The sequence below is a fragment of the Cydia pomonella genome, chromosome 10 (genome assembly GCF_033807575.1).
Source record: "Cydia pomonella isolate Wapato2018A chromosome 10, ilCydPomo1, whole genome shotgun sequence".
NCBI classification, from domain to species: Eukaryota; Metazoa; Arthropoda; class Insecta; order Lepidoptera; family Tortricidae; genus Cydia; species Cydia pomonella.
In genome coordinates, this window is record NC_084712.1 from 2,411,438 (window position 1) to 2,483,526 (window position 72,089).

General features: G+C 36.2%; 2 protein-coding genes across 2 annotated transcripts in view; one reads left to right on the forward strand and one right to left on the reverse strand.

Annotated features, from left to right (window-relative positions):
* Positions 1-11,782: 11,782 nt before the first annotated feature.
* On the forward strand, positions 11,783-45,298 carry LOC133521732 (uncharacterized). The gene is made up of 22 exons (XM_061856799.1): positions 11,783-11,886; positions 15,298-15,500; positions 16,136-16,299; positions 17,549-17,686; positions 19,240-19,442; positions 19,877-20,012; positions 21,354-21,449; positions 21,660-21,875; positions 22,484-22,584; positions 22,969-23,137; positions 24,483-24,645; positions 26,570-26,720; positions 29,759-29,958; positions 31,634-31,797; positions 32,388-32,525; positions 33,135-33,334; positions 34,866-35,001; positions 35,541-35,636; positions 35,956-36,177; positions 37,331-37,431; positions 44,294-44,462; positions 45,046-45,298. The coding sequence occupies exons 1-22, from the start codon at positions 11,878-11,880 to the stop codon at positions 45,210-45,212; spliced, it is 3,342 nt and encodes a 1,113-aa protein (XP_061712783.1). The 5' UTR covers positions 11,783-11,877; the 3' UTR covers positions 45,213-45,298.
* Positions 45,299-48,430: 3,132 nt separating this feature from the next.
* LOC133521733 (uncharacterized) overlaps positions 48,431-72,089 on the reverse strand; it is a 33,775-nt gene continuing 10,116 nt past the window's right edge. The window contains exons 3-21 of the mRNA XM_061856800.1: positions 69,814-69,977; positions 68,189-68,326; positions 67,600-67,802; positions 67,163-67,298; positions 66,102-66,197; positions 65,370-65,591; positions 65,167-65,267; positions 64,743-64,911; positions 63,607-63,767; positions 54,348-54,550; positions 53,776-53,915; positions 51,823-51,966; positions 50,973-51,175; positions 50,558-50,693; positions 50,171-50,266; positions 49,834-50,055; positions 49,619-49,719; positions 48,968-49,136; positions 48,431-48,667 (exon numbers count right to left, since the gene is read on the reverse strand). Coding sequence (XP_061712784.1) covers positions 48,501-48,667; positions 48,968-49,136; positions 49,619-49,719; positions 49,834-50,055; positions 50,171-50,266; positions 50,558-50,693; positions 50,973-51,175; positions 51,823-51,966; positions 53,776-53,915; positions 54,348-54,550; positions 63,607-63,767; positions 64,743-64,911; positions 65,167-65,267; positions 65,370-65,591; positions 66,102-66,197; positions 67,163-67,298; positions 67,600-67,802; positions 68,189-68,326; positions 69,814-69,977 — 2,971 coding nt within the window. The 3' untranslated portion in view covers positions 48,431-48,500. The remainder of the gene's footprint in view (positions 48,668-48,967; positions 49,137-49,618; positions 49,720-49,833; positions 50,056-50,170; positions 50,267-50,557; positions 50,694-50,972; positions 51,176-51,822; positions 51,967-53,775; positions 53,916-54,347; positions 54,551-63,606; positions 63,768-64,742; positions 64,912-65,166; positions 65,268-65,369; positions 65,592-66,101; positions 66,198-67,162; positions 67,299-67,599; positions 67,803-68,188; positions 68,327-69,813; positions 69,978-72,089) is intronic.

The following is a 72,089-nucleotide window of genomic DNA, read 5'->3' on the forward strand; positions in this document are numbered from 1 at the left end:
CATCAGACCTTAGTAAACCTTGATTATGATATTAAAATTATTCATTATAAATGTGACAAAAGCAAAAGGTTACCGATCTTTGACAATGACAAAACTTGTTCTACAAGTAAACTATGAGCTCCTTAAGGGCTACCTAAGGGTTTTCTAAGGGTTTCCAAAGGATTTCCTAAGGATTTCCTAAAGTTTTCAAAGGGCCAACACATACCTGCTGCCACAGACGATGTTTATTCCTCCGAATTAACTCCTCTGCATTCCGCCTGACGAACAAGACAGACGACAGAAAAAGTCTGCTGCAGTCAAAATTAGCATTTGGGTTGGAACTCGTAACAATGGCCGTGAAGGCGTCCCGAACTGGACGAAGAGAAGACCCGTCTCTTACATCAGCCTGCCACGCTCAAGGGCACGCTCCTCTTTCCTCAGCAACTTGGCAAAGGAAAGCAACATTTGCCTCGACCTATTAAAATCTGGAAAGAATAAATTACTTAGTCTTCCGAATTTGGATTAAGCTGTTTTGCAATGAAAACACTTTGTGGGAATTGCTTACCCAGAAACCAAAATCTGAATCTCCGGAACTATATACTCGTATGGCGACAATAAATTTCCACGCTGAGTTTTATAAATATCTATTTTAATTTTGTAACAAATCAGTATTCTGACACTAACCCACGCCGTCTTTTCTTCTCCTTCTTTTTTTCCCTACATTTCAAATTTAGTGCTCTTTTCAGCCAGAACTGTGTGTTGTCAGTCCAATTGTGCTACCTTTTAAAACATGTAGGTTTCATTACCTAACGACACAATATCCATAAAGAAATGCTGAAATACAACTATTTATATTTGTAACCAAACTAATTAAATTAAATCATGTTTCATATTTCTAAAAAAAAAATAACACTAAGAGAAATAAAAAAAACAACGAAGTTACGCTAACACCACTAGATGGCGCTATGTGACAATACCCCCCTTCCAACAAGAAGGTTCACTAGTTTCAAACACCATATAATAGTGAACTTGCCTGTCCTCAGGCACGATTAACCTTAAAACTAACAATAAATCTACCAAACTAACCATGTATATTCACAAATGACTACCTTGAAATAAATTCAAAACTTGCAACGACAAAATCAAGCAAAACCATCAACCAACAAAGTCAACAAAATCAACCCTACTTGATCACAAAACAACCTGCCGCGCGAAACTCTTCATCAAAGTAAATATGAAATAAACGACTTACCAAACTGTACAACTTGACAGTTGTTAATGCATACCTAACCATTAACAAAACTACTACCAACTACCAAATGAAATTTTATATAAACCTAAACTTAAATGCAACCAACGGTTGACGATAACTAAATCTCTGTCTCTTACCCAAAGTAAGATAAACAATTGACATAAAAGTACATTGTTGTAAAACTTGGCAGTTTTATCAATTCTCCAATCAGAACAAAATATCTAACCAACAACCTGATAAAAAAAATGTTAGATTAACCCCAAACCAGACTGTCTCAACACAACTTCTATATAAATTCCGCCAATACATAAATCCTTTCATACAATACCCACTTCATACAATCATCATACTTACTACCAGTAATATTTCCTTTTAAATATTACTGTTGCAACTTTCACTTTTGTGTTTGCATATTAAAACTATGAAAACGCAACGAGAGAATTTAATTGTTTGTGACAGTTCAAGCTTTAAAATCTTTGACATGCCAAGAGCCAAGTGGATGACCATCCATGGCCTCCAGCTCGTAAACCAATGGTGATAAAACTTTGGTGATCTTACACTGCACAAACTTTGGAGCTAACTTCGCCATTTTAAACTTTTGTGCGTCACTTTGTGTATAATTCGTTTTCCAAACAATATCACCCACCTTAAAACTAGCATGTCTACGTCTTAAGTTATAATGTGAAGCATTCTTTGCATGAGCATTTAATAAATGCTTTCTAACCTCCTCAAATATATCTTTTAAACACCCAAATTCACCAGCATACTCCTCTCTTGGTATATCAAGAGAATAATTGGCTTGAGTATCCTTGTAAAAATTACCGTTAATGACAGGTTCTCTAGCGTGGACCAGAAAAAATGGTGAAAATCCAGTTGACTCATTCACTGCACTGTTTATGGCAAATTGTATTTCAAACAAGTGCTTATCCCAAGACCGATGATTATCTTGAACATAAGAAGCCACTGCTGTCATTATCGTTTTATTGTATCTCTCAACTAGGTTAACTTGTGGTGTATACCTAGGAGTATAATGATGTTTTGGAATATTGTAACGTTCTAGCAGCTTCCGGAACTCAGTTCCCGTAAATTGTGTACCATTATCAACAATTACGGTCTCTGGGACTCCATGTGCCAAAATAACGAAATTTTCAAAGTTTTTAGCGACAATTGCACTCGTAGCACGTCTCAAAGGAAACAAGAGTGTGAACTTTGAAAAACAACAAGTTACTACCAGTAAAAACGTAAATCCAGATTGAGAACGTGGCAAAGGTCCAACTAAATCAACCGAAACCGCCTGAAAAGGTCTACCACAAACTTTAGGTTTTCCCATTAACCCCAAAGTTCGCTTGGTGGAGTGTTTATAAGCAGAACAAGTATTACAGTCCTTGATGTAATTTTTAATCTCATCGAACATTCCTGGCCAATAAAACCGTAAACATATTCTCCTATGCGTTTTAAATACGCCTAAGTGTCCTGCAGTTGGCATCGAATGATATTCCTCGACTATTTTCCGTCTGTGTTCTTTCCTTACCACTTCCTTCCAATCAAACTCTGATGTTAAACTATATTTACCTTTACTGTAGCGATACAGTTTTTGGTCTATGATTTGAAAATTTGGTACATTCGCAGGATATTCTTGACATGTTTTGAAAATTTTATCATACCATACATCTTCTACTGTATCTTGTTGAGTCGTGTTAATAACATTAACCGTCAAGAGTCTTGACAATGCATCAGGAACCACATTGTCAGTGCCCTTCCTATGTTCTATCTCGAAGTTAAACTGAGACAATCTACACCCCCAACGTGCTAACCTGCCTGACGGATTTTCTAATTTTAAAAAACCACTTTAATGATGCATGATCCGTGATAACCTTAAATTTGCTTGTGCCTAAATAAGCCTGAAATTTTTCCACTGCAAATATCACTGCTAACGCCTCTCTTTCTGTAGCGCTATAGTTCATCTCAGCTTTGTTTAGCGACCTGCTGACATAAGCTATAGGGTGATCTTTACCCTCTATTTCTTGTGATAGCATACCACCAAGGCCATAAGCAGATGCGTCACAGTGAACAGCAAAAGGCTTCTCAAAGTCCGGCACAGCTAATATTGGTGCTGACACAAGTGCTTCCTTCAACTTAATGAACGATTGCTCCGCTTCATCCGACCAACTAAATTTAAGCTCATGTTTTCCCCTTTTAACTGTTAATCTGTTCAATGGGGCAGCAATTGTCGAAAAATTACGAATAAACCGTCTGTACCACGAGCAAGTGCCGAGAAATACTTTAACATCACGAGCTGATGACGGAGTACGAAAGTTCAAGATAGAAGACACCTTATCAGGATCGGTCCGCAACCCATTTTCGTCGACCACATAACCTAAATACTTCAATGAGCTTCGGAAAAAATTACATTTTTTACGATTTATAGTTAAATTTGCTAACTTTAATTTTTCAAGAACTCGATTCAAAAGTAACAAATGTGTATCGAAATCTGATGAACAAATAACAATATCATCAATATAACAAAATACCTTACCATTCTCTACATCTGAACAAAAATTTTGATGAAAAAGCATATCCATTAACCGTTGCTGCCTCGCAGGTGCCCCGCAAATGCCAAAAGGCATAACCTTAAATTTAAAGGCCCCCCTGCCAACAACATTGAAGGTGGTTTTATCTTGAGAATCTTTATTCAATGGTATTTGCCAAAAACTTGATGATAAATCCAAAGATGATAAAAATCTTGCCTCCTTAAGGCTATCTAAAATTTGTGGTATATATGGAATAGCATATGAATCAGCCTTAGTAACAGAGTTTAATCTCCGACAATCCAAACAAAACCGCCAGTCACCGTTTGATTTCTTAACTAAAATGACCGGATTATTCCAAGGACTTTCAGTAGCAGTTACCACATCAAGCTCAAGCATTCTATCCAATTCTTTATTTAAAGCAACTCTTTTTTCTGGCGAAAGAGGATACTGCTTAGCCTTGATTGGTAAGGCATCGCCTGTGTCTATCACGTGTTCAATTAAAGTCGTCCTACCCAAACCTTTGTTTTCCGCTGAAATGTCTTCAAATCTCTTAATTACTGACAATGCTAATTCCCTTTGAAACGGCATTAAATTATCAAATGATGTTAGCGTGTGAATTTGTTTTTCATCAATTTGATAACTATAAAATGTTTTTGGAGCTTTCCTGTAATCAATATTACTAAAAATTTCAGGCGCTAGCCTAAACGCTTTCCAAAAATCACAACCGAAAATTACATCTGAAACTATTGATGGTACGACATGAAACTTAATTATATGAGTTACATTATTAAAAGTGACCGGTAAATAAATTACCCCTAACGACTCTACTTTAAATCCGTCAGCAACTGTGCAAGAAACTTGATTTTTTTTAACCAAATTAAATCCGAGCTTTTCAAAATAAGTGTGAGATGAATTTCCTAACAAAGAAACGCAAGCTCCAGAATCTAACAATCCTATAACCTGTTGTTTCCCTACACTTACTTGAAGATAAGGCCTAATATCGTCCTCATTAGTAGCAAATAAGACTGTGGCAATTGATCCGTAGCTGTAATATTTTTCAATCGCCGCCAAAACCTGCATGTTTTGCGTGCTATTGTCACAGTCGTCCACTAGTTTTTTTGGTCCTTGTTCTTCATTTGAGGACAATCCGCTTTAAAATGATCGTCTTTACCGCACTTAAAACAACCACGTTGAATGCATTTTTTAAAATTATGATTTGATTTCCCGCACTTAAAACAAACCTTCCTAGTATTCGAACGTACCTCGCCTCCATTTGACTTTGACATATCTGCCGTAGACGTCTGTGAACTCTGTGGTACATCATTGGATGCGTTATTTGATATTTGTTTTTCTTCAAATTTGTACTTATTATTACTGAAAGAATGACTAATGCAATTAGATGGATCTGATTGATTAAAAGAAGAAACAGCCGAAACTCCTGGCTGTGTTTTCTTTTGTGGTTTATACAAGAATTCAGGTGAGATAACTGCATAATTATTCTTCTGTGGTTCTTTAAAGTTTAAACAACGCTGCCTAGTAACTTCAATAATCCTACATTTTTCCTGCAATTCCTTTATTGAACTGATATCCACCAAGGCTAACTGTTGAGTGTAAAACGGACGTATATTCCTTTGTAAAATATCCAATTTTTCTTTTTCAGATAAAGGCGTACTCAGCCTATTAAACATTCCTGACATTAATGCAAAATAAAGATGAAGTGGCTCATCTTCTCCTTGCGTACGAACACGAATCTCATTTGCTAACTTATAATCATACTCTGGATCCTGGAAATCACTTAACAACAATACTGCAAGTTCTTGCCAAGATGATACCTTATTCCTGTTTGCACGGAACCATATAAGAGCCTGATCCGAGAACAACCTGGCTGCAGAGTACAAAAGTTTGGAATCTGTAACTCCATCAGCCTGCTGAAGATCTTGAACATTTTCCAAAAAAAGTCTTCGGATCTGTGTGTCCATTGAACTTGAGATTCCATTTCAAAATACTTTTATGACCACGATCCGACTCTGACACAACTTGTTCTTCCACAAAATTACCAGAAGAACCTTCACCTGTTGTTAACAAAGAAGTCACCTTACCGACGTTATCAAACTTATTCAAAAAACTGTCAAGTGTTTGTTTACTTGCCTTTATTTGTGTTTGTGTACCTGTATCCTCTGGTCGAACCCTAGAAATTCTGTGAAATAAGTGATAAGCCAATGCTTTTGCCTTAATAAAAGTGTAATTTTCTCTTGATTGTTCATACTTTTTCCATAAATTATCCAAATCTAATAATTTAGCCGCTATTATTTTAGATTCAGTGGCCGGGTCAAGTTCTGTTTCCACTATGGAATCAGGTGGACAGTCTTTTAATAAACTTTTAAGTTGTTTTTTAAGCAAGTCTACTGTAGAAGCCGGAGATTCTGACCTAATTTCAACTTCATAAATAAGATCCTCCTTGCACAAAGGATTAACTGAAATCTCTCTCTTCTCCATTATGAAAAGTTAACCAACAAGCTGTACACTGCTAAATGTGTATATTATCAAATGCTAAAAAAAACAATAATTCCAAATGTCAATATTTACCTACTGAATTATTTTGCTTCAAAGAACCCTACTATTTTCAATGGAGAAAATTATCAATTTGAATTATTTGTAAAATTGGTGGTTTAAACTTCACAAAATATGTTAATTGAATGTATCACTTAATTTCAATTAAATTTTACAGTATTTTTTTACACACAGATTAAATTCATATTTTGCACATACACACACAAATTATGTTTAGTATTTTATATTGCCTACCATACAAAGTGAACCGTTTTACTGATCAGAATATTATAGAATCACTTCAACAATTACACATAAAGAAATAAAAACATTGATTGGCAACAATTGGTTCTATTTATAAATATACTCAAATACTACTGTGTTGGCCCTGTCTACAACTATAGAATATAGTAGATACTTTGAAAAATGTCTTGTTTGCCACTTTAATACTTAAAATTGATGGTTTATCCTTAGAAATTGAATTTTAAAATACAGATTCCTTGTGGGCGCCAATTATGTAACCTGTAAATCTATGAAATGTAGGTACCCGGCTGGTTACATAATACCTAGGGATGTAGTAAAGGAAAGAAAACACAAGAGTTCACTTGATAGTTGTTTTATTTCTTCTTTCAAAACTCCTACATACCCTAAAATTCAACTTCTAGCTCAGACTGCTAACGGTAGAGCTGTTGGTTCATTAATATCTGTATTCTTACACTAAAGGATAAATCACCAACAAACGAGTTGTTTAATTAAATTTTATTCTGGTAATTATTATATGAAAAGTTACACCTAAGCATTAAATTTGGCGAGCAACACTGTCCATCAGACCTTAGTAAACCTTGATTATGATATTAAAATTATTCATTATAAATGTGACAAAAGCAAAAGGTTACCGATCTTTGACAATGACAAAACTTGTTCTACAAGTAAACTATGAGCTCCTTAAGGGCTACCTAAGGGTTTTCTAAGGGTTTCCAAAGGATTTCCTAAGGATTTCCTAAAGTTTTCAAAGGGCCAACACATACCTGCTGCCACAGACGATGTTTATTCCTCCGAATTAACTCCTCTGCATTCCGCCTGACGAACAAGACAGACGACAGAAAAAGTCTGCTGCAGTCAAAATTAGCATTTGGGTTGGAACTCGTAACAATGGCCGTGAAGGCGTCCCGAACTGGACGAAGAGAAGACCCGTCTCTTACATCAGCCTGCCACGCTCAAGGGCACGCTCCTCTTTCCTCAGCAACTTGGCAAAGGAAAGCAACATTTGCCTCGACCTATTAAAATCTGGAAAGAATAAATTACTTAGTCTTCCGAATTTGGATTAAGCTGTTTTGCAATGAAAACACTTTGTGGGAATTGCTTACCCAGAAACCAAAATCTGAATCTCCGGAACTATATACTCGTATGGCGACAATAAATTTCCACGCTGAGTTTTATAAATATCTATTTTAATTTTGTAACAAATCAGTATTCTGACACTAACCCACGCCGTCTTTTCTTCTCCTTCTTTTTTTCCCTACATTTCAAATTTAGTGCTCTTTTCAGCCAGAACTGTGTGTTGTCAGTCCAATTGTGCTACCTTTTAAAACATGTAGGTTTCATTACCTAACGACACAATATCCATAAAGAAATGCTGAAATACAACTATTTATATTTGTAACCAAACTAATTAAATTAAATCATGTTTCATATTTCTAAAAAAAAAATAACACTAAGAGAAATAAAAAAAACAACGAAGTTACGCTAACACCACTAGATGGCGCTATGTGACAGTAGGATTGTCAGGTAAAACCTATTAGTACGGCTACACAATGCTCTAGGTACTTGTGAGATTAATCGAGAAGCTCCTTATGATAATGATGATCTAATCCTTTCAGGCAGGCTTTACTTTATGATGTCGCCCAACATGTCAAGAGAGGGCTGGCAACGTCGCGGCGCCTTCACGTGTCGTGGGAAAAATGTCCTAGTCTATCCCGGGCTCAAATCAAAGAATTTTGTAAATAGTCAATAATATAACTAACACTTATAACGGAATCTATTTAGCAGGTAAAATGTTAAATGTAGTGTTTGTGTAGTATTGATAATAACAAGTTTTTCTCAAACTTGCAATAAAATGTTTTTTTTATTATTATTATTAACATAAAAAGATAAATCTTAAACAGATACGGAGTCCCACAAAACAGTTTACACGGTTTGACTGTGGGATCGTGCAGGCTCTACTCTCTTATATTTATATTAGAATAAAATTCGTATCTACATAAATAGGCTTAATAATTACGTTGACACGACTTACTTCAAATTAGGTCCGGAAACACTACGTATAGTACATACGGTGCGCTGAGTGAAGATGATATTTAAAGGAATCTCATACAGGTTTACACACCTAGGCCTGTAAAGCAACCTTCTTTTGTTTTGAAACGACAAATTGTGACACAGTGTTAGATTCGTAATTTGTTTTAGCTGTGTAAACCTACGAATAAAACAAATTGACTATTTTTTTTTTGTTATTTATTATTTCATTGCAACTTTGAGAAAAGCACTATACAAATCTCGACGAGAAACGGGGTTGCTGGCTGCGTATCCCTATCCATTTATCTACTTAGCAACCCTTCGTTTCCCGGCCACAGTAATGTTGAAGGGTAGTTAAATAAATTAAGTGCTAAAAATATTGTTGTTTTATTAAATCCATAACCTCTTTCATGAATAACTGTAAAAAAAAGTACTTAAATGTAATATAAACCTCTGTTTTTTATGGTTTCGCCGATAGGGCTTTGCTTCGTGATCATTAGTGCAAGTAAAGGTTATGGTAAGTTTTTTTGTTGTTAGGCTGGGATTTAGGAGGTAAAATTCATTTACCTCTTCGAGTGTTGACCATTCACTACACGATGACAAACTGCCTTAAGTATATAGTTAAGTTCCTGCGCATAGAGTTACGTGGAGGTCATCCTAATAATAGGATGTCCACACATCTATCTTCATGTTTGATCTGAGTACGATTAAATACCAGTTCTCTTCTGGCCTTCAACTCCGACGGACGTTACGCTAGCAATCAATTCAAATACATTTAAGTGCATCAGATTAGCTTTATCTTATCTGTGAACGAGCGAGAGCGATAGTAACGATATAATTATTGTCGGTATTAAATTGAATGTAATTGATCAATAAAATTGTTTTTATATAAAAAAAAATAATAAGACAAAAAAAATTGAGTGCGAGTGCCATATATCTAAACTGTTTGATTTTGTCAGCACCAGGTGAGTTTGTTTTGTACAAATCGTCAGGGTGGCAACCAAAACTCACTAATTACAATTTTTTTTACTAAAAATCAACTTTGTTTTGGTATTACTACTGTTCACTATGGCTCTGAACTTGTACTTTTGCTCACTGAGTGAGACAAAATAACATTCAAGTGACCTTTATATCGAATGTAATTTCAACGTACGGAGCCTAATACAAGTTCGAAATATTTAGATTCTATTGTCTTTGTCCCTTTCACGTCATTAGAAAAAAGAAAGAGACAAAAATGTTCATACGTAATTCAACGGTCTATTGACTATTTATAATAGACCTCCGAAATAAGTCAGACAGCATCGTTCCAAAACATCCTACGAGTCTTCATTGGTAATAATTAATGAATGAAATAAGTTTAAAATTTAATAGAAACACCATATTATACAATCAAAACAATGAACTTATAAAAATTTACGCAATTGTTACGCAAAGTAAATAATTATACTTTTAACGATCAATACTAAGGTTGACCAATAGTAGTATCCGCAATTCGGACCGTATCTTACAAAGTTTTTTTTTTTACAAAAAAAAAATTGTCTATTGAACTGTCAATTGATGTTCGTTATTTCATTATTTTCGTATAATTTTATTAAAATTTCTATCGTTTTGTTTTCCTTCAGAAAACATGAGTGAAATAGTGATGAAGACGGATTACATTTTTTCAGGTTGTATTTTTACCTTCCAAATATGTTCTAACTGCCGACACTTGAAAATTTTTGTGTACCTACTAGACGAGATCAAAGTTATTTACATCTCGTGCGCTTTTGAGTCCCTTACTACGCTCAAGATTCTAAATTAGATTTTGAAATCTATTATAGAATCTTTCGCTTGCACGAGACTCAAAATAAGCACTCGAACAAATATCAAACTTTGCTCTCTTGTTGTACAAATAACTATTATTGCCAATGGCCACAAAAAAAAAACTTTATGAACTAAGTATAATAATAACCTTAAATACTAAATACAAATAAATTAGAAAGTAGGTTAATTTTTAATCCATTTATCACATCGATAGAATTAAAGTCGGACCAAGCTAATTCTGCACAGCATTTGCTATGACAAAGTGTGGCAATTTCATCATTACACTGCCTCACTTTGTCACGAAATGTATTAAATTATCCAGATCTAGATCTGGATACCCGGATCTTCCCATACATTTCAGATCCGTCGTGCAAACCGTAGACGGACTGAATCTAACTCCAAATAGTGAATCATTTTACAAATAAGGAAGTAAAAATACCTAAGTATGTCAGTTTATCGTCCTAGTACATCGTTATGACAACCAGTTAAACAAGTAAGTTTTGATCACTTTTATTATAAGCCATTTTAAATTTACAAATATACTATAAATAGGAAAAAAAATGAAAAATAGTTATTTAAGATAAGTATTACAAAAGTAGAATATTATATTACACACAAATACAATTAGAAACAAATACACACAAAACAATAATATACAAATAAACTACGAGTACAATGCTCAATAAACTATCTTATTCTAAAAGACCTCCGTAAGCTGCACCGGGTGCAAAGGTGCCCATCACACTTGCCGCGTTACCGCGCTGGATAGCGATGGCCAACCTCTGCACCAGGTACGAACACGCGCGGGCCTCAGAGGTCTTCTCCCTAATCCTACGTCCCACTTCCCTAATAAACGCTATGGCGTCAGACCCCCAACACCCCGTTGTCTCGAAGGAGAGAATAATAATACAAAATAATAATTCGCTTCCAGAACAGAGTATTTTGCCCTCTTTCTCAATGCTGCCAACTCTGCCGCAGCGCCGGCTGTCCGCACCGTCCGGCCGAGGTGCGAGGCGGCGAACGTATAAATAGGTAGTTTTGTTTATAAACAAAGATGAATCAGCATTGAAGTCGTAGATCAGTAGCAAACCTTATTGTTATGAGAATAAAGTCTGTATTTGATTGTGCCTTCCAGTATTTGTGATTAGAATCTGGTCAATTACATTCAAGGTTATCTACGTAGTGTTTTGATGACAACAACGATCCGATTCAAGTTTGAAAACTGTTTTGATTTTATTTTGATAAAGTAGGTAATTTTTATCAAGAAGTTTATATAAAATTTGAGGGCTCGGAAACCATTTTAGTTTTCAAACCGGTTTCGTTGATTCATCCGAAAATGAAAAGGATTTCATTTCCGTTAGTACCTAGTCACCGATTAAATTGAACTGTGCTATTGAGATACCGGTTTATGCCAAATTCGTTCGCCTTCCTTTATTGTGGAACCGACCAAATTGAAAATATCTAAGCGAGATGGAACGAGTAAGTATTGCTATGACTTTCATCATTCATGTATGACAATGAGTTTATCCGAGAATAACCGGATTATATCGTTCTCCACGAACCATAAAATTCCGTTCCCTCTTCTTATCGGTTATGAGAGAGAACGTATTTTTTTAGTTCGCTTTCCATGAATTAACCGGTTTTTAATGAGCGCAATAATTCAAATAATATAACGGTTTTGGAACATTACAGGTATCGTGTCATTCACGAAGACGCCTGCCTTGACTCGTATTGCCATGTTATTATAGGTTAGACTTTACAAATCTGCGCGTCATCGTGGATGACACGAACTATATTTCAATATCGGTTCCGAGCCCAGTAAAATTTGACTTTTTTTGCAGTAATGAAGTAGACCGCAGCAGTACCTATTGCAGCGCGACATTGCCACAAATGTCGAAAGATGGCGCTGCCCGGAATTTTGACATTTGCAGCAATGCAGTCGACAGTACTGTCGCGCTGCAGTACTGAAGAACTAATGTTGGTGTAGATTCAATCCGAACAGTACCGTCAGGGAGAAGAAACTAGAGCGTTCGGGCTTTCTTGTCTCCGTTCGGCCCAGCATTGCTCCGAGCAATAATTAGGGTTGACAAAACTTGACGTTTCTTTGCGTTTACAACCACAGATAAGATAATTACATGAATTTTGACAACCCTAAATAGCCGAAAGGGATAATTCCATAGATTAGAAAGGGAGAACTCGATTCTGTACGGTTCTACTATTATTTATTCCGTGGTACCGTTATAACTGCTCATGCGTTGTCTTCATCCAAAGGTTGTCTAGGCCATTCCCACGCTGGTTACCTTTCCCAAGTGTCTGTCTATTCAAAAGACATACATATTCATTTAATACTTACCAGTTTACCTTTGTTATATAATACCTGTATCAAATTACTTTATGCATATCACATTTTCAAGGTTTCCTAAGGATGACTCAGGATAGAATTGCCCGGGTCCAGACCGAGGCGTCCGACACTTTAATTTTCTAAGGTCTCAGGTTAAGGATAAGACCTCAAGATTCAACGTAGCGTAGCCCCAGTAACTCACAACAGTTCAAGTATACAGTATGTAAAAGACCGAAAGGCAAAGAAAGAGACCCATTAAGGGGCTCCCCGCGGTATTCATCGATTTTTGACTAGTTTTGAGTCGTTACTCCTATATTTGCACTGTAGATAGAATTATAAGACAAACGGCTATCGGTTCTTCAATCTTTTATCTCCATTCTGGTCTACTGGATTCTGAAGGAAATGAACACTTATTTTTTAAACATTGTCTAAAAAAACACTTTTTTTCGTTACTCGATTGCTGTGAAGTATTTTAATTTTTGGATTTCAATTTCTTATGGGAGAGTAATTTTTTTTTCGCAATTTGAGGGTGATCCTATAGTAAAAGTTGCTCAGTATGACCTAAATATTAATAGGTCTCTTATTTGCCTTTCCTTTCGTTACATAGGTAGTGTATACAGTACATTTGAAATTGAGCGAAATCTGTAAATCTTATAGGTAATCATCACAGGTCTTTGCGTCTATTGCAGACGATTTAAGCATTGCTGTTTAGACAACGGGGTTGGTGACTGTGGAGGCCGATGCGTGAGCGGCACGACCTCCCACATTTTTGGCAGAGAAAGCTCATGCCACCCGAGGTTCCAGTCCCGATTTGCTTTCTGCGATACCTTCTGCTATCTAATGTAGTAAACCAGGCTTGGTCGCATATCTTTCTCCCCTCCACAACACGCTTGCGCCATCCATCACGGTCTTCAGCTAAAGTTTCCCAGGCATGGTGGTCGATTTCAAATGCTGACATGTCTCGCTTAACACAGTCTTTAAAGCGCAGCATCGGTCTTCCAACGTTCCTTTTAGCATACGCAACTGCACCAAGCAAGACACGTCGAGGTATTCTAGAGGATTCCATCCGGTGCACATGCCCCAGCCACCGCAAGCGTCTCTGTTTGAGAAGAGCGGCAAGACTGGGCAGCTGCGCTTTTTAAGAACCCTTTGATTTGTCCCACAGTAAGCTCAATAAGGCTTGTGTTGAGGGTACTTAGACAACGATATATAAATATTTATAAATACTTAAATACATAGAAAACAGCCATGACTCAGGAACAAATATCCATGCTCATCACACAAATACATGCCCTTACCAGGATTTGAACCCGGGACCATCAGCTTCGTAGGCAGGGTCACTACCCACTACGCCAAACCGGTCGTCAAACATTACTGAAAATATTTCAACACAGTTTGATGTATATTAACCATAGCTATAACCCTACGTTCACTTTTTTAATTTTCTTGATTATTGTAAAAATTTGGAGCGGAAACCGATTTCATACAAATTTTTAAATGTTCCTAGGTATAGTTGTTAGATTTGTAGCTGGCCCTCAACGGCTTATCTTTTGTCCATCGTTAACTAAAACGGCACGTGCCACTACCTCCAAAAAAAAGGGCCCAGTCACTTTAACCGGCTATTTAATTACAACTCCTATGGTAATTGAAATAAGATTCAAAATGTAAAAATAATTTGTGTGTTCTTGTGTGGTCCCTATACGGTTACTGAGTGCCGGCGAGTCGAACGCTACCGAACCAGCCTAAAATGTGTCCTCGATATGCTTAACAAAAGCGCGTTATCGGAGAGCACACCTACACTGGTTTTTTGAGCGTTACGAGTAGACTAGCCCGCGCTCAGGTGACAATTAGAATTATACGACCCTTTTTTTTGCAGGTAGTGGCACGCGTCATTTTAGTTGACAATGGACAAAAGATAAGCCGTTGAGGGCCAGCTACAAATCTAACAACTATACAAATCTAACTATAACTCTTATAATAATTAAAAAATCGAAAAATATCAAACGTAGGGGCATAGATGTGGTTGATATACAACAAACTGTCAAAATATTTTCAATAATGTTGATATCCAGAGAGGAAAATGAGGACTAAATTTGTATGAAAAACGATTGCGTCTTAAGTAAAATTACTTGAGGTAAAGTGAAACTCATTATAAACTGCATAATGAAGTATTGTAACTATTTTATTCACAGTAATACGGTAACAATGTTCTTAACTAAATAAGATTAACACATTCGCTACCAACGTTTTCGTAGCGCTACGCTCGTAGCCGATCCCAGCGTTTTCCCGCTTTGTAGAGGAAAGCGACTATGAACAGACAACCCGCCGAACGGGTTCCCGGTACTCATTGTTTAAAAAAAACTGTTATATAATCACATTGTATCACAAACATAATATGGGTTTCATGCCTGAAACAAAATATTGAATTAAATTTAATTATATGTGACATTTTTATTCATTATTTGTAGCTTAAACTTAAATCTATCGTACTACAAACGGAACTAGTTTTTATTCTGAAGGTATAAAATAAGAAATTCTCTCATTCCCAGACGATGATCCTCTACATATGGCTCGCAGCAATCTTAGCAGCTCTCTACCTATACTGCCGACAAGTCTACTCTCGGTTTAGTCAGTATGGGGTCAAACATAAGGCGACGATCCCACTGCTGGGCAACATGGCATCCATTGTGTTCAGACGGAAGCATTTGGTGGAGTTCTTTGCAGAATTGTATTGTGAACATCCGAAAGAAAGGTTTGTGCCTATGACGTAAATAGGGACAAAGAGAATTTGAAATGGTGTATTATCAAAGAAAACTTTGTAGCCACGTAAATTTACTGCCATCTTGGAATAATTAAAACTTGCCGCCGTTTGAGTTTAATGCTTGTTTTTTACTGATATGTGTTAAATTTGTTAAATATCAAAAAGAGGCGCCATCTGTTAGATCAAAGGCCAAAGGTATAGCGGCATCGTTTTGAGCGATGGCGCCATAAACTTTAGGTAGTGCCCGGTAAGATGACGCCACTTTTTGATATTTAACAAAAACACAATACACATCAGTGAAATAATAAAATAAATAAATAAATATTATAGAACATTATGCACACAAATTGACTAAACCCCACAGTAAGCTCAATAAGTCTTGTATTGAGGGTACTTAGACAACGATATATATAATAATATAAATATTTATAAATACTTAAATAAATAGAAAACACCCATGACTCAGGAACAAATATCCATGCTCAACACACGAATAAATGCCCTTACCAGGATTTGAACCCGGGACCATCGGCTTCATAGGCAGGGTCACTACCGTACCGACTAGGCCAGACCGGTCGTCAATAATAAGAATCAAAGTCAAATGTTTATTTCATTGGTAATTGCAGATTTGTGGGTAGATACGAGTTCACCAAGCCCATACTGGTTGTCAAAGACCTGGAACTGCTGAAGAAGATTGCTGTTAAGGATTTCGAGCACTTCTTGGATCACGCTTTATCTGTCAATACTGACATCGACCCACTGTTTGGAAGGACCTTGTTTACATTGAAAGGTGTAGTTTTTATTTCACTTAACTTTACTTTTACTATTTTTTTGTCAAGCAGGAACGTCTGCAAGTTGGTAGTAGGGGTCGGACCGATGTTGCAAATAGGCGCAAGTTCGATTCTTACAGGATTTTTTCCATTTTTGCTTTATCCCCTCGTGTAGAAAGGTGCCTCGAAATGGACGCACTCCGACAACCGCGCGTGCATCGGCCGCCATTTTTAATATGGAAAATTTGCCGCCTCGCGGCTGCGCGCCGCACGGGGCAAATATTTAAAATATTGCTTTGCCGCCCGAGGGGTTAACATAAAAACTTTACAAATTTTTTGTAATAATTGCATAGCACTTAGGGTGCCTTTCGATCAGAGATGTGCTATGCTGTGCTATGCTATGTTTTCATACATTTGAAACGTAGCTGTAGCTGTGTTTCAAACGTATGAAAACATAGCATAGCAAGCATAGCACATCTCTGGTCGAAAGGCACCCTTAATCACATTAAATTTATCAGGTACTTACATAGGTAGATACCGGAGCAAGCGAAAGATTTCAAAATTTAACCTCGAGCGCAGCAAGTGGGGTTTATTAGATACATTTAAATCACACGGGAAGATGAATCCATTGACATCTTCCAAATAACTTATAAATTAAAAACCCCCTATGCCACTAGCCAATAAATTAATTTTATGCCTAAAATGCCTTAGATAATTTTGGAACACAGCTATTTGGAAGCAGCGATTTTTATCAAACATAGCTCCACCGCAAGGAACGATGCTTTCGCGTAAAAAAACCGCATTGAAATCAGTCCATCCGTTGGAGAGCTACGATGCCACAGACAGACATTGGCGTCAAACTATTACAACCCTCTTTTGCGTCGGCAGTTAAAAATTCTTGCTTGTAGTTCATTTATAGGCAAGCGCATGAAGCGCTGGTGGCCCAGCGGTAAGAGCGGGCGACCTGCAATCCAGAGGTCGCGGGTTCAAACCCCGGCTTGGACCAATGAGTTTTTAGGAACTTATAAAAGAAATATCATTTGATATTTACCAGTCGCTTTTCAGTGAAGGAAAACATTGTAAGGAAACCTGACTAATTCCCAATAAGGTCTGGGTGGAGGTCAGATGGCAGTCGTTTTCGTAAAAACTAGTGCCTACGCCAATTCTAGGGATTAGTGACCACGCGGATCTCAGGCTTCCCATAAGCAATAAGGAAGATGATAGGAATATAGTTAAGTTATAAGCATAACATACTAAATTCACTTTCAGGTCAAGAATGGAAGGACATGCGGTCAATGTTGAGTCCAGCGTTCACCAGCTCCAAGATGAGGCACATGGTGCCTTTCATCGTAGAGGTGGGAGACCAGATGATAGTGTCGTTGAAGAGGCAGCTTAAAGAGAGTGAAAGTAAGTTTCTTTAAAAGAAGCGACGGAATATTTAAAGACAAAGCTCTCAGTCGGTAAATTATTGACTTCGAAAAACGGTCCATGTGACTGACACAATTATCTTATCTGACACATATTATAAATAAGTATACTCCGCCTGAAGCTTTGAATATTATACCCAATACACAATTTCCCGTTATCAAAAAAAAAATTGCGATTGGTCAATAAAGTTTTAATTGGATACAAATTGTCAAACCTCTTGTAAGTCATTACAGAATCATTACAATATGTGCGCTGCACAGTCGCCATATCGGAGCGGGCGAGGTGCTCAAACATATCTGAACACACACTTTAACGCCTTCACAATAGTGGCGTGTTCAGATATTTGTGAGCACCTTGGCCGCTCCAATATATCTGATGGCGACTGTGCTATCGCTGTACAGATGAGTCGCTTGTGGCACAATAATCGTGGGGTAATTTCCGAGATTTAGTCTGATTTCTAGTTTATTCTAGTTCCGAAGTTTGCGGATTGCGTGGATTGGATTGGATTGGATTGCGGGTCAATTCTGGATGGGATTAGCTCAGGACCGGGATAAGTGGCGTAGAAGAGAGGCCTATGCTCAGCAGTGGGCGATAATAGGCTGATATGATGATGATGATGATTCTAATTCGTTGTTTGAAAGCTTAATACAAAAAGATATTCATAAAATTTATGAGTTTTCTTCGAGGTATACATGAAAGTTTCAAATATTAATTGGCGCTTGTAATGTAGGTATTATGGAAGGTAGAGGCAAGGAACGAAATCTCCATATACCAAAAAGTGTCCGACAAAAAACTATAAATAGGTGGCGCTACAATACCTAGAATACTTGAGAGAAAATCTAATCATAGACAGCCGCACTTCACTCCGTCAATAACGCCTAGGTTCTTAGCTACTCTAGCGCTACTCTGGAGAGATTTGGAACTATTATTTAAAGCTGACAGCTGGACACTTTTGTCTAAAATTTTGTATGAATGTCATTAATTTTCTATCCACCTAAGTCCGTATCTACAAGAAGATCCAAAAATAAGTTGCCAAAAAAATGTACTTTTCTTACTTACACATCTTTTACAAAATATCGTTAAAAAATTAAAACTACACTAATTTCACTAAAACGAAACATATCGTCTTCAAAATACTCCTTTAATTCTAATATACCAACTCGCAAACGTTTGTTAATAGTACATTACGATATAAGTGCGAAAAATAGGAAATTCGCACTTGTATCGTACAATGTTTTACAGTACGTATGGCCTTTTAAATTTTCGACATAGTTACGTATTGTGCACGCACCATTATGTACTGTAAAATTATCAACAATATACCGCAGTAAAAATCTTTGTCAACGTACTTTTGGGACACCCATATGGCTACGACCACCAGTAGAGGTACTCACATATTAGTGCAAGCGAGATGTATAGAAAGTGACGTAGACGTGAGCGAATATGTCAGTGTCAAAACTGGGGTAGCGGTACTGTAATTATCTCAGCATTTGTACCTCGCCTTCCCCAACCCTTCACCTCAAAATTTCCAGATGATAGTATCGACGTGGACTGCCGGGCCCTCGCAACTCGCTACGCCAACGACGTCATAGCGTCCTGTGCGTTTGGACTAAGAGTCGACTCCCACTCCGAGCCCAATAACGAGTTCTACAAGATGGGCTACGTGGCTTCTAACTTCACTTTCTGGCAGATGCTCAAGTTCTTTGGTCACTCGGCGTTCCCAAGGCTTATGAAGGTTTGAAAAGGATAAATTCATGATAAAATACAATAAAAAATATGATAAGAAGCATAGAGTAATTTAACAAAGAAACTTTCGTGATACCTTGACATAAAATATAATAATATTAAAACTCACGTATTTTTATGTCGAAGATTCGGCAGGGGAGGCGAGAAACTACCAGCTGAAAGCGAGGGTACTTCTCACTCTCACTGCAGCCGCCGCCGCCGTCGCTCGCGGTGAGCAATTCGTAATGATAGTTCGTCACGTTTGACTTTGACCTTGCTCAAGTCTATGAAAACTGGTAACAGAATGAAAGTAAAGTCATGGGACCCTTTTATTCTCCAATGAGGATGAAAAAGCTCGTGATTAGAAAAAGTGAGAGTGATATTGAAATAAAAATAATAATACAACTTTAAATAAAATGACCCATTTCTTTGATTGTTTTGCAGAAATTCGGTCTTGCCATTTTCTCGGACAGCACTAGAGATTTCTTTAACCACCTGGTGATGGACACAATGAGGGACCGCGAGGAACACGGCATTGTGCGACCGGATATGATCCATCTCCTCATGGAAGCTAAGAAGGGTAAGCCTTAATGTGGCATCGTCGAACCGGATATTATGATCCATCTCCTTATGAAAGCAAAGAAGGGTAAGCCTTATTGTAACATTGTGCGACCGGATATTATCCATCTGCTCATGGAAGCTAAGAAAGGTAAGCCATAGCGTGGAATCGTGTGACTGAATATGGATCATCTTCGCGTGGAAACTACGAACTAGTGTGGCATCGTGGGACCGGATATGATCCATCTGCTCGTAGAAGCCAAGAACCTTCTGGTGATGGACAATATGAGGGACCGCGAGGAACATGGCATCGTGCGGCCAGATATGATCCATCTCCTAACCGAAGCCAAGAACCATTTTGTGATGGACACTATGAGGGACTGTGAAGAGCACGGCATCGTGCGGCCGGATATGATCCATCTCCTCATGGAACCCAAGAAGGGTAAGCCCTAGTATTCAATTGACGAGTATTGCCCCATCAGGAATAGCAGCCATTGGAAAGTCATTCAATTGGTTACCATATTAGATAGCTAGATCAGGCCTCCAAACTCGTTTGCTCCTGGAAGCAAAATCTCTAGTCGCACTGTTCAGCATTTTGTTTTTTTAACCAGGCGTTAATTTTCACAATACACGCTTACGCTTACGGGTGGTGGTTCAGGGGTCTGATTTCTGAATTTCGAGCGCTCGATTTCATCACTCGAAAATCTGTAGAAAACGGCGAAATGATATTTTTAAAGTAGGAGCGATAGAAATTGGGAATCTAGTGGAATTTACCACTCGTTTTCAATTCTATTAGTAAAATTTAAATGCCTAGTAGTGGAGATATTATTAAAGGGAGAATACGAAATCGAGTGAACGAAATTCAAAAATTGGGCCCCAGATCGCATTTTTCTCCAAATTTTAGTTTTTCCAAATAAAAATCCTTTACATCCTATCAAGACGGGACCCCGCTCGCGAGGCTCCTTTTTCTGTATGGTGCAACCGGGCATCTAAAGCAACAGAATAAACCTAACCTACCTGTTGACTTAGTTTAACTATCGTGAAAAAAGCGACTAGAACTTATACGTGTACCTAATAAAACTTAGTACTATGAAAATAAAAGATTAGTTAAGTTAAATATAAAATACGCGGGATATTTTATATTTAACCAATCTTTTTTTTCTAAATTACCAATCCAGTTTTTTCCCATTTTGGTTTGCGTCAATATTCAATGAATGACTAGCTCTGGTACTTTTTTAAAACCAAGCTATGCTTATGAATTTGGTCCTATATCTTACAAGAAGGAATTCAGTTCATATTATGTGATAATTTAGTTTCCTTGTTGTTTATATCTAACACACTTTTAGTTTGTTTTCGTCTACAGGTCGACTCACTCACGACGAGAGTTCAGATAAAGATGCTGATGCTGGATTTGCGACTGTTGAAGAGTCTGATGTTGGGAAGAAATCTGTGACTCGAGGTATTGATAGGATTTGCTATTAGAAAGGAAATAATTACGACCATAGGTCAAAAACGCACCTTCTTTCTATAACAATTCAATTACAATGATATTTGCGATCCTGGGCACGAACAGCCGTCCTCGGCTCAGTGCTCAGCGAGTTGTGTTCTGAAAATGAATCGGAACTCACTACACCTTAACTTAATATCGAATTGGTTTCTTATTCATCAGCCTGGTCAGACACAGATCTGACCGCTCAAGCAGTCATCTTCTTTCTCGCTGGCTTCGAGACCGTCTCCACAGCCATGACCTTTCTCATGTATGAGCTGGCCCTCAACCCTGAGGTCCAGGAGAAGCTGGCCAAGGAGATCAGGGGCCAGGAGAAAAGTGGCAGGTTCGATTATGGGTCTGTGCAGAGGATGAGTTACCTGGATATGGTGGTTTCGGGTAAGAAATTATTCTACTACTCTAGAGTTCGTTCACGTATTTGTTTTTAATGGCTAAATAAAAACACAAGATACAACACGCGTAATGATAAACAAACTCCTTCAACTCATCAATTAAGGAAAAATATCAACCAGAATAGAAGATAATTATTATCGAAAAATACTTGGCTTACCTACTTACTCAGTGATCAAAAATGACAGCGCCATTTTTCTCAGTCCTTCGCTACTTGTCCCCAATTGTTGACTCCGAGTTCGTACAGATCCTCCTCCACCATCATTGTCGGACGGACGCTCCAGCGATACCTGGAGCTTCCGACCTATCTATGGTTCTAAAATCTTGAGCCACGGCTCGGCTTGAATCACGATTCAACTTAAGCCTTAGTTATTCTTTCGCGCGCGACAGTGCCTAAAAACCCGAATAGCATCCTCACGATACCCCCAGGCGATCGGCTATGTGTCTTCGAAGAACGAGATAGTCTCTCTTGGTTACGATCAACATTTTTCACACATCTGACACTTATTTAATTAACAAATGGAAGTGCTGGAGTAGGAACATCAATACTGAACATAACTTTTTTATTTTCAACGTACCTATTTACTATATTGTAGAATCATTGCGGCGCTGGCCGGCAGCCATAGCGACAGACAGACTTTGCATCAAGGATTACAACTTAGGAAAACCAAACGACGAAGCTACAACCGATTACATAGTAAGTTACCTAGAATTAGTTGTCAATATCTGACACATGGGAGCGCCACTCTGCCCTATTCTGCGTCACTCCAAGCCAGTTGGGTATTACAAGGGTGGACAGGTCTTTTAAGGCTTCGTCACTCCATTAACTGTCTGCGCCAGATTCTGTATTCCGATTCCACCAAGAACACACGTGACACCCTTTTTAAATAGGAGTGGCAATATGCTTAAGATGGAGGTCCGTAGAAAATTACATTTTGCTTCACTCATGATAGGGATTATGCTGACCAAACAACCATCTAAACTTTAGTTAGTGAGTCTTTAGATTCTAAAGACTCACTCAGATTAAATATAGAACACATTTTTCTCATAATGGGCTACACACAATACTTCGAATTTTCAGATGAAGGCCGGTGAAAGCCTCAATATCCCCATAACTGCATTCCACCACGACCCTCAATACTTCTCGGATCCCTTCAAGTTTGATCCAGAGCGATTCTCCGAAGAAAATAAGCACAAAATCAAACCTTCGACGTACATGCCTTTTGGAATGGGACCAAGAAACTGTATTGGTAAGACATTCATTGGAGTTGCCAGACGCTGCAAAATGTATTGAGTCGTCCCGCCTTCTCTTTTTAGGGTTCCGTACCAAAAAGGTACAAAAGGAACCCTTATGGTGCGACTCTGGGCGTCCATCCGTCCGTCTGTCACTTTGCTGAATATCTCGAGAAGTACTTAAGCTAACGATTTGGAATTTGGAATAGTAATGATTAACGCTAACCCTGACATATTGGAAGTGTAATTTTTTATTTTATTTATATTAAATATGGAAGATGCCTAATGTAAAGACGGGGCAATTTATTAAAATGTAGTTACTAGGTCAAGTGAGGTATCATTTGAAAGAGCTCAAATTGAACATTATAATAAAAAAAAATATTTTTTCTTAGTACCATACCGAAAAAGAAGACTTATGAAGGAAAATATGAAACAAATACTACCCCCCCCCCCCCCTTATCTCCGACGTTTACGAATGAAAAATTATGAAATTTTGACATAATAACATTATTATAAAGGTTACAGGAAAAATAAAATCAGACCTCTATCTTGATAACTTTAATTTAATTTGCAATTTAATCTCGTTTGCGGGCGTTAATTATAGTTGAAATTCCTATTATATTACACTAAAGACACCTTCTTTCAAATAAAACAAAAAATATTGAAATCAGTTCACATGATACAGAATAATTCCTGATAAACCAACATACATATTGTATTGTATTGTATTGTTTGTATTATGAGTTTTTCTTTAGTAGTGCACAATAAAGAATTTTATTATTATTATTATACATACATACAGATCGCACAAATTAGTTAGCCATTTTTTTTTTTCATTTCATTTATTTATTGCACTCCATGGTACAAACAGATGTTATCTTAAATTAAATTGTCACAACATGGACCCTGAGTAGGGTTTAGTAAGTTAAACTTAAAATTACCTTACAAATTTTCCCATAGATGGCGCTGAACACAATTATTCTTAGTATACTACAAACCGAAAGACAACGGGACAAGTGAAACTAAATAAAAGCTTGTAAAATTGAAAGTTTGTACGGAACCCTCGGTGCGCGAGGTAATCGAACTCGCATTTGACCGTTTTTTGGTCTGCCTATGCTCCAGCTAATTTCCGGTGTCCATTCGGTTGCCAATCTGGCCTACTGGTCAGGGTGCATTCGGCAGACGTCTCCCGCCCCCACTTGAGCTTCGTGGCTTTGTCACCTATATCTACAATACCAGTTTTGGAACGCAACCGTGATAAGTGGCGGAAGAAAGTGGAGGCTTTAGCTTTGAAACAATTCTGAAAATTCCTTCATGAATTCGAATAATAGTACGATTATAAGGAATACTTTCATGTTTCAGGCTCCCGATTCGCTTTATGTGAGATGAAAGTGATGATCTACCAGCTCTTGCTGCATGTGGAACTGTCGCCTTGTGAAAGAACACCCATCCCTGCCCAACTCACTACAGACACCTTCAACCTAAGGCTGAAGGGTGGACATTACCTGCGGATGAAACTTAGGACGTAAAATCCTTTAGAGAATTGTCAAGGATAAGCATTTTGAAGACTGTATGTAGAAAGGACATAAACATAATCCGGGTTTTCGGGGGCAAAAATGTACTGGTGCTATACTCTGTATCTTTAGGTATTTAAATAAAAGTAAACAAAATCGGTCAAATCTCCAATGGCTCCTTAAGCCAGTTGAGGGTAGATGAAAACATTACATGATCAAATAATGTAGGTTAAAGTCAGGTCGCTCAGTGACAGATCCAGACGGTTTTGTATTTGATTGGTTAACCAATAAATGTTATAACTAACCGAAAATGTACAAATTACTTGTTTACTTTTATTTAAATACCTAAAGATAGGACCGGACTAATCCCAACAAGGCCTAGTTTACCCTCTGGGTTGGAAGGTCAGATGGCAGTCGCTTTCGTAAAAACTAGTGCCTACGCCAAATCTTGGGATTAGTTGTCAAGCGGACCCCAGGTTCCAATGAGCCGTGGCAAAATGCCGGGACAACGCGAGGAAGAAGAAGAAGACCTAAAGATAGGAAGTATAGTAATTAATTAAATTTATAACCGTCTCACGTGCTATCGATATCGATACAAAACTATTTGTAAGGCGAGGCTAATGGGATTAGCCGTGAATGCTGAAAAACCGCATTTTTTATAAAAAAATATATATTTCAAATATAGTTAGCATAGTTTAGTTTTTATCGCGTGTACAGACCAGTACCCCTAGTGTAAATTTAGTCGATAGCGAAACGTGACGTACGCGTTTGCGTTAAGTCTCATTTTGTATGGATTTTTGAAAAGCGCGCCAAACGGGACATTTTGGAAAGTCAAAAATCTCATACAAAATGACACTTAACGCAAACGCGTACGTCACGTTTCGCTATCGAAAATATTTACACTAGGGGTACTGAACAAAACAGCATAAAATGTCATCATTATAGTAGCACATGCATGAGCTATTAAAATTGTTTCAAAATGGTCAAGATATTTTTGAGATACCTACTTGAGAACAAAATCATATATAAATAATAAATAAATATTATAGGACATTATTACACAAATTGATTTAGAAGGCTGGTGTTGTGGGTACTCAGACAACGATATATATACTATATGTATAAATACTTAAATACATAGAAAGCACCCAAGACTCAGCATCAAATATCAGCGCTCGTCACACAAATAAATGCCCTTACCAGGATTTGAACCCGGCACCATCGGCTTCATAAGCAGGGTCACTACCCACTAGGCCAGAACGGTCGTCGAAATATATGTCACAGTCGTCGTATATATACACACAATTCATGATGCTATACGAATAATTATTTTTCTTTAAATTGCCTAAAAGCTAAGTAAAGGTTCAATTGAAATATTTCGCTCATAATTTAGTTTTTTTTTCTTTCTACGCTATGGTTGACTAGCAGAGAACCTAGTCCGCCTGTTATACTTTTCTTATGTGCAATAAAATTTAAAATAAATAAATGAATGTAATTTGTCTTATTTTGTTACCTTCCGATCAAGCCCCATTTCTAAAATTTAAGAATATAGTAAGTCAGTTGTTTTTGGATTTTATACAATCGCAGTTCAATAGTCCAATAACACGCCAAAATACAAAAACCTTAATATTTACATTAAAAAAATAAAGATAGCTAAACAATACAAATACTCTTTATTGCACAGCTCAATACAGTAAGCAATACCATGATTACAGCAACTCAAGTAGAGGTAAATAACAGACCATACCGACAGGATGTATACCTATGCAAATGACCACAATGAATGCCTTCTATGTATGCAGATGAGGAAAACATGCTACATGCTAAACAGCTAGTTACTTAGTAGTTGTCTAAGTAGATAACTCAGATCCAACAAAGTATTGAAAGTATTATCTAATCTTATATCGACGCGACAATTTCATCTTTATCTCTTAGATGGCTGGCAGTCCTCAACTGTACGTTTCTGCAGAAATGTCACCTGCGATATATTTCCGGAGCGATACGACCTTTAAACCTACAAGAAAAGAGCGTAGTCCAATCTCAAAGGCCGGCAACGCTTGCAACCCCGCTGGTGTTGCAAATATCCGTGGGTGACGATCGATAGCTTAAGTAGTTCTCGAGATATTATTAGCAATGTGACAGATGGACGGATGGATGGACGGACATAATCGCACCATAAGGGTTCTCTTTTGTACTTTTTTGGTGCGAAACCCTAACAATAGTAGAACGTTATTCAGATTCAAAATTTTGCTATGGTTATGTTACAGATATGATACGATTGCTCGCAAATATCTAAATCTCGCATTTATTGGATCAAAACAATGTCAAAACTTTAACTAATTGTAAAATTTTGAAGCGCTGTTGGACAAGGCATAAACGTTTGACACCCTAATTTCAGTAGTTAAATAACTGACTGTGTCGTCGGTCCCTCAAATTTTAGAAGTTCTCTTGAAGTTTAGGGCATTATCAATTAAGGCTTGTTTTTGTCCATCATCCTGAGGTTCATAGATCTGGCGCCTGATTCAGATTTAATAAGTTATTATGGTTTTCAACTGCTTTTGATATACCTTGACGATCGTCTTGGTAATTGACACGCATCACACGCCCGACTTTCACTTAATTTTGCACGCATTATTTAGGTCTTGCTTGGAGAAACAAAATAAGATATTGCCGAGTCCACTGCAGTCCTGGAAACTGAGCCCAAAAAGGTGGGCCTTAGTATCAGCAAGTATCAGCCATGAAAAGTATCTCCACATGAAACGCTTTAATAACGCGCGTCAAAAGAGAAGATCTTCATGTTGGAGATAACATATATAAAGGGGTGGCCAAATTTAGATACTTAGGCTGCACCGTCACTAACACCAATACTCTGGGAGCAGAAATTGACATCCGTGTCCAGAACACCTTGCGATGTACTGTTGTCCTTCATAAAGTGTTAGTGTCCAAACTCCTGAGTAAAAACACAAAAATACGCATATAAAATACTTAAAGCGGTCATACGGCCGATACTCATGTACGGATGCGAGGCTTGAATACTATCTCACTTAAAGTAGAAAAGCTCCTGTACCCCTAGTGTAAATAAATTCGATTTTGAAACGTGACAGTACGCGTTTGCGTTTAGTCTCATTTTGTATTGGATTTAGAAAGAGCGCGCCAAGCGGGACGTTTTGGAAATTCAAAATCCTATACAAAATGACACTTAACGCAAACGCGTTCGTCACGTTTCAAAATCGAATTTATTTACACTAGGGGTACTGGTGGCAGAAAGGCGAATACTTGTGTGAGGCCCTGTGAGAAGAGAAGAGGTCAGTTTTAGACTCGGCAGAATCGAAGACAAATGGCATATAGTCATGGCGGAGACCAAGACTCATTTTGGGTAGCTGCGCCATTAAGTATTTAGGTCGTATCAAAACTAGATCAAACTAATAAACAAATTATTAAATCCGAATCGGGCTCCTTGAGTCCTATGTCACAGAATAAATAATAGTACTTCTGTTAATAACTTTAATCTATTCTACGACGCCACTTGACGCGCAATATGACCAATACACCTAGTCGACCAGCGAAGGGAGAAGTGACCGGGTGTTTTTAATGTTTTTCTCGTATATAATTGTATATACATTGTGCAAAACGGAAACGGTTTAATTGACCAATTTTAGGATATTATCTCTTGACTAACGAAAATAAGTGACCATATTAGTTAATTGACCAATAACAACAAAAAACAGGGTAAGTCCAGCTGTGTTTACTCTGTAAACAAACTGTTATTATTAAAGTTATTATTATTACTAACAAGTGAACAAATTTAAGTACCGGTAAACTGGGGTTTGATTGAATAGCGGGGAACCATTGACTATCGATTTTTAAACTACGAGGAATTGTTTTCTGAACGATTTCATCAGGTAATTCTGTTAAGGTTGCAAACCGGACGATTTTATTTATTATTATTATTTATTTATTTTACAAATCTTACAGCTATCTTTTACAGTTTCACAATTTCAAAAACAAAATACTATAACTTATACTACTATTATAACTAGATATACTTAGTAGTAGTTAGGTGTGTAGGTAGTCTTAGTTATAGTATAGGTATACACTAACACGACACAAACAATGTAACTTTCGTAAATTAACTTAATATAATTCATACAATTTTAAGCTTGCGATCAAAAATCTAGTCCCTCTTTTTCAAAAATAGGTTATCAATATTTCCCCGCGGTTCAAAGTAACCCCAGTTTATAGTACTTAATTGAGAATGTTCATATATTATGATTTATGTTAATTCCGTGACTGAGATGAATCTATTAACACATCACTATTGATCGGAATGGGCAGTTAAATGTTGTTGTGTAGCGATGATGAGATGATAAGATGGATGTGTGACGTGACAAAAATGAAAAGGATAAGGAATGAGTATATAAAGGGAAGCCTGAGAGGAACCATAGCAGAAAAAATAAGGGCGTATCGCATAGCGTACTCATAGTAAGGGATGAGAATTAGCGTACTGATAGTAAGGGATGAGAATTAGCGTACTCATAGTAAGGGATGATAATTAGCGTACTCATAGTAAGGGATGAGAATTAGCGTACTCATAGTAAGGGATGATAATTAGCGTACTCATAGTAAGGGATGAGAATTAGCGTACTCATTGTAAGGGATGAGAATTAGCGTACCTACTCATAGTAAGGGATGAGAATAGTCTCGAATTACTATTACTTCGTTGCCTGTTGAAAGTAAAAGTACAGTCAGAGATGAAATCTTGTAAGTAAGAGCGTTTCTTTTTTTTTGCAACTTTTTTTTATGTAACCTTTTTTGCCACTGTTGTGTTATTTCTAGTCAGGATTGCGAGCCCTTCTCATTCTTATAGGAGAAAAAAGTGTTCCAAAATTTCAAACTTTCAAACTTTCCTTTTTGTTACCGCCATATAAAGTATATGGGGAAATGGTAACACAATAGGAAAAAACCCTGGTACATTTTCTTTCCTCATTAGGAACGGAAGAGATTCTGAGTAGAAAAAACACAAAATTTATGAAAGTCGCATTTTTTTAAGAAACCCTCATAAATACTTTTTTTTTACTAAATACTTATTTTATCTAAATTATAATATCTTGATCTTTATTCTAGATGATAATCCTAATCTGGCTCGTAGCCATCATAGCAGCAGTGCTGCTATACTGCCGCCAGTCCTACTCCAGATTTAGCAAATATGGCGTCAAGCATTTACCCCCAATACCCCTGCTGGGAGACATGGCAAGAGTGTTCTTTCGTAGGGAGCATTTCTTTGAGAACGCCAAGAGAATTTATGATAGCTTCCCTGGAGAGAGGTAAGTACCTAATACCAAAGTTTAAGAGGGAAGAATAGCTTTGCGATCCTAACCAAATAATGGTACTTTTTCTATGAAATTTCCATTACGGAAGAAAGCGGTTTTCACTAACTACATCTTAACAAACCACTTTGATTTTAATGTCGATCGCTTCAGCATACCATATTTTAGGTTTAGGATTCGTTTTAAAAAAAAAAAAATTTTGTATTGTAAATTTTAAAAAAACAAAGGAAAATCTATAAACCTAGTTTTTCATTGTGTCAATTAACATACTAAAAAATCATGGAGCGGATTAAGCGAATTAATTGGAGTTAACGTCTCTCATTTTCTTTATCAACGCAATATTAATATAAGTGTCCATTTTATTTCGCACGAAGTTTAAATCTCATGTAACTAGTACATACTTAATTAGTACTTAAAAGAGAATCTCGATTTGTTATGAATATGATTAGTCGGTGTCAAAAGTGTAATTTCTTCAACCAGAAACGTTACTTTGGACATGACCAAATTCATAACCTCTTATTACAATAAGAATACGCCTAAGTGTTAACGTTCGCGAAACGTTGATAGTCTAACGGTAGTGAGAGCAGAGGGCCTATTACGACCACCGAAGTTAGGAAATTGCGGGCATCTTTCTATGCCCCTCTAATTACGCCATAATTGGAGTAAAAGAGAAAGATGAACTTCGGTGTTCGCGGTAGGCCCTCTGCTTACAAATCGGAAATTGCTAATTTTAAACTCCTGCTCGAACCAAAGATTTCGGTGTCTAGTGTTAAAATAAAATACCTTCTCATACAATATGTACATTAGTATTGTTTTTATTAACAGTATGGATTATGGAGGCGTTAACCTTCTGATATCAAAGCTTAAAGTGATAACCGACAATAGCAATTTATTTTCTCACTAGACTACCTATACTTGCCGCAAAATTAAGTGGCGACTGAGGTCTTAACTCTATCTCCTTTACCCTTTTTAAGATCAACCAAGAGAGAAAGAGACGGCATTATGACCTTAGTCGCCAGTTGGTATCGTGGCAAGTATAGACCTACCCAGAATCAAGATAGGCCTAATTTAAATCCACTTACGTTACTGCTTCCCTGCCCAGACAGCAATGACCTTGCCTACGGAACAGGAGATCATAATATTAATAATACCCAAAGAAGAATAATTTTATTTAACTTGATGTATTTTCGGGTCAAATCTTGCAACTCTTGCAACTAAGCATAAGTAAGTTGGGTGACAATGCAATATTATGGCACCATCGAGCTGATCATATGAACATGGGAACTCTGTGATAATGATAATAGTACATTGCGATACAAGTTGGAAATTCGAAATGAGTGGCGATAAATTAAAACACGACCGAAGGGAGTGTTTTAAATCGACACGAGTTGCGAATTACCTATTCGCACATGTATCGTACAACGTTTTACAGTACATATGGCCCTTTAAATGTTCGACACAGTAACGTAATATGCTAATTTTCGCACCAGTGCGGTAAAGTATAGCACCATATATACTGTAAATAACATAACCGAACTGTATTTGGGATTGTTAGAATTGTCTCGAAGAGTATTATTAGCCTGTTGAAATAAAAGTACCGTCAGCAATAAAAGCTTGTATCAAAAATAACATTTTTGCAAACTATATGATTTTTTTCTTGCATTACTTGTAGATTCGTGGGCCACGTTGAGTTTGTGAGACCTATGGTGTTTCTCCGAGACCTCGAGCTGGTGAAGCGAATCACAGTGAAAGACTTCGAGTACTTCCTCGACCACGCCGTCGTTGTTGACAAGAGCATTGATCCTTTGTTCGGGAGGAATCTGTTTGCACTGAAAGGTTTGAAAATTTTTAAACCCTTGACGCAAAAATGTGGTGTTATTAGATCACTCTATGGTGTGGTTAGAGAACTCCACCTAGTATCCGTGTAAATTTCGTGATTAGATCTTAGAATTGATCATGATATGTTCGGTTAGCCAGTGGTTAGCCAATGGCCACATCATGAAAAAGTCAAATCTAACCCATTCATAAAGTGATCAATTTAAAGTGGCATTTCACGAAATGCTCAGAATTTATGATCTGGCCACGACGTAGGTATATACATTACTTTATCTGTCTGAGACACTAGCTTCCAACTCAACGAATAAAGTCCGTATATGTGAACTCAAACTGATTTGTTTCCGTTAACTTACTTATTATTGGCATAAAAAGCCATGGTTGTATATCAATAACTCAATGCTGGCGTCACTAGCCACTTTCATATCAGAAAAACGTTGAACACACTTCTCCACAAATACCTAGTCCAGATATTTCCAAATTTTAGACCCCAATAATGTGTGTGTGTCTTCTTGACATTTCTGCTCAAAACTGTTCTTCGTTATTTGTCCAAGTTAACGTTTTATTAAATATCCATTTAAAACTTCTATTAGGTCAGGAATGGAAAGATATGCGTTCTACCCTAAGCCCTGCCTTCACCAGTTCCAAGATAAAGTTGATGGTACCTTTCATGGAAGAGGCTGGGGAAAATATGACCATAAGACTGAAAAGAGAAATACAGGCGTCTAGACGTAAGTTTTGGGAACATTTTAATAGTTTTGTTTGACAGGGGGAGGACATTTTTGTGCAACATTGTAGCACCAATCGTGACAGCAATGTGTCAAATCAGCAACGTATCAATATTAAGGAAACGCTATCAGTGACATTACCCATTAGTCGCTTCTGTGATGTTGCACCAGAAACACTGCAGCAGTTAAGTAAAACAATGGATTCAGGATGCTGTTGGGACTGCCTCGTTTTTGCAGCGCGTCAGGTATGTTCACGGAGGCGCGCACTGACTGCTTCGGTGCAATGATACGCAAAAGAACTGCCTCCCTGATGCGTTGCGTGCGTGACAGTACCAACGGCCTCTTGCACCTAGGATTGAGGGAATTACCTAGGATTAACTAAGATAGGATTAAGGGAATGTACACTAACACTATGGATATGGTCCGAAATAAATAAATAAAATTGAAATTGAAAACAATGAGGGATAGCGCTTTTGTCATAATTGTAGTTGGGATAAGTGTTGACTTTGCTGAGTGTGTCATCTTTTGAGCAATGGCGTCGATCCACAGAACATACGAAGGTTTACTTGCAAAAGATTCAAATAATAATTAAGGTGTCCTTTAAATCTACAGAAAACTACGCCGACGTTGACTTTAAAGACGTATGCAACCGCTACGCCAACGATGTAATCGCTTCTTGCGCCTTCGGCCTAAAGGTGGACTCGCAGAACAACGAAACAGAATTCTACAAGATGGGGAAGGTGGCTTCACAGTTAACCTTCGTTCAAATGCTCAAGTTCATGGGGTTTCAGTGTATCCCTACAATTATGAAGGTAATTAGTATTTATATTGTGTGTTCAATTTTACCGGGTTGTTTTGGGTTAATTATTTTGCATTCTTATTTTGATTTAGTTTTATTCATAGGTATATTTAGTTTATAATTTTTTTATTACACCTTACATTAATATAAGTCTCCGACCGTCTTTTACGTGTAGTTAAACTGTTAGTAAGTTACATGGGGGAACGGAAACACTTGATTGGGGTTAGGGAAACACTCATACTGATTCTCGTGCCCCGAGCAAAATAAACTGTGTCTATTACCCTACATGACCTTGCTTATATTTCACATCAATAACTGATAGCATTATAATGTGGGGTCGGAAAAATATTAAATAGCATCGTGATTATGATACCGTTAATGATCGGTAAGATAATAATTAATAACAAAGGAAAAAAATATTAAAAAGCTATGTTTATTATTAAGTACTAACTTAGGCTAGGATCAACTTTGATTGGACCATTTCTTGTTTTTAATAGAATAATAATAAATAAAAGATTTTGTATGAATATTTTATTTATAAATGTAGCAGTACATTTGCACAGTTGCCATCAGATATATTGGAGCGGCCAAGGCGCTCACAAATATCTGAACACGCCTCTATTGTTAAGGTGTTAGAGTGCGTGTTCAGATATGTTTGGACACCTCGGCCGCTCCGATATATCTGATGGCGGCTGTACAATGCACTTGAGAATAATAGTCAATTAATCTGCTCAGGAATTAGGCGGCTTGTTCTATGTCAAAGTAATTTGATACAGCATTTTTTCTTGTTTGTTAGTTTTTGATATATTTATGTCTGTCTGAGAGGACACAAAAAATAGATGGTGCTATTTAGTAATATCAATGCATAAAATGCTTTTCTTGTTTTGTGACTGCCAACAAGCAAGTATAACGTTACGTTTCGATGGTATAAGAAGTTGTAAGATTACAGTTTTCGTGCGCAGATAAAAATACAATGCAGAAATTAGTAGGTACAAGTATAGTCGGTCGATCTATAGCTGGCCCGAACGGCTAATCTTTTGTTTATTGTTCAGTGAAACCTCACGTGGCACTTACCTGCAAAAATGGGTCGTAAAATTCTAATTGACACCTGGGCGCGGGATAGTCCAACGCTCAAAAAACCAGTGTAGGTGCACTCTTCAATAACGCGCCTTTATTACGCATCTCGAGGACATATTTTAGACTGGTTCTGTTGCGTTCGACTCGCCGGCACTTAGGAACCGTAGAGGGACCATACAACACAAGAAATCGCAAATTATTTTTCCATCTGTTCATTTTGAATCTTATTGCGATTTCCATAGTTGTAATTCAATAACCGATTGAAGTGACTGGCCCATTTTTTATGCCAGTTTTACTTAACAATAGACAAAGGATTAGCCGTTCGGGGCCAGCTACAAATCGAACGAGTATACCTAGTGCCATCTTATACTACTTTAAAAAGTAGTTCTACTTTTCTTTCATTAACTATAGTTTTCTACTTTAAGTAGATGTTATTAAAATATATTCATGATTTTTTGTCATTGTAGTGGTTGAAAATGACAATTTTCACGGCGTCGACTCAGAGTTTCTTTAGGCAGCTGGTGACACAGACGATGAGAGAGCGGGAAACACACAACATCATGCGGCCGGATATCCTCCATCTACTCATGGAGGTCAAGAAAGGTAAGATAAGAAGATCGACGAATATTTAAGATTTGTTAAACTTACAGAATTAGCAGTTTACCAAATGACGCCAATACACCTTAATCTTTTTGCAGTGGCTAAACTCGTTTGGGGACAATTAACGGCGCTGTACTAATTAGGCTCAATGGATAAATAGATATACTATACTTTTTGTTGCATACCTCAAATAAGTTAATGCCAAAAAAAACATTATTAATACAAGCTTTTAACACTGACTCTACTTTTCTTTCCACAGGCAAATGGCTACCTCTGGTCTCCATCATCAGATCAGCTGGATGGTACCATAATATTGCATTGTCACAGCCGACTCACAAATGTATGCAAATTTTCAGCGAAACCGGATATTGGTCAAATTTTACTTGCAGGATTTGATTAAAGACACAACTGGCCAGGTGAAACTAAATAAAAGCTTGTAAAAAAAGGAACAATTGATTTAACATAGCGGTATATCGCTAAAATGTGATCTCTTCCAGAGAACCTTTGGGTAGCGGAATTAATGAATGCTGCTTTTATTACAGGAAATCTTAAACATGAGGAGGATAACAAAGCCAGTGACGCTGGGTTCGCGACCGCAGAAGAGTCTTTCGTGGGAAAGGCAGCAACTACGAAAACTGGTAGTTATAATTGCATAATATATAATATGACGAACCAATGAGATTTAAAAATAGGTAGCTCTAAGAAATTCACAAGAATAAAGATACTTGATGACGACAAAGCCAGAGGGTCCATCCAAGATGTCGTTGACAGAAAACTCTAATTAAATCATAAATTATATATTTCCATATTATGGAAATAGTCACGTGGCTTTTCGTAGCATCTGTTGTCGCGATACATTTTCACTTTTCGTTTTGCGTTTGACAATGTACGATTGTCATCTTAGCTAGGTTCCCTCTTGGGAACGCTAAGTTTGTCTGGCCAGTATTTTCATTCCAGTCTGGACTGATGATGACCTGATCGCTCAAGCAGTCATTTTCTTCGTGGCTGGCTTCGAAGGCGTTGCCCAGGCCATGACCTTCCTTGTCTATGAGCTGGCTCTTAACCCAGAGGTCCAAGATAAGCTAGTGCAAGAGATTATGGAGAATGAGAAGAGGAATGGCGGGAATTTTAACTACACGTCTGTGCAAGAGATGACGTATTTGGATATGGTCGTCTCAGGTAAGTAGGTAATTAATGTTTGTCTATGTGTGTAGTAGGTGTTTTATCAGTGTATTCATTGTCATAATACCTAGTTCCTTATACATCGGGGTTTTTGGTGCGGGAATGATTTCGTGTATTTATAACTTTGTTTGTTGTAAAATAATTACCAAACTATAAATAATAATAGGTAGTAAGCTCAAAATATGTTTGCAGATGTTAAAATTGTATCGGTTTTTACAGTTTTTACCTATTTTTTGGCTATATTCCCGCACCAAAAATCTCGATTTATGTACAACGAGAATTTTCTCAGGAATTAAATACATAGTTAGAGTGCTTTTTTTAAAGAGAATCACTATTTCTCAAACTAAGCAATGCCGTTAGCCTTAGTAGACAATTTTGAGGAAGTTTTCGGTTTGTTATAAATAATATATTTATTTGTCTTCTGTTTTGTCTATGTTGCATAGTTTTTCTGTATACATATTTTTCTTTTCGTTGATCATTTAAATTACCTTTGGTGATTGTTTCACCAGATGATCTCATCGGAAATTCAGCGCTGGAAGTCGCCAGCATTATGCTGACATAAGACCATTTCATGACAGTTTCTCATTCCTATGTTTTTCTGTTTTTATAATTTTCTCTTGTGTATGTGCTTACGAATAAATTATTTTGTATTTTATTCTATTCTATAAGTTGTATCTATTTTATAGCAACTCTTTTTCTTTTCGTGCTGTTCGGTTGTGGAATGCTTTGCCATTAGACATTAGACGTGCTAAATCCCTTCCCGTTTTCAAAAATCTTTTGAAGACTCATTACCTTTCGCTGCCTTAACTTGCCTTTATTTATGATTGTATAATATATAATGCATGTATATTTATTTTATTAGTATGTATTATATTGTTTGCGTCTTCATTTTGTTGAATTATATGTATATAGGCACTACCCGTTCAATGTTGTAAGTTCATAGTTTCCTGCTACCCAAAGGTTGTCTGGAAGAGATCGCTTCTTAGCGATAAGACCGCCTGTTGTTACCTAACTTTTACGTGTTTTTTCATTTTCTGTCTATTTTTAACTGTATGGTGCACAATAAAGAATATTTACTTACTTACTTGTATTAGTAAACTTGTATGTGATTTTGTGTGTATATCATAATTACAATCAAATTATCTTTCAGAACTATTGAGGATGTGGACACCAGGAATCGCTATTGAGAGGATGTGCACAAAAGACTACAACCTTGGAAGGCCGAATGATAAAGCTACTAAAGATTACATAGTAAGAAACCATTGCCCTAATATAAGCGAAAAGTAATCACCCAAGCGACTACAACAAATACGAATGATACACCGAAACGTAGCAACGTTGCATATTATGTAGATATCTGAGTTAAATAGGTCAAAGTCAATTGGTAAAGAGAGGCCGAGCGATGAGTTGCTATGTCACTCAATCGCGACAGGTAGAGGTTAAGGACATTTTAATATTAAATAAATACAAAGCATATTAACAAGCAGATTTGTGTACTAATAGTATTATGTCTTTAAAAGGCTAAAAACTTTTGCCTATTGTATAATCTTTGTTTGATTACTATTACAGTATTTACTAAAGGCGTGCACAGTCCCATTTTCTTCTTAAGTAATAGATGTTTTAGCGATTGTGGTTTCATGCGTTGAGATATGGAGGGATATATCTTCAATAGGTCTACCTGCCTACTCTAGTTCAGATTATCTGGAAAACCTTATGATCACTGGTCGCATGGCAAAAAAGCGTAGGGGTGGACGTATGGACACGCGTTGAGCGCACAGAATTACGTCAGAGACTAAAGCCACATTACAGGCTAGTATACACCGGGTCCAAGAAGAGAAAACAGCTTCAAGAGCATTGATGAATAATGTCCAAAGTCGCCACTTAATCATGAGGATTTCTATATCATAAGGATACGATAAAGAAGTAGATTTTGAGAATGCCATCATGATTTTTTTTGGTCTTTTTAAGATCAAACAATTCCCACACTCGAAAATGTAATACAAAAAGTATTTAAATATTATCTTTTAAGAGGAATTCCTAGTTGCGATTTTTCCATACAAACGCTCTCGACTGATTTCTCCCTGGATTTTCAAGCTAGAGCAGTGATTTTTTCAAATAAGATTAATATCATCAATATCTGTGCCGCTATGTTTTGCTTTTTTGGATTATTTTATTTTGAAGAAAGTTACAGCGCCTCGAAAATCGCAAAAACGGCTCAATTGACTTGGCTGTAAAAATAGGCACAGTATACAAATATGACAAAAAATATCCAAAAATTGCAGTTTCCAAAATTTCATAAAGATTGATTGCGTTTTGGAGGAGGAAACAGTCGAGAGCGAAACCTCGATTTTTGAGTTTTTTGCGTGTGAATTTTAGTCCGAGCTGCAGTTGTCCTTATCGCACGAATTAGAGGCGGAGACAGTTTCTAAATATACGTACACAGAAGGAATAGTGATGGGCATAACATGTTAATGGTTAAAATGAGAAAAAATACACCAACAACCAACAGTCGATCGCCGTAATATAACCAAAATACCACGTAGTTCTAAGAAAAAGGTGCCATGTGTTTTCACACTCTTTAATGTAACAACTATTATGTACCATGGTTTCGTAATAAAGATTTATATTCTATTCTATTCTAAAATGTACCCGTAATGGCCTGTCACTTCAAACCGTTTTTTTGTATTTTTTTACATTGCAGGTCATGTAGTGCTTATGTTTAGTTATGTTTACTATTAAAGGCCTGTAAACAAAGCTAAGTAGGATAATAGGTACAACCTGCTTATTTTGATTAAAACATCATAAATACCCATTAACAATTTGATTGTCTTGCATTGCTCACACTTGTGCGTCACAAGTAAACCACTAGATAGCAAATTTACATTACGGCTAGCCGATATCTAAATAAGGGCCATTTTGAAATGCGGCAGTTCAACGATTAAGGTATGTTGGGTTAATACCGGATGTGGGTGAAGAACGTAGCAAATTCATTTCGCCCTAATTTGTCTTTCTTTTTTAATGTTGGCAACATTGTGTAAGATGTCATTTCATTGCCTCGACTGCCAGTGTCCCAGCGCCACTCAGGGATATCGGGCTTGTGCTATGCGCAATCACATAGAGCAAGGTAAATTTCGTGTATCCGATCTTCGCATTTTTTTTATACTACGTCGGTGGCAAACAAGCATACGGCCCGCCTGATGGTAAGCAGTATCCGTAGCCTATGTACGCCTGCAACTCCAGAGAAGTTACATGCGCGTTGCCGACCCTAACCCCCCGCCCCTCGTTGAGCTCTGGCAACCTTACTCACCGGCAGGAACACAACACTATGAGTAGGGTCTAGTGTTATTTGGCTGCGGTTTTCTGTAAGGTGGAGGTACTTCCCCAGTTGGGCTCTGCTCTAGATCTGGAATGACATCCGCTGTGCTGTGCCCTACCACACAAGGCGAGATGACATTCACAGTGCCCATACCTCTCTTTTTGACGTAGTTTAAGGACATACCCGGGTCCAGGCCCTGTAATTTATTTTGTGTATTGTGATGAAAATGTGTTTGTTTTTGTAATTGTGTTAATGTATAATTTCGTTTTAGATGTTTATTTATAAAACAATCCAATCAAAAACAGACCTAGGATTGCTGTAGACCAATATCCAATTTTGACCCTTCCAGGTAAAGATCGGAAAGAAACAATACGATCTTTACCCATTTAAAAAACAGCAGTGTAGGTAAAATTTTAAATTTTCTTCAATTTACCTACTTAATTATCACATTTATTGTTTTCTTGATCACACTTTCGTACCCTTATTATTATCCAGTACCAACGCGACGGTAAATCAAAAGGAAAAAATTTAGGTAGTCTATTTTGTATATATAATATTAACAACGAGTTGACCTTGATTAATTGGGAGGATGAATTCTCGCGACGCTCATTAGAGGAGTCGGTTAGCTTTTTTTATTCCACATTTAAAAAACTGCGATTTAAATATATCCCAAGTAAAATATGTCATACTGATAGTTTTCCTAAGTGGTATTCGCCCGCGCTAAAAAAAGCTATCAAAGAGAAATCTAAATATCTAAGAAAATTCCGTACATATGGTAATATATCAGATTTAATCTCTTTTAATTTTCAAAGGGACAGGGTCAAAAAACTTGAACAGTCATGTTTTGCAACATATGTTCGACGCCTCGAAAATAATATCGTTAGAGACCCGAAGCAGTTTTGGTCCTACATTAAGTCGCGTTCTAGCTCACATGGTGTACCGAGTTGTTTAAAGTATGACGAAAGATTGGTCAATACGGCCGCTGATATATGTGAGGCTTTCTCTAACTATTTCTATACAACATTTTCTGCGCCTAGTATTGATCAAGCGGTGCCGGTTGACTCTGTAGGTGGTTCTATCTCACATATAAGTAATATAGAAGTTAACTCAGATGCTCTTATAAAGTTACTGTTAAAATTGGATCCGTCCAAATCAGCTGGACCTGATGATATGCCGGCCCTCTTTCTGATTAATTGCGCGAATACAATTGTGATTCCAATATCTCTACTATTCAAGCGCTCATTTGCTGAATGTAACGTCCCTTCCATATGGAAATCAGCCTACATTACACCCGTTCATAAGAAAGGCCCAAAAACGGAAGTAACTAATTATAGGCCAATCTCAAAACTCTGTATACTTGCTAAAGTACTTGAAAAACTAGTTTATACTCAAGTATATGCGGCAATTAAGAATTATTTTAGTCCTTTCCAACATGGTTTCCTGCGATGTAAGTCTACCGTTTCAAATTTGATACTCCTTAATGATTATGTAACTAAAGTCATGTCTGAAGGTAGTCAAGTAGATGTAGTTTACACAGACTATAGTAAAGCGTTCGATAAAATTGACCATAAATTGCTAATCCTCAAGTTAAGTAATATGGGTATTCACGGTGATCTGTTGCGCTGGTTCACGTCTTATATTGACAATAGGTCGCAAGCTGTTGTCATTAACAACTATGTGTCTAGCTGGGTAACTGTTCCCAGTGGCGTTCCTCAAGGATCGTTGCTGGGGCCTTTGCTTTTCAATATATTTGTCAATGACATCAGTGATTGTTTCCACACTTCCAAATTGCTATGTTTCGCTGACGACATGAAAATTTTTACCAAAATTAATTCATTGGATGACTCTGCTCTTCTACAAGATGACCTTACACGTCTTGTTGCATATTGCCAGACCAATAAATTAGATCTAAATGTATCTAAATGCTTTACTTTGACCTTCACTAGACAACAAAGTTCAATTCCAACTTCATACAAGCTAAATGATCATGTGCTTAAATCTGTGTCATGTATGAAGGACCTGGGAGTCACCCATGATTCAAAGCTTTTATTTGATACTCATATAGATAATATAGTAACTGGTGCTACCAAGACTTTGGGATTCATAATGCGTAGTTCTTTACATTTTACCCAAATTAAAACTATAAAAGTTCTTTATTGTACATATGTCAGAAGTAAACTTGAATATGCGTCTCAAATTTGGAGCCCCAGTTATAATATTTACATTAACAGAATAGAACGTATACAGAAAAAGTTTGTAAAATACCTCTGCTTTAAAATGAAAACTCCTTATAATTCTTCCAATTATGAGAATATTTGTAAAAAACATCACCTTATCCCACTACATAAACGTCGACAGATTGCAGATATTACTTATATACTTAATATTTTAAATGGTAACATTGATTGTCCTGAATTGCTCGCTAAGCTCTCCTTCAATACTCCATCTAGGTCTAAAAGATACTTCCCTCCCCTCTCAATTCCTTTTTCATCACGTAATTACAGAAAGAATAGCTTTCTACTACGAGCTGGTAAAAGTCTAAATGAACTAACGAAGGAGCGGGATATAGACGTTTTTAATAGCAACATCACAACTATAAGACGGATTCTAACAGACAAATTACTTGAGTGAGCGAGTCGTATGTGTTGGCATATTATTGTATCGATTAACGTATTAAGATTACTAATAAGTTTTGGTTTCTTTGTTCAGTATATAATATAATAAGTTTAGTATTAATATTTAAAAATATTAGTGGTAACACGTTGTAAAAAAAAAAAAAAAAATCTAGTGCTAACCACCAATTATCTGTTAACCTGTTGCTACCGGTGGGAACCTATAATTGGCTCTTTGTTATCTATATATATAACTATTGTACAATTTATAGCTGTTGGTTCTCCGAACAATAAATAAATAAATAAATAAATAAATAAATAAATATATGTGAATGTACACCTACTTACTGACAATGTCATTTTTTTAATTTCCGCTGCCCAAAGGTTGCCTGGAGTTTGCGTTTTAGCGATTAGACCGCATGTTGTTTACCTATGCTTATGTTTCTGTTTTCTTTTGTATTGTTTTCTTTATTCCATTTTTTATTCCATTATTTTTAAAACCTTTCTACATAACATTAGGTCTACTTGGGTGGCTTACAAGTTAGTATTTTGTTTAATATCTTGTAAACAGAAAAACTATGAAAGTTACAAGAAATCAAACAAAAAACTAACATGTATACCGCCGAAGTAGACCTAATATTATGTAGTACGAAAGTACCTACACATACGGATGCATATGTAGATGTGAACGCACACATATATAGTTAGTTTCGGATACAAAATAGAGATAGCACTTCGAAATTAGTTTCCTTAAAATGCTTCAAGAGGGCTCTCTTTTCCTATATATTTTATTCTATTACTTTACTCTTTGCATACGATCCTTACATTTTATCCAAAAAAAGATTGTATATCAACTATATATATAATTGCAATATTTTACCGTCAAAATCGCAATTGTTAGTACATTGTTTACTTATCAAATTGCCTTATGACATAAGTATCAAAGTTTGAGAGCCACAATTTTACCAAATGTTTGTATCAGGGTTAAGATCGGATACAATAATACGAAAAATAGAACATTCGCTGACAACTTTTAAATTTGTATTGTTGGCTGCAATTTATATACGTAGGAGAAGGCTAAACTCCGGACCTATTTCTTTGTGATACCTTATTCTCTTTCCATTTAAACCAACTTTTATTCACCATCCGATGTTATCCCTTGATGGCAAAATACACACATTATACAGCAGTTCCGTGCTACTTGGGTCGTTACCCTAAAAAAAGTATGTTTCATCTTTACACGTGTACAAAACTAAAACCTTTATATATTGAAGATTACCAAAATTCAGGCTGAATCTACGGTTATTATTTAACGATTTGCTCCGTACTTCAAGAAACTGACACGATCTAGAAAAAAAAAATCGCGAGTTCTCTCAATTGGTCCCAAAATTGTCCGGCATTATCCCAACATACCTTACCCAGATTGTCATTGCGATACGTTCTTCAATAAGACGGCACAAGTTTAGCCCCATCGTACTACTACTACTATTTAGATTGTAGGTTAACCATACCTACTTACAAAATTTCACAACACACCATGATCACACCCAACTTATTGTCACGGATAGGTACGACGACCGAAGCAAGGACCTCATTCTCTTTTGTAGTCTTTATCTGAATTAATTACTAGATACAGTATAATATAATAAATAAATAATCAATATAAATAAATATTATAGGACATTATTACTCAAATTGACAAGTACCACAGTAAGCTCAATAAGGCTTGCGTTGAGGGTACTTAGACAACGATATATATAATATATAAATATTTATAAATACTTAAATACACAGAAAACACCCATGACTCGGGAACAAATATCCATGCTCATCACACGAATATATGCCCTTACCAGGATTTGAACCCGGGACCATCAGCTTCGTAGGCAGGGTCATTACCCACTAGGCCAAACTGGTCGTTAAAATAATAATTAAAAACAATATTATGTGATAACATCAAAAACAACTTGTGTCGGGCAGCGCAGGATGAATTCCGGCCGGCTCGCCGGCAATGTCAATGGAACGGCGCGCAATGAGCGGGCGCTCGCGTCTCGCATCTGTGTGCGCGCACTCACACTTAGATAGCTCCCGCTCCCGCCCACCGCAGCGCGACAGAAACATAGCTTCAAAAATTCGAGATTTGAAAAGTTGCTCAGCTAGGAATTGCTCTTAATGTTATCCACAGATTCGCAAGGGAGAAGGCGTAAAGATTCCTACTGGTGCCTTCCACCTCGACCCTCAGTACTTCCCTGAGCCCCAGAAGTTTGATCCGGAGCGCTTTTCACCTAAGAACCGCCACACGATTCATCCCTTTTCTTTTAACCCTTTTGGATGCGGCCCGAGGAACTGTATAGGTAAGAGACACGTGTACTTATACGTGTAGGTATTAGTCGAACAGAAGCACCATGCCTTTCGAGCTTTTTGTCAAAACTGTGCAGTTTTACAAAACAACACATTTTTGTGAAGAATAACGGAAGGATAGAGCGTCTTGATAGCCCGATTTGATTATTGACTGCCTAAATATTGCCCGTGACTAGCATTAGCAAAAAATTACGAATCTTTATATGATTTTGAGTGAGAGTATCATCTATGACAAATTTAAAGATTACAAAATCCAGCACGATATGATATTTCAAAAAGAACCCAAGCAAGGTTTTGAAGTGTGAGTGAAGGTGTAGGTAGATCTCTTTTCTTTAAAACATCATTATGTATTTAAACCCCTACCCCCTACGGAAGACCAGCGCTGTTTTCATAGCTAGTATTAGCTGAGTTGGGTCCATTTCGTAATGTCCTGTTTTCTTTCTGATTTTGTTTTCTGTACATGTTCGTATGTTTATGTCGTGATCGTCACGAGTAAATATCTGTTATATTATTTTTTATCTTTAAAGACCATAAATACAAATACAATCAATCTTAGTTTTATCAGTCTTTCTACAGCTTCCAGATTCGCCCTCTGTGAGGTAAAGGTGCTTATCTACCAGGTGCTCAAGCATATGGAAGTGTCGCCATGCGAGAAGACAGTCATTCCAATAGAGCTGGACAAGTCCTCCTTCAACCTGATTATCAAGGGAGGACACTGGATTCGGGTGAAGGCTAGGGAATGAGAGCGGCAGTTTCTAAATGAAGCTAGAACGGAAGTAAAAGTTATTTTTCATGTTTTTTAAAACAATAAAAGTTTAAATGTACACAACGCTGTAATTTATTATTTTTTATCTATTAAATATGGTGACCTTATTTAATATTCTTGGGCAAATATTTTGGGAGACACGGTTATTTGCTGTTGAAATGAATAACATCTGGATAACATTTTTCTAGGCAATCACTTATTCAGCATCAGCATAAAGGCGCCCATTAAATTCATTAATCCAAAACCTTTTGTGAGCCACCAGTCCATTTATTCGCCACCATATGCTGTAGCTACGGGTCTCTATTGTTTCCCATAAAATTTTAAGTCATAATATATTGTTTGTCCGCATTTTTGTTAGCCATAATTTGGTTTTTCTCAGAAACGCGTAACTTTTCAGGATTCCCATAAAACAAACCTAACCTAACCTATCTATAGGATAACCTAATGAAATTCCTGATAAGTTAACGGTTTCAGAGTTATGACTAATGATAATATGACTATCATTACATTATGACTTTCGATTTATGCGAAAGAAAGGGATCCGTGTAGCTACAGCATAACCTTCCCTTTCCTCTCCCCAACTTTTGCTTTTGGCTAGCTCATAGTGATTAAAATTTCTAAAAAAAACCCTAGCACTAAGCCAAGTCACCTAGCAATCCTGACCAAGAACTAAAAATCCTGACATGTCTGGCGATCTGACATGTATTTGACGACCGATCTTGCCTATTGGGTTTAAATCCCACGAGCACCGATATTTGTTCCTGAGTCTGAGTGTTTTCTATCTATTATACTTATATATCGTTGTCCGAGTACCACAACACAAGCTTTCTTGAGCTTACTATGGGGGGGTGTGTAATGTTTTTAATAACAACTTTTTGCGAATATTCATTTAGCATAATTTGAATTGCATAATTTTGAATTGCAGAAATGATGATTCGGTATAAAAATAAGAGAAATAAAAACAAATTGCATAATGTCGAAAGTAATAATAATTAACTAGCATAATAATGTATTTTCATAACAGGCAACCAGCATAATGTTTATTTTTTATACAATTTATTATTCAGAAGGGTTTTCATGCATCAAAACTAATATCATAATATTGAAGGTTATAAACGCCTAGTGAAAATGAACGAGCAAAAATACATTTCTGTCCATATGGTCACAGTTCTACCTAACACTCCTCCTCGCTTCGCTCGTCGTCGTACCTAACCAGCCTTAAAGTTCAATGAGTAGATTTTGTATAATTTAATATGTCATAGAAAATTATGCCACCTGATAATTCATTAAAATTTAGTTCTACATTTTAATCATAATATGAAATGAATGTTATTAGAAGTAAAATTATTCCTGAGGATTGTTATGAAGAATGTTTTTATGGCTATACAGTATTCTGTAATTTAATTAGTATGACAAACAACATTCTGTGGTTTGTTTTTATACATAATGTTTATTATGAGTTTCCATAGTAGTTAAATGAAATTATGCTAAAAGTTTGTATTAAAATTGAACGGCACCCACTATGGGGCTTAGTCGATTTCTCTAAGAATGTCCAATATAAAAAAATATCATAGGAAATCCTGACGTTTGGCAACACTAGAACGCTACACGTATATTATATTATATCATTATCATATCATTCTTCGTCCAACCGTGTCGTGGCGGCTTGGAACCGTTGACCGGATAGTGTTGTAACTGCTCCCTCGGTCAATGTTTTTAAAAACAGATTGGACAAGTGGCTTTTAAACAATAAGTTAGACTGATGTTACTTAGTGATGTGATACGACTTTACAAACTTTGAACTGTATAATACAGGACACTGTGTGACATAGGCTCATCAGCTAAATAGCTGCTCGCCTATAATTATATAATAATAATAATATTATGAATTCATGACCAACAAATCCGTACTGATACTGTGATCCACCTAATCATGATGATACACTCGTTTGTTTTGATCATTACGTACGTACGGGAGATTTAGATAATTTTATTGTCAATCTTGCTTTTTCATAAAATGTCACTTTTTAAATGTGCTTGGTTTGTTGAAGGAAATACAAAAATCACTATACGCCGTGGGACAATTAAGCCCGGCAGATTTTAACTACGCATTCCTGAGGTTGATGAGGTTATAATGTACCAACTATTGTAACTCCTTTTATCGCAAATAAATTATTATGAATTATAAGAAGCCAAAAATATTATTTGAGTTTTGGCCGAATTCGACAAAAAAAAAATGCTGAAAAAAAAAAAAACGTTTTCTGCACACCACTCGTTATTTATTTCTCGTTATATATACAGCTCGGTAAAGAAATCATTGCAATGAATAAGTAATTGCTCGGAGCAATGATGAGCCGATCAGAGCCAAGAATGCCCGAACGCTTTAGTGTCCCCCCACTGCTCTGTCTATGTCTCGTAATGTTTGCATTACATTGCTGCACAGTAAATTTAAAAAAAATACCTACGGGGTCATAGAGTGTAACTTAAAAAACTTCTTTTTTTTTGTATACTACGTCGATGGCAAACAAGCATACGGCCCGCCTGATGGTAAGCAGTCTCCTTAGCCTAAGTACGCCTGCAACTCCAGAAATGGGAGCGCGGCAGCGCGTGATTGGTATTTTTTATAGTTGACTGCAGCATATCGAAATGCATATTATAGTTGAGTTGGGAGCTCATACATGAAGAGTACGCAATTATAGTTTGGTATACGAAATATTAATTCAACATTTACAATCGACGAGTAGAAGAAAATAATTAGGAATTGTTACTACTACGAATTATTATTTTTGTATAAATCATATCAATACTTTAATTTATAGTGATGAATCATTGTTATGCAAGTACGTATTTTTATGTCAATTGAATATGATAAGATGGTCTAAAATTAACTTAAATCGAATAAATATTTAATCTAATGTAATCATAATCGATATCAGGATCCTCTGATATCAGGATTAGAAAAGTATTATCTCTTAAACGTGTATCGGAAAGTATTATCTCTTAGCCGAAAGGGAAAGTACCGTACATTAGAAAGAGACAGCATGGTTTGACGGTCCTTATGGTAAGCGACAAAGTGGGATGCTTTGCCGGCCGCGGTCATAATTATTTTTTGACTAAAACAATGGCCACAGCATCCTATCAGTTACACGCAGTTACTACGATTCTCATTAGGAACACAAACAAAACCATTTCTAATTGCGGCAGTTACTTTCTCACATTTACTATCACATATTTCTTCACACATCTTTTAGTTTACACATTTAGCCTATGTCCGCGGCTTAAACCTCAGCCAATGTCCGCCTTTGATCCTCAGGTTGAAGCTTTCCTTTGTCAGTTCGCAAGGGATGGTGGTTTTCTCGCACGGCATCAGCACGTAGTGCTGGACGAGCTGGTACACCATCACCTTCACTTCGCACAATGCGAACCGGGACCCTGGGAAGAGTAACATCAGTTAAGAACGCCAATTAGTCCCAGATTCTGGTGTAATAATCTAAACTTTCGCTTTGTTCGGAGTTGTCATGTTGCTCATTTTGTTGTGAGTTCGGAAACGACTAGAATTTCGGTTGCCTGATAGTGAAACATGCTGCTTAGTGCTCTCCTTTCCTTAACAAATTCTTCCTTGAAGATTTAGTCTTTTTTCATATGAAGCTTGGTAAACAATTCAACACGTAGTTATTTCCTCAGACAATGGTGCGCTTATCATACTATGTTTTTTCTAATATATTGCCTTACCAATGCAGTTTCTTGGACCCAGACCAAAAGGCATGTAAGTGAAGGGCTGTATCTTATGCTTGTTCTCCTCAGAAAAGCGCTCAGGATCAAATTTCAAGGGGTTTGGAAAGTATTTCGGGTCACGTTGAATTGCCGCCACTGGTACGTTGATGCTGTCACCTTTTTTCAACTGAAATTTGTCATAAAACATGGTAGATAAAACTTCAATAGGTACATTTTGGGGACAAAATTACATAGTAAAGCTTTAGATGAACAAACACAAATATATGATAATAAGGTAAGATGAAATAACAACAGATAAGCAAAGCGTGAAACATGTTTTTACGTGGGTAATACTGAAAGTTTCTAAGCCAGTAGGAAAGCAATATTTATGCCTAATCAAGGAGTCATAACAGCGTATATTATCTTATTTTACTAAGGGCCTACGCTATCTGACGCGCACGCACGCGGGTGCTATTTGTAGGTGAAATCCGCCGCACGCGTCCGCTTCAGTTAGCGTTGCTCATACTGATTTTCGCTAACCCGCTCGTCCGCTCCATGCACCCGCGCCAGCTAGCGTAGGCCCTAATACTTATAAATGGAAGTGAGTAAAATTGTGCGTGGAAGAGTAAATTGAATTAGAGTTTTCCTACATTTATTAACTTAACTTACAATAAAGTCTTTTGTAGATTTATCGTTGGGTCTGCCCATATTGTAGTCCTTTGTGCAAAGTCGATCTGCTAAAAAAGCAGGAGGCCAAAGTCGTAATGATTCTGTAATTATAAAAACAAATAGTTTACAACAAGTGTACCACAAATACACTTACTAAACCATATATTACATAGACATAATTTATTACATAAGATTTGTCTCGTTAATATTTGTACCTGAGACCACCATATCCATATAAACCATGTTCTGAATGGAGTTGTAGTCAAACTTGCCGCCACTCCTCTTATCGTGTTCCCTCACTTCCTGAGCTAGTTTCTCCTGGACTTGAGGGTTCAGAGCCAGCTCGTAAAGTAAAAAAGCCATGGCTGTGGAGACCGTCTCGAAACCGGCGATGAAGAAAAGGACTGTTTGTGCGACTAGATCTATGTCAGCCCATTCTGGTGAAAATAAATGTGATAATATTCTGTGCAACTTGTGTTACTTAAATAACATTTGTTTTGGATTTCATTTGGTCACAATTGGTTTTGTTAAAAGTGATATTATTTTACCTACCTTTGTTAATAGCCTTCTTTCCAACATTAGATTCTTCTACTGTAGCAAATCCGGCATCAACATCAGTGACAGTATTATCTTCATAAACAAGCTGACCTGTAAAAAAATGATAAGACTTGTTAAAGTTAATATTGTTAACTTTGTTAAATTTACTGTGTTAATGACTTAATGGATTTCAAAGTCCTACTTATAGAACCTACTTAATTTTACATTCATAAATATAGTAACGATATTCAAATTTGGTAACATGTCAAAGGACAAAAAAATATATTTGATCGAGTCGATATATGAACGTCGAATTAAGTCACAGCATTATCACTTAACATTTAATTAATTCAACACAGATTTTGTCAGAGCCAAAGTGCAAACACTTGAGTATAATATTACCTTTCTTGGCTTCCATAAGCAGATGAATCATGTCCGGTCGCAGAATATTGTGCACTTCACGGTCCTTCATCGTGCTGAGGACTAAGTGTTGGAAGAAGTTTGTCACATCAGCGGGGAAGAGATTCATCTTGATTAGCTAAAAATAATATATAAATCTTGATATCAATACTTACTGACTCAGTAAATTCTCTAATTCTTTGAAGCTTTTATCCGTGATTGTTCATTTTTTAGTTTTAATTTTCTAATGTATTTTTAGAGCCTAGGTCATTAGTGAATGGGCTTAATCTTGTTTTAATCGATAATGTAAGTACAGGATAAAATTTATCAACGTTTTATAAAAGATGCACAGATAAATTTGGCCTTAAAAGGAAAAAACATAGAACAATGCAAAGGGATAATAAATTAATGTTCACACCTTCATGAGCCGTGGGAAGTTTGAATATCCAAAGACCTTTAGAATCGCCGCGAAGCCAAAGGTAGAAGTCTTATATCCCATCTTGTAGAACTCATTGTAGGGCTCTAAGAGGGAGTCCACTTTTAAGCCAAAGGCACATGATGCTATGACGTCATTTGCATAGTAGGTTGACAGGTCTTTAGTTTCGATGTCTATATACCCCTCTGGCAAACAATAACAAATAACAGTATAAATAAAGTTTGGTTGAACAAATTTTATCAAACGGAATTTAGAAAAAATCCATTGAAATCATTCGCCCTGGGGAATGAGTACGTTCCGATTTGCCATTGTCTTATATTTATGTTTGGCTAGAGTAAACTTACAATATTGGTATACCAATAGCCGTAGTGTGTAAAAACTAGTGAAGTAAAAAAAATATAAATTAACTATTTTTAACTGTAATTGGGTGATATAAAATATATTTTAGGCGCGCACATTACCCCGCTTTCAAAACATATTGATTAATCTAAAAAAAACCTAAAAAATGGTTGTCTGTAAAGTCGGTTTACGGAAGATAATTTTGCGTGATAACATCATAAGAAAAAATTGCACACTATTATTTATGTATTGAATTGAATTATTATCACTGAATTATCATTATTTTGTATAATACAAAGAAAGAGTTACCATGGAGATCTGTCCACAATGTTACCATGGAGATCTGTCCACATCGTGACACTTTTTCGTGCATGCTACCGGTGCTCATCAATTTATAAGGCGTTATCACGCCAAAATCAATCTATGCGCATTTTTTTACATTGATCATTTTTTTACTTTCAAACCTGACTCCTAATTTTAAACAAATACTTACTCTTCGATTCCTTCAACTGACGGTCCAAAGACAAAACCATCTGGTTGCCCACTTCCACTATGAATGGCAGCATGTGCTTCATCTTCGAGCTCGTGAATGCTGGGCTTAAGGCTGAACGCATGTCCTTCCATTCCTGACCTGAAATTGATCATTTTAATCCGTAGGCATAATTATTATGTTGAGTAATCATTTATCTTGTCATTCAAATTTGATGTTGCATGATAAGACCAACGCGGATTTTACCTTTAGACCTTCGCAGAGCCTGTAATAACTATTACAGTAATAACCACTAAGAAAAATAATATAAATAAACAGAGAGAGGTATACCAGGCGATGAGAGCGGAGCGGCGGGGAGCGGAGAGAGGGGGAGGCGACTTATAGATAAATACATACTTAGACACATAGATGAAATCCATAACTCAGGAACAAATATTCGTATTAAACTGCCTTAACCCAGGACCTCCACAAAATGAAAATAATTAAATACGTCCCATTAGACAGATCAAGAACTTTTATGCAATGTATAATACATTGGTAACCATAAGTCGATCGATTCACTAAATAGCACAATGTATAGAAAATCGCATGCAAGTTCTTGATCCGTCTAAATGGGGCTTTATACATAACTTTTAAAGATATCAAGTTCCTTCCAAAGATAGGGTCGGCTTCTTCACTGACAAATGAGCGATGACCAAGGAAGTATTCAAAATCCTTAACCGTGACCTTCTTGATGAGTTCGATATCTCTAATTATTGTCATCGGCCTTAGGAATTCAAAAAAGCCCACAAACCTGGAAAATAAATTAATTAATTTAGTAAATAAGTGTCACTCTTTGTCAAGTATGAAGACTGAACTGGAAGATGCCCGGAAAATGGAAACCTGGTCGCCCTAAATTTACTTGGCGCCGTTCCGTGGAGCAAGAGTTGGGTGTATTGGGGATGGGGTGGGAGAAGGTACCCAAGCTGCCCAGGACCGGAGTCAGTGATCCTAAACCCCAGCAGGGGGTAACAGGATGGAAAGAAGAAGAAGAAGACAGAGACAAATTACTCCTAAATTCGGGGGCCGAATGCCATATCATTCTATATCAAGTAATATGCGAGATTTTCCAAAATTGTTTGCAATTAACACTTCATTTCGCAACTGCCACCACAGATACAGGCTCATTAATATATATGGTCGTTAGCTTATTGTTTCTGAATATACATATTACAGGGAGGTTATGATATGGATGTAGTTTCCACGGAAGACCAGCGTCGAGACCCTTAGGTGGTATCTTGACATTAAGCTGAGTGGAGACCTTTTCAGTGACGCTTAATAATAAATTGATTCTGTCGTCTCATGTATTAGCGTTTTCTGAATAAATTTCTTCTATTCTATTCTATTCTATTCTATTCTATTCTATTCTATTCTATTCTATTCTATTCTATTCTATTCTAAAGCAGTTAATAGTACCAACCTTTCTTCAGGGAACTTATTATACACGTCAACAAGGATTTCAAAGAAACATTTAGTTCTGAGTATCATAGGACCACTGTTCCCGAACAGGGGTACAGGTTTCATATTCTTGACTCCATATTTGCTGAATCTTGAGTAAATTTGGCGACAGTACAGGTATATCGCCGCTAATACAGCTGCTATTCATATGTAGACTAACATTATCTGCAAATAAAACTAAAGGTTAACCCCTGGGGCGGCAAAGCAATATTTTAAATCGACGCGCTGGGCGAGAGCGTCCATTTCGAGGCATCTTGCCGCACGAGAGGTTAAAGAAAGGAAAAAAAAACGCCTGAAATTTCTGTGTCGCATACCCGAAACTATAAAATTCATTTCGATACGCTGTAGTCAACTATAAAAAAATTGACTAATTACGTGCCGCCACGCTCCCATAGAAAAGACTAAACGGACGCGGGGCGCGGGGCGGGATTCTACATTTTTGTCTACTGAGATACTTACCAAAGATAGGGTCGGCTTCTTCACTGACAAATGAGCGATGATCAAGGAAGTATTCAAAATCCTTAACCGTGACCTTCTTGATGAGTTCGATATCTCTAATTATTGTCATCGGCCTTAGGAATTCAAAAAAGCCCACAAACCTGGAAAATGAATTAATTAATTTAGTAAATAAGTGTCACTCTTTGTCAAGTATGAAGACTGAACTGGAAGATGCCCGGAGAACGGAAACCTGGTCGCCCTAAATTTACTTGGCGCCGTTCCGTGGAGCAAGAGTTGGGTGTATTGGGGATGGGGTGGGAGAAGGTACCCAAGCTGCCCAGGACCGGAGTCAGTGAACCTAAACCCCAGCAGGGGGTAACAGGATGGAAAGAAGAAGAAGAACAAGCGAGATTTGCGAGAGCAAGTAACATGCGAGATTTTTCAAAATTGTTTGCAATTAACACTTCATTTCGCAACTGCCACCACAGATACAGGCTCCTTAATATATATGGTCGTTAGCTTATTGTTTCTGAATATACATATTACAGGGAGGTTATGATATGGATGTAGGTAAAGCAGTTAATAGTACCAACCTTTCTTCAGGGAACTTATTATACACGTCAACAAGGATTTCAAAGAAACATTTAGTTCTGAGTATCATAGGACCACTGTTCCCGAACAGGGGTACAGGTTTCATATTTTTGACTCCATATTTGCTGAATCTTGAGTAAATTTGGCGACAGTACAGGTATATCGCCGCTAATACAGCTGCTATCCATATGTAGACTAACATTATCTGCAAATAAAACTAAAGGTTAACCCCTGGGGCGGCAAAGCAATATTTTAAATCTACGCGCTGGGCGAGAGCGTCCATTTCGAGGCATCTTGCCGCACGAGAGGTTAAAGAAAGGAAAAAAAACGCCTGAAATTTCTGTCTCGAATACCCGAAACTATAAAATTCATTTCGATACGCTGTAGTCAACTATAAAAAAATTGACTAATTACGTGCCGCCACGCTCCCATAGAACAGACTAAACGGACGAGGGGCGCGGGGCGGGATTCTACATTTTTGTCTACTGAGATACTTACCAATTTTTATTAATGAATTAGGTTTTATTAAAAAAAAAAAGTATTATTTTAGATGAATCGTAGAAAAAGTATTGTATACAATAGAGATACAGTCAAGTTTTTTCAATCTCGTACCTTACTTAGGCAACTCAGCACTAGCTGCCTAAGCACGGTACTCGACTGAAAACCTCTCTATTGTCACGATTGTATAAAATACTATTTCTCAAGTTACAAAGTAGGTAGTTTTTGGTAGAAACTTGCATTCTACTTGAAGTAATATGTGATTATCTAAGATTTATGATTCCGATATCTGAGATATATGATTTAACGTTTTTATTTTGGAATTATTTAGTTCTTCTGGGCATTTTTCGCAAATCGACAACCATTGTGCCTATTTTGCTTGAAACGAGGTAGCGCTACTCTAACCACCCCAGCTATTACTTTTTGTACAGCTATTTACCTACTTACTATTATTCTAATTGTATTGACAATCGCTATCGGAGCTATAATTCATTTCATTAGTATTGTTAAATTTATAATTACGATAATTATAATATTCATTTTTATTTTGACGACCATGAAATAAATCATCTAATCTAATCTAATCTAATACACGTGCGGTACCGAACTCTACTATAGAATAGACACAACAATGATAAGGAAGGTCAACGCGTCATCACGCAATACCTAAATATAGTTTAATTCTTCAATTGGCCACTTATGTCACTACACCTTATAAAATAGTCCCCCGCTGCGGTTGTCTATCGGTATATTCGCGATAAACTCAAAAACTACTGAACATATTTTCATGCGGTTTTCACCTATCAATAGAGTGAATTTTGAGGATGGCTTAGATGTATGTTGTTGTTGTTGTCCTAAAGCACCCCAGAGGCGCAAAGGGCCTTCACAAGCTCGCGCCACGCCTTCCTATCTTCAGCTCGCGTTCTGGCCTCGCTCCAGCTCAACCCGACCGCTCGTAGCTCTCTTAGGACGGACCGTTGCCAAGAGTGTACAGGACGCCCGGAACCACGGCTTCCGTCCGGCGGTTTCCACGCGAAGGCTATGGTAGCATTATTTGTTTCCCCTCTTCGAATAGTATGTCCTATCCATCTCCATTTCTGTGTCGCAATTTGTATATTGTTGGTTAATTTACAAAAAATGGCCATTATTTTCGAAATTCGCGCACCCTCTACAACCTATAAAACGATACCCATGACGAATTTGACGAAAAATACATGTCCGCCATCTTGGATTTTAAAATGATCTCAATTTTTCAAAATCCGCACCTCTGAAACCCTAGAAAACGACAACCATGATGACTTATACGAAATACTTTCACAACCCCCCCAAACCTGCCCGACCCTACCCCCTACCCCCTACCCCCCTACCCTATTGGAAGTACACGCTATTGTCCCTATTGTACTTGTGTGTCTTTTTTGTTTGATTATTCGTTGCTGTATGTACTACTTTTTTTTGCGACGATAAATGACTTTTTTTTAAATAAATGTAGACACATGTCAGACATAATTTTTATTACTAATGTTTTCATGTGTTTTTTTATTTATTTAACCTTAATTGCACATATAATTATAAGTACGAAATGGCGGACTTAATAATAACTTTTGGCAATTGAAAATAGTCTATTTTTATTTTCATATTACCTGTACCTACATTAATACAATAATAAACTACATTGCGTTATTTGGAAAGAGTTTATATTGTAGTAGTTTGATAACTAAAAACTCACTTATTACTACCAGAATAAGGTTAAATTTTGTTCAATTATTTTTCCATTAGTGAGTCTTGGTTAACACCTCTGCCGTCCTATCCCTAAAACCTATCTAACCCACAAATTATAGTTTTGAGATATGGGCAAAAAACGTTCAAACCAATATCTCTAGAAAATGTGTACATTTATTCGGGATTTCTTTTATGCAAAAATTAAAACTAAATTTATGCTTACTGTTTTTGAAAACCATTTTCTCAAATATTATTTTATTAATTAGAAAATCACAATTTTGTGTTTTAGTATTGCAAATAATTACTAAAATATGTACGATATTACTCCTAAAACACCGTTAAGTATACTTTAGCCGTTCTTTAGAATTGAATAATATATAAAAAATATCTAAATAACGGCCAAAGTCAATTTACGTGTTTATAGTATCGTAATTGTGAATTGTGTAATAAACAAAACATAGCTTAATAACCGCAAAGGTACTGAACAATTTTATAGTATTGTATCTGTTAAAATATTACCTAGAAAACATTTATAATACACACGTTATTGGATTGTAACCGTTTTTTAGCTATGTAATGACCCTACATATTGAAGTAATATGTATGCGTTCCTATTCTAAAACCCCGTTAAATGACGAATGCTCACTAGGTTTAAGTCGTGGAAATATTTGCATTTTTTTTTTATAAAATCACGTTGATCAGCATTATACTACTAAGTTTATAGAGTTACTTATTGTTAAATGAATAAATCACACCTGTATCGTATATGTATTTATTTGCATTCAAAAATAAAATTAAAAACGTAAAAAATATTGACAAATCAGTCTTCAGCTTTGTACAATTTTACGCGAAGGAGTAAAAACGAAAATTGTGTCAGTCTCAAATATTTGTTAGATGTAGGCGTAGATTACTAACCATTGTAAGGTAGGTATCAGGTGATCCATGTAAGGCCCAGTACCTAATAAATACCACTTTTGAAAATGCGCCCCCCGCGCTTTGATTGCCAGTTCAAAAACCTAGTAAGGCTAAATGACCACACTAAAATCTATTAGTTCTCAGATTCCTACTAGTTTTTTATATGAGATTTGTGACTTCCTGAGTTTTACGATGGTAAAAGGTAACTCAACATGCTACTTACTAGGTTTAGAGGCATCGAAATCTGTAGTAATTATGCCGAATTTGGAGCAGTTGTCTCTGTAATCGGTGAGGACTTACTAGTTGGATACACATAAGATAAAAAACGAATTTACAGAAATGTGTTACCTACTTTAGCATCTGCCTTTAACATCCTTCGCATAAATATAAAGCTAAGTGTCATGCATTACGGAATCACTGTAGTACAATATGCGGAGATGATCAAAGGCTTCAAATTCATAATTTTGTTGAATTTGGGGACCATCTAAAGTTTGGTAGTTTCTTAAATTACTTGGAGTTGGAACCATCAAAAAGGTGAATTAATGACTTCTTTGGTCTCGACTCCCTTAATCTGGACTTCTTTTCTTCTGAAAAATTTTCTCGGTAAGTAGGATATCCTAAACTTTCCTTCTAATGCATCAACCTAACTTTTTTTCAAATACTTCAACTTCTGACTATCCTTCTTCCTCCCTTGATCAATTCACTGAAAGTGCCCTTAGAAAGGACGTAATGTTCATCTCGTCTAATTCCGTTGGAGTCAACAATCTGAGCCAAAACTCTAATTGACCTTATTGATCATATCATCATATGTATTTCTTCTTATATTTTCCCGTCGCTTTAATAAGATACCGCTATTACTTATTCCTTTGCTAAAAAGTCCAATTCCTCCTTCTTCTTAGACTACCGCTCTATTTATTTCCATTTTTTCCTTTCCTCTCTAAAGTTCTTGAGTGTCTTTTGTACATCAACAGGTTACTGTTTTGAATAGACATGCGCTCACAAATCCATATAAACCAAACCCGGTTACCCCACATGGCACTGCACTTCACCGCTCTTGTAAAAATTACTGCATAAATACGTGCAAATATGGTATATCAGGGTGTTATCGTTCTTGGATTTCGGTAATGCTTTCAACACGAGTGACTTCGTCATCTTACTAGGCATATTGCGTTCTCTTAATGTATCTCCTGTGATAGATATCTAGTTCCATAGTTATTAAGTAGGGCGTCAACATCATATAAAGGTGGATTCCTCTTGATCTTCATTTTTCTTGCACAGAACGGCGCAGCGTGTTGTTTCCTGTTTTATTTCATAACTGTATAAACTCTTAACAAATTATATTTTCTTCTTCTATCACTTTAAACATACCGTCAAGGCTCTTTTACTCATCTAACATAGACTATCTGCAACATGAACACGAACACTAATTTAGAAAGCATTTTGATTTGGACTTACACGTTACGGTCTCAAGGTAAATCCACTGAAATTCAAGTTATAGTGATAGGTACATAAATCAAAGCGTTCAGCCAGGGTTGATTTTAATACTCTACTGGCCATTGTTTTTAACTGTACCTATTTAGATTCCCTTCTCTCTAGGTCTGCTAAATCTAAGCCTGTATTCTGAAAATCGTATAACGCATAAAAGAAATAACAATTATAAATTATTCCTTATTTCATTACTTATTTATGTTGTCTAAAAGATGTGTAGGAAAATACAAACTATAAGATAGTTAAAATCTAATCTTAGTGTGCCTAAATCCTTAATATAAAGAGATATTTAACACTTACATTCGCATACCGGACATTTTTGACATAAACATGCATCCATTACTCACCAACGAAAACAGACAACTTACTGCGCGCGCGCCGCATTGAAAAACTGTCTGTCCTACGTAATAAAATTTAAGGGAATATGTTTTACACTTAGCGGGGTTTTAGCGTAGCATTGTTAGTTGGCCATGTTTAACTGTTGTATTATTATTCTTTTTCTCAAACAAGAACTTCCCGTTAAGAAAACTAAATAGGTTTTAGTGGTGTATTTGTAATATGGATCGCAATAAAAGTCTTTTAAACACACAGTTAAAGAACGTTAGCCATGTTTAAGCGTAGTAACTGTCTTTTTGTATAGTATTTGTTATAAAAAAGTGTACGTGATAAAACATAATAATAGGGTTAAATGGCTTTAATGGAAATTTATAAAGTTTTTCCAAGTAAATGTGTTTTAGCTTTGTATGTTGTAAAAGATTAATTAAAATAAACAACTGGCTAAGCGCTTTTATATTACTTATAGAAGAATAATGTGGGTTTGCGATTTTATAGTATCGAGAAGTATCATATTATAATGCAGTTAGCGTGTTAGGTCGAGTCTGTATCTCCGTAACTACAAATGATAAAAATATGATTCCAAGACCAGTCGATAGAGAATTTTTTCCTGTCTTAGAATATTCATCCAAACGAAAACTGGTAATATGCAGCTTTGATAGGTTTTAGTGATAGGACGGCAGACCTGACGATATTCTCTTGGTCGGTTTTGTAAGTTTAAATACATACGTTAATGTCAAATTATCTCTATTTACTTACGTGCGTGCCAAATAGTCATAAAAAATAATAACAAGCACGACTACTCCGAACTATGTCCGAAGCAGGACTAATAAGACTATTATCGAACCGGCGGCGCGGCGGTGTATACCTATCATTCAACAAATCAAAACCATTAATGTGTCATGATGACTATGTAGATCTACTATCAGGTTTGTATTTTGGAGCAAAAATAACTTGAGGCCAACTCAAACTTTAAGTGGAGCTCAATATAATTGCAAATAATGTAAACAAATACGACAGATGCCGACTTGTGGGCCAAGATAACCACTGAGTGGGAGCCCCACGAGTCTAACCGAGGAGCCGTTAGACCTCGTCGGCGATGGCGGGATAACTTGGACTCCTTTTTGAGAGGCTGGCCAAATATAGCTCAAAACAGAGACGAATGGAAAAAGAGGGGAGAGGTATTTGCCTAGCAGTGGGACACAGTGGGCTCTGAATAAATACATAAATAAAATGACAGATTTTGTTTATATTTGACTTATAACCTAAATTTTTTTACGAATGTTGTTTTCTCTGGAATATAAATAAGTAACATATATTTTAAAGAAAAAAATATATAATTAAAACATGTTTTACTTAACATTCCAATATCATAAAAACTAAGTACTTTTATTGTCGCTCGCGCCAATACTTATGCGAACACACGAGCAAAGCGTACGCGCAAATGACATAATGACATCATTTTGATATCAGACTTTAAGTCTGAATTAGCCTCGGTATTTTTGTGTTTGTTTGTGATAATACACGTGTAATGATTATTTTAATTATGTATTTTTAACATAGTCGGCTATCATGCTGTGTGATAATTATCGTAAACAACAGGTTATTGCTATCCTAATAATCATTTACAAAAAAATAACCAACTTTTAGCCACAACACTTTTAATAAATAGCCATTTTAAAAAATTGTGAATTGTTTTTTAACCTAGGAATTAAAGTCACTCTTTTATGTTCAGGTCAATAGTCCGAGACTGAAATGGCCAGGAAAAACTATCGTTATTTATGGAATGGGGGATAAACAGAATGGGAATTGTCGAATAAATCCATTAAACAAAATTTTAATTGCTTATCATAATAAAATATACTCGAAAAGTAAAATTCTCTAGAGCAGAAACGTATCAATTTCTGCACACTTAATAGAAAAACAGTGTTCGACTTTCAGAGCATGAGAGATGAAAAAGCCTTTGTTGCTCTGTAACAAAATAATAACATCCAAAGCTTTCTATTCTGCGCTGTCTTTTGCAATTCGTCTCCATGTTGGATCAACTATCTTTCTTATATCGTCTTCCCAGCGTTTTTAATTGTCCCCTTTCGTTTTTATTTTTATTTCTATACCACGAATACCAATCCGTTATAGTTGACAAAACATCATTTACATTTGATCTCTCGAACAACTTATAGTTATGTCGAATCTTAGAAAATTATATTTCGTCAACTATACTTTTTTGCAACCTCTGTTCTTTGTCTTGTATTGTATGCTCTCTCCATTTAAATTTTAGCCGTTAGAATTTTTAGAATTTCGTCTATTGTTTTTACTCCTAGAACACTTCTTTCCATTCCATTTGGACACACTTTGTTTTTGTTTTTCATTCGTAGTTTGGTCAGTACCCATGATTGGTATCCATACGATAAGTATGGAAGGATTCATGTATTGTAGGTAGGTATTTTTTATACCTTTCTTTTCTCTTTGATAGGCATGGGTATCTTGGAGGCTTCATCAGCAGTCATACTTTTCCAAATGTCGCTTTCCGAGTGTTAATCAACGAGTTACTATATAAAAAGCAACCGATACAGATAATGCTACTGTATTTCTACGAACGTATGGAACGCCATAATCGCTCAGCGACTAAGCTCCTAAAATTGTGAAACAAAAACGATACAGATACCAAATATTAACTATTTCTTTTCTACCAAAGGGAGGCAAGGGTTTCCCGAACTACCAATAAATTGAGAAGATTCCCATTTTGAACAAAAATGATATTAAACAGCAAGATAAAATATATAAAAAACACCCAAAACTCAGGAGCAAATATCCACGCTCATCACACAAATCAAGTATTCTATTTATTGACAATAACAATATACATAATATACACGAATAAATGCCCTTACCAGGATTTTAACCCGGGACCATCGGCTTTATAGGCAGGGTCACTACCCACTAGGCCAGACGGGTCGTCTAATGCAGGGATCGGAACCGGTTTTTTGCAAAAACATCGAAATAACCATATATTTCTGTTTATTTTATACTCTAAATGTAGGACTCAGTTGTGTTTTCAGATAACGACTTCGTATTATTAGATTACCTAATTAGAAATGAAGTAATTAACAAAGAACGAAAAAATATCGTTTTCGTTCCCATACAAAAAATACCGGTTTCCGATCCCTGGTCTAATGTCTTGTCGCCCCTAATGTCTTGCCGCCCTAGGCCCGGGTCTGTTCTGGCTTAGGGCAAATCCGCTACTGATAATGCCTTCAATATCAGAAATTAATCTTTAGTTTAGGTATATGTCACTAAAATAGACCGACATAGATATAATTTGATCCTGATGAGATATAATACAGGATATTTAAAAAAAAAAACAGAACAATTAACTAAATTATAATATTGGACAATCTTATGATAAGGTTCTTATCATGGTGTATGATAAAGACAAGCAATTAGGTTTTCTTATAGGATCAATCAATAAAATGATTCATCGAAATCAATTATTTAAATTAACATGACAGCTACAAAAACAGTTATCTCTTTATTATTAGAATATCAGTCTGTTCATTTGTTCAATTAAAATAAGAAATCTTGCTTTTGCTAATCCGCGAAAAAATAACGTGCTAGTCAATCAGAGCGAAACCGTTATACTTACTTGCGTATTTTTACATGCAATTAATGTTCCCACCCTCCCACCGCAAAAATAAATACGCAAATAAATATAACAACCCACCATCAAAAGTACAAACCCCGACACGTGTTTCGCCGCTCTACGAGTTCTCTTTATTTGCGTACTTGCGTGAGAACATTAATTGCATGTAAAAATACGCAAGGATGTATAACGGGTTAGCACTGATTGACTAGCACGTATTTTTTTCGCGGATTAGCAAAGTGACATTTCTTGCTTTAATTAGGTTTTTGGTAAGAAGTTATTAAGGTCAGCTACAGACTGGTTAATGTAGCTGATTTGTACTATGTTAAGTAAGTAAAAATGGAATACATAAACTAGTTTTAGTCCCAAAACTCAGCTACATATTACTAGAAAATCTCCGTGAAACTTCTTAACCAAACGCTTGAGATAGGACCTTTACTTTAGGAGTGTGAGGCACAGCTATTATCTAGTTAAGGAAATTATTATCTAATCGAATTCAAACTGTCGTGGTCATCATGCGCTGTTAGGACTTCAAAATGGAGACCTAGGCTTTCCGAAACATATCGCACAAGTGACTAAAAATACGTGAGTGAAACTCAATTAGCTTAATTATTACCTATTTTATTATCACATTTATTTACATTTTTCTCAACATATTTAGTCTAAACCCTCGGTTTGAGCCTCAACCAATGCCCGCCCTTGATCCTCAGGTTGAAGTTGTCCTTGGCCAGTTCGCAGGGGATGGTGGTTCTTTCGCACGGCATCAACTCATAGCGCTGAATGAGCTGGTATACCATCACCTTCACTTCGCACAGCGCGAAGCGGGAGCCTGAGAAGAACATAATTTATCAAGTACTGTAATTCCTTAAGATCCCTTAAAAATCCCTAGGTTTGGTATAAAAGTTTCACAGTTTATATCAAACAATTTATTCCTATATTCCTAGTAAAGAGAATTTCGATTGCATTAAAGAGAAACCAACTTTTAAAGTTTTGTCCCATCCAGAAGAATGCATAAAACTTGGTCCATAACAACATGTACATGCAGTAGTTATTTCTCCTCGTCACGCCAACTTCTGGTCCCAATTTGCATTTTTTTACTGTTTTTTAGGGTTCCGTACCTCGAAAGGAAAAAACGGAACCCTTATAAGATCACTTTTTTGTCCGTCCGTCCGTCTGTCTGTCAAGACCCTTTTTCTCAGAAACGCGTGGAGGAGCTGGAATTTATATCAAATACTCAGGTCTACTGTCCGTTGGAGCTGTGAAAAAAATTAGCTTTAGATAATAATATGTAATACTGTCTTACTATTCATAAGTGCTTGTTGCTAGGCCTACATGAATAAAGTATATTTGAACTGGACTGAATCAAACTTCTAAGCCAACGAAATCAAAAGATACAGCCATTTATGCCGAAAATTTTTGACACTCACAAGGGAATCAAAACCTACAGGGTACTTCCCGTGAACTCAGAATCTTGAAATTTGGTCCGAAGCAACGTCTTATAGCACATATAAAGGAAAAAATGGGAAAACCGTAAACTTTTAGTTACATCATATAAATGAACAGGTTTGTACGGAACCCTCGGTGCGCGAGTCCGACTTGCACTTGGCCGGTTTCTTTTTTGTATCAATTGATATGATGCTTTAATGATTTATTTTATTGGACTTTGAGCTAAAAAAACCCATAATCAGCTTATAATATACACTTCATAATCTATTAAATATTGGCACCGCTAAGTACAAACTATGGTAGGTGGTCTAGTAGAAGTTCATCAGTTCATCACAACTATTATCATATTATTCCTTACCAATACAGTTTCTTGGTCCAAGACCAAAAGGCAGATAAGTGAAGGGCTGGATCATATGCTTGTTCTCCTCAGAGAAGCGCTCAGGATCAAACTTCTTAGGGTTAGGGAAGTAATTCGGGTCGCGATGAATCGCCGCTACTGGTACGTTGAGGCCTTCACCTTTTTTCAACTAAAGAAGAATAGTCAATGTAGCAAAAGTCTTGACAAATAGAAAATATTTGAGAAATAATAAAAAACACGAGAAAAGTTTTAACAGCAGTAAAGCAAAATGAAAAACATGATTAATGATAACTCCCGTACCTGAGGAACAATATTTCTATGTTAATAAAAAATAGACAATAAATCACAAACTGTAAAGAAGTAGGAGGGTGAATTGTAAGTTATACCTATTTATATCATGACTAATAACTTCAATACAACTTACAATAAAATCTTGAGTAGCTTTGTCGTTGGGTCTACCCAAATTGTAGTCCTTCGTGCAAATGCGATCTGTTGCAACAGCTGGAGGCCATAATCTCAATGATTCTAAAAACAAACAGTAGTACAATTACAAATTGATTCGCAAAAACGAAACTACAAAACAACAAAAGTTCTTAGTTAAAACTTTTGACTTGTGTAGATTCTTACCTGAGACCACCATATCCATATAAACCATGTTCTGAATGGAGTTGTAGTCAAACTTGCCGCCACTTTTCTTCTCATGTTCTCTTACTTCCTCTGCCAGCCTCTCTTGTACATCAGGGTTGAGGGCCAGCTCATAAAGAAGGAAGGTCATGGCTGTTGAAACGGTTTCGAAACCGGCGATGAAGAAAAGGACTGCTTGCGCGATTAGATCAACATCTGACCAAGCTGGTGGAAGTTAAGAAGGACAGTTAATATTCTATTATATTGAACCAGAATCTAGTAAATAAAGAAGATTGACAACCCACATATAATGCTGCAAGAGTCGTCAATATTTTAGAGGACATTACATATTATTTATACATTTTAGTTATTAGCGTTTGAAATCTGATACCCTATTGCTATCTTTAATTATCAAAATCAAAACGTAAAATTAGACGTAGATGATAGATTTAAAGGCCTTAGAAAACGTTTAAAAATTGTCAAAACTAGATGACGCCATTAAGCCAAATAAGTATATGCCTAAAATGCTCCTATTGTGCATTAATTGTACATTTGTGCATATGACAGCGGCCAGGGAAAGGGTTATACGTTTATGCCATACATATATGTGACAGAATTTAGCTGATTTTGATGAGAAAAATAGTAATAAGGGTCTGATTGAACATACGTGCAAATTGTGTGGAGTAAATGTGTCCACAATTGTTTTTACGGTAAGTAAAATAATTAATATTTTACCTCTATCAATAGTCTTCTTGCCAACATTAGACTCTTCTACTGTAGCAAAACCTGCATCAGCATCTTTACCAGAATTTTCTTCATGAACAAGCTGACCTGTGAAATAAATTATTACAAGACTTGTTTACATATTTATTATTAATTTTTGTTTAGGAATATATTATTTCTTCTAGCAACATTATACGTCAAACGTTAAACGTTTACGTTCATTAATTTTACCGGATATCAACCATTCAAAACTGCACTTTTGAAGTGAAAATATCAATCCCTTCGGACTTCGTGACTTATGCATTTTATTTTATTGTGAGTGGACATTGACTGACTTTAATTAGTTAGAGGGGCAATGCAGCCAGCCTTCTGGGCACCCTGCCAAGCGGTCTCGATCTGGGACAAATTTTTTATTTATAAGTTTTTAATTTAAGTTTTTAATTGTTTTTCCACCTATTTGTGTTTATTTCAGTAATATATTAGTGAGATAGAAGACATGAAGAACCAAGAAGTTACAGTAGACCCGCTCCACGACAGAAACCCAAGTAACTTGATACCTCTGACAAGGTTCTGTTCATTTCAAACGCCTTTTTATTTTTCGAGCCCATTTCAGTTTTTCTTTATTCTGTTCCTAACAATTTTGGTAAATATATCGTTTTAATCACGTTCTGTCTAAAAAAAACTTTTCTATAAAGAACACTTTAGCCTAGGGATTTCTAATCAGAACAAAAGTGTCCCTCATTGAGCTCACTGGGTAGAATTCTAAAGATTCTTTAAGATGCTTAGAAAGTAATAAATAAACATGTAAACGAATGTCTAACTGCCTACATTACTATTTCATTCATGAATAATGAAAAAGTTGGTTTTAATGGCAATCAGGAATAAACGACTAGATAATTAATGATTTGAATCTTCAAATTATATTTGTCATCATCAAGTCGACAACTATTCTAACTATGTATTTCATAATATTGTTAATGCATTAGGTTCAGTTAAATAGACAGTTTTTGTTAATATCAATGGAAAAACAGTAGTTATCCACATATAATTTATTAATTATGAACTTTTGTTACCTTTCTTGGCTTCCATAAGCAGATGTATCATGTCCGGTCGCAGAATATTGTGCACTTCACGGTCCTTCATCGTGCTGAGAACTAAGTGTTGAAAGAAGTTCGTCACATCTTCCGGAAACAAATTCAACTTCATTAACTGAAAATATTTTAACCTTAGTGATCACATTATTCTTTTTACCTTTTTGATATATATTTAAACATTTATTTTAAATACGTGTTCCGTTAATAAGACGCCTGAGGTTTATAGTTTGTTCTTCGTTTTAATTTGTAAGTATTTGTTAGTACAATTTAAATCCAGATCAATTGTTAATGTACTTGGAATTATTTTGCTTGATAATATAAGAAGTGAAAAAAGGCAATCACAGTTTTATGAAAGCTGTAAACTTAAACGAAAATAAGATAAGCTGAATGTAAGGTAATAAAAATAACGTTCACACCTTCATAAGGAATGGAAAGGAGGAATATCCAAAGAACTTCAGAATCGCCGCAAAGCCAAAGTTGGAAGCCTTATATCCCATTTTGTAGAACTGGTTCTGGGGCTCAAGGTGGGAGTCTACTTTCAGGCCGAAGGCACAGGACGCTATGACGTCATTTGCATAGTAAGTTGCCAAGTCCTTTGTTTCGATGTCTATGTAACCCCCTACAAAAAATACATGTAAGAATGTAATTGTACCTACTGTGTGTACTAAAATTAAAAAATACAAAGAAATATGTAAAATAATACAGAAGAATTGGTAGTTTGTTAATAAGCTTAGTAATAACTAAGGGTATGAATAATATTAGTCGCTTAAGAAATAGGTAAGTAATATACGTTTCTTCCATTTTTTATGTTTTTAATAGCTTCTAAGTTACTGTAAACAAATTTTATTAGATGCTTTTGGTTTTAATAATAATAAATATCTATCGAAAGTAATTTTAGGCACCAACGACACCCTTAAAAATACAAACGGCGCACCTTTTTTTTAAGTAACGATTTTCGTTTTTAAATCGATATCTCTTAATTTTGCATCTAAATCCAATACTAACTTTTTGACTCCTTCAACTGCTGGTCCAGCGAGATGACCATCTGGTTGCCCACCTCGACAATGAATGGCAGCATGTGCTTCATCTTCGAGCTCGTGAATGCTGGGCTTAACGTTGAACGCATATCCTTCCATTCTTGACCTGAGAACATTCATTAAATTGTTAGGTATATTTTCTTGACTCGAATTTATGTACGTTCTTTTATCGTATTATTTTAATACTTCATGTACTAGGTCATTCAATCGTAGTTAGAGTCCGTTTAGACTACCTCTGCACTAATTTGTCAAGCGACAGTGTGGAAGCGCTTCCAACAAAATACATTTAAAGTGGTATTGCCTCCCGACGAGTGGTATTTAAAGCACTTTTACGAGATGAAGGTTAGTAAGTGCTTCTGGGTATTTTCCGCAAATAGACAACCATTGTGTATTTTGCGTGAAATCGAGGTAGCGCTACTCTAACCACCCCATCTCCTCCACGAAGCCTAGCAAGGCTTTCAAGTTGCTAACTGCCTCCTTTAGTGTGCACGGAGTCCCTAGGTATTTGCTCCTGTATACTTCTACCTGTTTGCAGTCTAGGAGAATGTCTTTTGTTGTTTCGTCTTCTCCCATGCATGCTCTGCACATGGAGCTGTCTGTTTTACTCATATTCATATTCATATTTCATATTCCTTTATTGATAAAATTGCAAATTTTACAAGTCAAAAGGTAATACAATATATAATTAGGTCTATGTCAATTTAAGTACAATTAAGATAATAAATAATAATAATCAAATTCAATTACAGTAAAACAGTATAAAAATAATCAAAACAATTCAAATATCCAATAAATTAAATTAAATTATTATTATAATATTCTGACATGTCAAAATTATCAAATTAAATAATATAAAATATAACAATATAAATATCATATTGTGTAGGTCTTTGTTTATTGTGTTGGGTCCTGTAATTGAGCTGAGAGTATTTAAGCTGCGATCCTGCCATATAGCTTTGGCTGACTCCATAATTGGCTATGGCATATCCATACAAATAATTAGATTTAGAAAGACCAACAATTTAGAAATAATTATGAGAACTTAATTAAGTTCAGTAATTACTGTAGAATCAGTGTAAATGATAAGGCTAAAATGGCTGTAATTTTAGAATACAAGCATCGTTTGGGAGAGCTGAATAGATACTATAGACAAAGAACCTTCGCAGACTATCCTATGAACCTAAGATTGAATATGGTAATAGGTTATGGTCCTCTTACATACCAAAAACTCTGAACAGCTTTCCCTCCGATATAATTGATAACATAATTAATAAACCCAATAATATTAAAGCTGTTGTTAAGAGGGCATTGATAGATTTAAATGTGAAAAGACTCACTAACATTTAATTTTGTAATTTGTTAATATAAACAGGGGTTGCATCCCCAGTTCCTTAGTCAAGATAATCTTTAAAATGTGAGATTAGCATTAAGTTGTTTGTGGAAATAAACAGTTTTTTTTATTTGATTTATAACTGCCAAGTCAATGCAGAGTTAGCTTATACAGACTTCAGTCTATATATTATTTTAAAAGTGCTTTTGGCACATAAGCAATAAATAAATATTATTATGACTAGACGACGATATTTTAAATACCTTTTAGCGAGAACAAGTTCCTTCCAAAGAAAGGGTCGATGTCTTCACTGACGAATGAGCGATGATCGAGGAAGTACTCGAAGTCCTTAACAGTAACCTTCTTGATAAGTTCGATATCTCTAATTAATAACACCGGCTTTACGAACTCAAAGTTGCCAACAAACCTAGAAATGAAAACTGTGGTTTTTATTGGTTAATAACATTTAATTTCAAATTAACAAATTGAAAAATAAACTTAAGCAGCTCTATGGCTTTTGTTTATGGTAATATGTTGTAAATAAATGACCTGCAGCATTTGTCTATACCATTCAATTACTGGCTTGTTCCAATTAGGGGTGTTCACTACGAGTATATAAGAGTTATGAACATTTAAAAAATTTTATGTTAACTGTTTTTCGTTCGTAATTTATACAATAATCAAAAAATCTAAAAACTTCTAATTTAGAGGCATAGCTATTGTTAATATACATCAAATTATAAAATTTTTTTTCCATAATGTCAATATCGAAAAAGGAAAAAGGGGACTAAGTTTGAATGAAGAAACGGCCGTCCTCTTTCCTCTTAAGTACAACTCTTCTATTCTCCTAGGGCCCTTAATTCTCATAGTACTTATTAGAATTGGAACAGAGTTACATTTCTTTTGTTTCTTTGGATTTAAAGAAATCCAACATATTTCATTTAAATCAAATATTAAATCAACGACCGATAATTACTATCTATAAAGTACAACTTATAACAATGATATCGGACGATTGACGATAAATCAATTTGAACGACACTTTCTGGAGTATTATTGGAGTGCTTAATAGATATCTTAAGGGGCTGTCAACACCCAATGTCCTTGAAATTGATGTTACTTAAACAGTTTTTTTTAAAAGACTATTTGTTTTAGTCAAGTAAGAAAAATATATGTTCATATTAATTATATTTCAAAGACCGTGGTTGTACTCGATACATGATTGAACGAAATCGGCTCGATAGAAAATAATTGCAAAGATTGGTCTTAAAATCACAATTAAACGGTTCTATGTCTTTATTGTTTTGACTTATGGGTCTGCAATTAAAATCACAATTACAAAACATTTATATCTAAACCGCTGTTGAGTAAAATATTACACTAATAATGCACTTTTTTTATTTAAATATTTTTCTTATTATTCCCTTGCCCAGGCCCAGTAACATGCGACAGTGCTATCTCATTTACTCCGATACAAATAGACAGTGTGCGCGTTTTATGGATTGACAGCCTCTTAAGTAGGTACCGTAGTTAGCTGCGTAGGTAGTAGATACTTCAAAATATACTAAGTCACTGAACAGAGTAATTTAATCCCGTAGGGTTTTGAATTATTTATTGTTACGTCAATAATGTCTTAGGTTTCATGTATTCGTCTTCCTCGCATTGTCCCGGCCGGCGGGGGTATTATATTACCTTAAAATAGTATTTAGGTACTTATACCACGTCGGTGGCAAACAAGCATATGGCCCACCTGATGGTAAGCGGTCACCGTAGCCTATGGAAGCCTGCAACTCCAGAGGTGTCACATGCGCGTTGCCGACCCTACTACTACTACTACTACTACTACTGCTACTACTACTACAACCAATACTATTTAACCAATTCGTATTCGTATCCAGCGGGCAATGCGGTACTTTTTCTTGTATGAAACCTAGGATCACGAGGCTAGATGCAAAGTCCACTTGGAGTATACTTAAAAACTAATTATGTACTTTATTAAATACGTAACATTTTTGCCTTTAAGCTGTATAACTAATTTTTGGAAAAACTATTTGCTTAGTCAAAATATTTAGTTTAGTCTTACAAAATATTTAGTTTAGTTTAGTTTTAATCGTATTTAGTAGCTAACGCAACTCTGTATAGATTTAAAATCTTACCACTGTTTATTTCACCTTCTTCTGCATAACCTAGCGTAGAAATGATATCTCATCTCTCTAGCGTTATACAGAATGATTCATGAGACGCCAGCAGGACCTACACACTCAGTAAATGGTAATAGATCGTTCACCATCATCTTGAAGTAAAACAATCACACATCTGTCCTGATTTTTTTTCCTTTTTGTTAACTATAAGCATGGGCACTTTACAACACTTAATTACTTATTCACTTATTATTATTATTAATCAATAACAGTCCTATAACTTTAATTATGAATCGAAAAAACTAAAATGACACACTTTTTTTTGAGATATGACTTCAAAATAATCAAACTCCGAACATTATATTTGACACTTCATAGATAAAACAAAGATTATTGGT

Bases quoted from the DNA above. Each gene is read 5' to 3' on its own strand.
- LOC133521732 (XM_061856799.1), top strand. The intron at 21,450-21,659 runs GTATTGATAGGA...CTTATTCATCAG, and splicing joins GAAGAAATCTGTGACTCGAG to CCTGGTCAGACACAGATCTG. The intron at 35,002-35,540 runs GTAAGATAAGAA...CTTTTATTACAG, and splicing joins ACTCATGGAGGTCAAGAAAG to GAAATCTTAAACATGAGGAG.